Source organism: Bufo bufo, chromosome 1 (genome assembly GCF_905171765.1).
Source record: "Bufo bufo chromosome 1, aBufBuf1.1, whole genome shotgun sequence".
Taxonomy (NCBI): domain Eukaryota; kingdom Metazoa; phylum Chordata; class Amphibia; order Anura; family Bufonidae; genus Bufo; species Bufo bufo.
This window is the reverse complement of record NC_053389.1, coordinates 643,345,997-643,418,085: the sequence shown is the minus strand read 5'-3', so window position 1 is coordinate 643,418,085 and position 72,089 is coordinate 643,345,997. Positions and strand designations below refer to the sequence as shown.

The window sequence follows — 72,089 nt, the reverse complement described above, 5'->3', positions numbered from 1 at the left end:
AGCACGTTCACATTATCTCCCACCCAGTCTTCTGCAGAAAGCGCACAGATGGCACATGAAAACCAAGCCCATCGGTCTGTCACATCACCCCCATGCATATCAGGGAAACTGTCTGAGCCTCAAGTTATGCAGCAGTCTCTTATGCTGTTTGAAGACTCTGCTGCCAGGGTTTCCCAAGGGCATCCACCTAGCCCTTCCCCAGGGGTGGAAGAGATAGAATGCACTAACGCACAACCACTTATGTTTCCTGATGATGAGGACATGGGAATACCACCTCAGCACGTCTCTGATGATGACGAAACACAGGTGCCAACTGCTGCGTCTTTCTGCAGTGTGCAGACTGAACAGGAGGTCAGGGATCAAGACTGGGTGGAAGACGATGCAGGGGACGATGAGGTCCTAGACCCCACATGGAATGAAGGTCGTGCCACTGACTTTCACAGTTCGGAGGAAGAGGCAGTGGTGAGACCGAGCCAACAGCGTAGCAAAAGAGGGAGCAGTGGGAAAAATCAGAGCACCCGCCGCCAAGAGACTCAGCCTGCTACTGACCGCCGCCATCTGGGACCGAGCACCCCAAAGGCAGCTTCAAGGAGTTCCCTGGCATGGCACTTCTTCAAACAATGTGCTGACGACAAGACCCGAGTGGTTTGCACGCTGTGCCATCAGAGCCTGAAGCGAGGCATTAACGTTCTGAACCTTAGCACAACCTGCATGACCAGGCACCTGCATGCAAAGCATGAACTGCAGTGGAGTAAACACCTTAAAAACAAGGAAGTCACTCAGGCTCCCCCTGCTACATCTTCTGCTGCTGCCGCCTCGGCCTCTTCTGCTGCTGCTGCCGCCGCCTCGGCCTCTTCCTCCGCCTCTGGAGGAACGTTGGCACCTGCCGCCCAGCAAACATGGGATGTACCACCAACACCACCACCTGCGTCACCAAGCATCTCAACCATGTCACACGGCAGCGTTCAGCTCTCCATCTCACAAACATTTGAGAGAAAGCGTAAATTCTCACCTAGCCACCCTCGATCCCTGGCCCTGAATGCCAGCATTTCTAAACTACTGGCCTATGCAATGCTGTCATTTAGGCTGGTGGACACACACAGCTTCAAACAGCTCATGTCACTTGCTGTCCCACAGTATGTTGTTCCCAGCCGCCACTACTTCTCTAAGAGAGCCGTGCCTTCCCTGCACAAACAAGTGTCCGATAAAATCAAGTGTGCACTGCGCAACGCCATCTGTGGCAAGGTCCACCTAACGACAGATACGTGGACCAGTAAGCACGGCCAGGGACGCTATATCTCCCTAACTGCACACTGGGTAAATGTAGTGGCGGCTGGGACCCAGGCGGAGAGCTATTTGGCGCATGTCCTTCCGCCGCCAAGGATCGCAGGGCAACATTCTTTGCCTCCTGTCTCCTCCTCCTCCTACTCAGCTTCCTCCTCCTCTTCTTTCACCTGCTCATCCAGTCAGCCACACACCTTCACCACCAACTTCAGCACAGCACGGGGTAAACGTCAGCAGGCCTTTCTGAAACTCATATCTTTGGGGGACAGGCCCCACACCGCACAGGAGTTGTGGCGGGGTATAGAACAACAGACCGACGAGTGGTTGCTGCCGGTGAGCCTCAAGCCCGGCCTGGTGGTGTGCGATAATGGGCGAAATCTCGTTGCAGCTCTGGGACTAGCTGGTTTGACGCACATCCCTTGCCTTGCGCATGTGCTGAATTTGGTGGTGCAGAAGTTCATTCGCAACTACCCCGACATGTCAGAGCTGCTGCATAAAGTGCGGGCCGTCTGTTCGCGCTTCCGGCGTTCACACCCTGCCGCTGCTCGCCTGTCTGCGCTACAGCGTAACTTCAGCCTTCCCGCTCACCGCCTCATATGCGACGTGCCCACCAGGTGGAACTCCACCTTGCATATGCTGGACAGACTGTGCGAGCAGCAGCAGGCCATAGTGGAGTTTCAGCTGCAGCACGCACGGGTCAGTCGCACTGCGGATCAGACCCACTTCACCACCAATGACTGGGCCTCCATGCGAGACCTGTGTGCCCTGTTGCGCTGTTTCCAGTACTCCACCAACATGGCCAGTGGCGATGACGCCGTTATCAGCGTTACAATACCACTTCTATGTCTCCTTGAGAAAACACTTAGGGCGATGATGGAAGAGGAGGTGGCCCAGGAGGAAGAGGAGGAAGAGGGGTCATTTTTAGCACTTTCAGGCCAGTCTCTTCAAAGTGACTCAGAGGGAGGTTTTTTGCAACACCAGAGGCCAGGTACAAATGTGGCCAGACAGGGCCCACTACTGGAGGACGAGGAGGACGACGATGAGGAGGAGGTGGAGGAGGATGAGGATGAAGCATGTTCACAGCGGGGTGGCACCCAAAGCAGCTCGGGCCCATCACTGGTGCGTGGCTGGGGGGAAACACAGGACGATGACGATACGCCTCCCACAGAGGACAGCTTGTCCTTTACTCTGGGCAGCCTGGCACACATGAGCGACTACATGCTGCAGTGCCTGCGCAACGACAGCAGAGTTGCCCACATTTTAACGTGTGCAGACTACTGGGTTGCCACCCTGCTGGATCCCCGGTACAAAGACAATGTGCCCACCTTACTTCCTACACTGGAGCGTGATAGGAAGATGCGCGAGTACAAGCGCACATTGGTAGACGCGCTACTGAGAGCATTCCCAAATGTCACAGGGGAACCAGTGGAAGCCCAAGGCGAAGGCAGAGGAGGAGCAAGAGGTCGCCAACGCAGCTGTGTCACGGCCAGCTCCTCTGAGGGCATGGTTAGCATGGCAGAGATGTGGAAAAGTTTTGTCACCACGCCACAGCTAACTGCACCACCTCCTGATACGGAACGTGTTAGCAGGAGGCAATATTTCACTAACATGGTGGAACAGTACCTGTGCACACCCCTCCACGTACTGACTGATGGTTCGGCCCCATTCAACTTCTGGGTCTCCAAATTGTCCACGTGGCCAGAGCTAGCCTTTTATGCCTTGGAGGTGCTGGCCTGCACGGCGGCCAGCGTTTTGTCTGAACGTGTATTCAGCACGGCAGGGGGCGTCATTACAGACAAACGCAGCCGCCTGTCTACAGCCAATGTGGACAAGCTGACGTTCATAAAAATGTACCAGGCATGGATCCCACAGGACCTGTCCATCCCTTGTGCAGATTAGATATTAACTACCTCCCCTTAACAATATATTATTCTACTCCAGGGCACTTCCTCATTCAATACTATTTTTAATTTCATTTTACCATTATATTGTGGGGCAACCCAAAGTTGAATGAACCTCTCCTCTGTCTGGGTGCCGGGGCCTAAATGTGTGACAGTGGCCTGTTCCAGTGGTGGGTGACGTGAAGCCTGATTCTCTGCTATGACATGAATACAAATTCTGCGCTGACATAAGGCCAGATTCTCTGTTACGGGACCTCTCTCCTCTGCCTGGGTGCCTGGGCCTAAATGTGTGACAGTGGCCTGTTCCAGTGGTGGCTGACGTGAAGCCTGATTCTCTGCTATGACATGAAGACAGATTCTGCGCTGACATAAGGCCAGATTCTCTGTTACGGGACCGCTCTCCGCTGTCTGGGTGCCGGGGCCTAAATGTGTGACAGTGGCCTGTTCCAGTGGTGGGTGACGTGAAGCCTGATTCTCTGCTATGACATGAATACAGATTCTGCGCTGACATAAGGCCAGATTCTCTGTTACGGGACCTCTCTCCTCTGCCTGGGTGCCTGGGCCTAAATGTGTGACAGTGGCCTGTTCCAGTGGTGGCTGACGTGTAGCCTGATTCTCTGCTATGACATGAAGACAGATTCTGCGCTGACATAAGGCCAGATTCTCTGTTACGGGACCGCTCTCCTCTGTCTGGGTGCCGGGGCCTAAATGTGTGACAGTGGCCTGTTCCAGTGGTGGGTGACGTGAAGCCTGATTCTCTGCTATGACAAGAATACAGATTCTGCGCTGACATAAGGCCAGATTCTCTGTTACGGGACCTCTCTCCTCTGCCTGGGTGCCTGGGCCTAAATGTGTGACAGTGGCCTGTTCCAGTGGTGGGTGACGTGATGCCTGATTCTCTGCTATGACATGAAGACAGATTCTGCGCTGACATAAGGCCAGATTCTCTGTTACGGGACCTCTCTCCTCTGCCTGGGTGCCTGGGCCTAAATGTGTGACAGTGGCCTGTTCCAGTGGTGGATGACGTGAAGCCTGATTCTCTGCTATGACATTAAGACAGATTCTGTGCTGACATAAGGCCAGATTCTCTGTTACGGGACCTCTCTCCTCTGCCTGGGTGCCTGGGCCTAAATGTGTGACAGTGGCCTGTTCCAGTGGTGGGTGACGTGATGCCTGATTCTCTGCTATGACATGAAGACAGATTCTGTGCTGACATAAGACCAGATTCTCTGTTACAGGACCTCTCTCCTCTGTCTGGGTGCCGGGGCCTAAATGTGTGACAGTGGCCTGTTCCAGTGGTGGGTGACGTGAAGCTTGATTCTCTGCTATGACATGAAGACAGATTCTGCGCTGACATAAGGCCAGATTCTCTGTTACGGGACCGCTCTCCTCTGTCTGGGTGCCGGGGCCTAAATGTGTGACAGTGGCCTGTTCCAGTGGTGGGTGACGTGAAGCCTGATTCTCTGCTATGACATGAAGACTGATTCTGCGCTGACATGAAGCCAGATTCTCTGCTATGGCATGAAGAGACTGATTCTCTGCTGACATGAAGCCAGATTCTTTGCTATGGCATGAAGAGACTGATTCTCTGCTGACGTGAAGCCAGATTCTCTGCTATGGGACCTCTGTCCAATTGATATTGGTTCATTTTTATTTTTTTTATTTTAATTTTAATTCATTTCCCTATCCACATTTGTTTGCAGGGGATTTACCTACATGTTGCTGCCTTTTGCAGCCCTCTAGCTCTTTCCTGGGCTGTTTTACAGCCTTTTTAGTGCCCAAAAGTTCGGGTCCCCATTGACTTCAATGGGGTTCGGGTTCGGGACGAAGTTCGGGTCGGGTTCGGATCCCAAACCCGAACATTTCCGGGAAGTTCGGCCGAACTTCTCGAACCCGAACATCCAGGTGTTCGCTCAACTCTACTAATAAGCCCTTTTTTTCTCACTAATACACACAAAAGTGCTTTAGAAAATATAACTGCACCGCTGAACGGCAAATAGGCTCTTATTTTTTTCCACATACACGCCACAGAAGGATTTAGAACATATAACTGCACCGCTGAACAGCAAATGTATTTTACTTTTGTCACTAATACATAACAAAAAGGGCTTTAGAACATTTAACTGCACCGCTGAACGGCAAATATATTTTTATTTTGCCACTAATACACAACAAAAAGGGCTTTCGAACATATAACTGCTCCGCTGAACGGCAAATATATTTAACTTTTGCCACTAATACACGATAAAAAGTGCTGTCATTTTAGCACTTCACCGCACAACAGCTAATAAGCCGTTTTTTTCCACTAATACAAGCCAAATAATGCTTTACAACATATAACTGCACTGCACAAGGGCAAATAAGACGTAGAAATATTTCCTTGTAATAAACCCTGTTAATGGCTGTAACACCCCAATAACAAGAATGGTTTGCTGGAATTACACAGCTCTATAATGGCAATTTGGGTGCCCAGTAAAGCTCCCTTACTGAACCCTGTTCAATATAAATGCTGTGGAATGATTCCTCCCTATCCTTTCCCCACACCTTGAATAATCTTTCCCTGCACTTGTAAATCGTTTTTTAGCACAATAAAGTTTTTTCTAGCATTGTCCCTAGCGCCTGCTGACATCTCTCCCTCCACTAAGTACACTGGAAACTGGCAGAATGCAAGATGGCTGAGGCTATTTATAGGGCTGTGACATCACAGGGCTGGCTGGCTGCTGATTGGCTGCATGCATCATGGCATTATGGGATATCCCGCCTTCCCAGAGTTCCTTGCTCCATGTCCTCACACGTGCAGCAGCCATTTTAGAAAAAAAAATGCATTACCACGAAGTGTGAGGAAATTTGGATTTGGTGCGAATCTAATAATTCCTGAAATTCTGATCGAATTCCACATTGTCAGCTTCGATTCTCTCATCTCTAGTGGAAACCATTATAGCTTTATTTATTGGTTAGTTGTGCAACCATGCACATCAGCTGGTGAGGACACGTTTGTGTGTGTCTGTGGTGACCCAGTGGTTAACTGCTAAAGGGTAAATACCAGGTTCACTGCTAAAGGGTTAATGTTGTGGTTCGCTGCTACTGTGATACTGACTGTGTAATCCAAAAAGGCTTTGTATAGTTAGGAAACAGTTAACTGCCATTTTCTTACTTATAGTTGCCAGTGACAGGCTGGCTCCATTTCCTCTGCTTAGAGCAGAAAATCTGTTAGCAAGCAAGCTAGAGAAAAGACCTAGTGTGTGCTCCTGCCAAGTAGACCAAGACAGGTAATTCTCCAAGAAAACATAATTTCCGTGAATGAAAGCTGCCAGAACTACCTCTGAGAGAAAGAAGCATTGAATTTTGCAGATGGTTGAGGACAATGAAGGTCATGCTTGGACTGAGTGAGAGGACAATGAAGGTCATGCTTGGACTGAGTGAGTAAAGGTAACATGCACATTTGGCTATAGACTTTACTGCCCGTGGTCTGGGTTTACTGATTCTTGTGCCCGCCACACTTCTGAGACAGACTGGCTATCCGATCTAAGGCTATTTTCACACTAGCATTTTTTACGGATCCGTCATGGATCTGCAAAAACGCTTCCGTTACATTAATACAACCGCATGCATCAGTCATGAACGGATCCGGTTGAATTATGTCTTCTATAGCCATGACGGATCCGTCTTGAACACCATTGAATGTCAATGGGGGATGGATCTGTTTTCTATTGTGCAAGATTGTGTCAGAGAAAATGGATCCGTCCCCATTGACTTACATTGTGTGCCAGAAAGTATCCGTTTGGCTCCGCTTCTTCAGGCGGACAGCAAAACGCCTTTGAGAGCCCTGAACAGATCTCACAAACGGAAAGCTAAAACGCTAGTGTGAAAGTAGCCTAAGACTGCACCCTGCAGCTGGGGACTGCAAAGAGATATTGAGGTATTGCATGCCTTTGGTTATTTGAGAAGATTGCTGGTTTTTAAAGAGAGATTCATAGAGGACTACAACCTGCCACCTTCTATATACTGCCTTTTAGGAAAAGCCTATCTGTGAAATATTTCAGGACTAAAACTGCTGTATTTGTACTGTGACCTCTATCATCTGGTCAGTAAAGGAGAGACTTTATTTTGATATACAAATCCGGCCTGGTCTCTATGCCCGATCACTATTACTCACTTACTGTTCTCCTGCCTTGCACCCCACTTCTCATTCTAACATAAAGGTCGTGTTTAATGGGTGTCTATCTACCACCAGCTCAGGGGGACAGCAATGGGGAGCCCCTGTGCCCCTATTAATGCTAATCTCCTCCTGGGCTGGTGGGAGGACCAATACGTTTTCCCGGACCATCAGATTTGGTGGAATGATAAGATTCTTTTTTGGACTCGTTACATAGACGTTGTCTTTTTAATTTGGAATGGTAAAGAGGAGGAGTTTGGTGATTTCATCACCACACTTAATGACAATGATATCGGTCTGAGGTTTACATCTGAAATTCAACCTGAGTGTATAACTTTTCTGGATGTTGAAGTAAAACTCACCTTAGGAAATTTGATTACATCAGTGTATCAAAAACCTACCGCCACCAACAGCATTTTACATTGGGACAGTCATCACCCGGTAACAGTAAAAAGAGGCATCCCTAAGGGGCAATATTTGCGTATTCGTAGGAATTGCTCCAATACCGAGAATTTCCATCGTGAGTCAAGGAAACTACAAAACAGATTGTCCCAGCGAGGTTACCCTAAATCTATCCTGAAAGAAACTTTCCAGATCTCAGAAAGTAAAAAAAGGAGTGACCTCCTGGTGCCAAAAGCTAAAAATAATGATGATAATCTGATTCGTCTTATCTCGACTTTCGATGTAGCCAACAAAGAAGTCTTAGCAATTCTGAGAACCTACTGGCCTATTTTAGCCATGGATAAGGATCTCTCAAAAGTGATCCGTCCCTTTCCACAGATCAAATATAGAAAGGGTAGAAGTTTAAAGGACCGTCTGCTAAACAGCCATTATACTGGTCCGACGAAAAAAGGTACATGGCTGGACTGAAGACCAATAGGGGTCTTTAGATGTGGCACTTGCAAGGCCTGCAACTTTTTACAAACCACTAAAACTGTGACCTGTTCGGTAACTAACTACACTCATAAAATTAGAGACTTCATAAACTGCAAGACTAAGGGAGTCATCTATATATGCCAATGTACCTGTCCCAAAGACTACATTGGGAAAACATTCAGAGAGTTTAGACGAAGTGTGTGTGAACACACTAATGACATCGTCAAACGTAATGATACCCCCATTGCTAATCATATCAACCAACACCATGGAGGTAACCTTAATTCCTTCATGTTTTCAGCTTTAGAGTTAGTTCCAATGCCTCCGAGAAAGGGTGACTGGGATCGGAAGATTTTACAGAGAGAAACTGAATGGCTTTATCGCTTCCGGTCCCAGTCACCAGGTGGTCTTAATGAAAGACTTACGTACACTTGCTTTATTTGAAATTTTTCTCCTTTTGGTATAGCTTCTGCCTCTAGTAAAATATGGTTGTCCCCCTCTGGACCATGACGGTGCGAGAAGCACCTTAAATATTAATAGTGACATATACATCAGGGTCCCTATAATCACTGTATGTAGTGAGTATGGGTACCCCTTTACTATGGGGAATCCCTCTCACCTTCTCTATAAATCCCTATTATTATATCTTTAACTCTCTCCTTCTCTAAACAATTTACTTTGGCTAGTTGCATATTTTTATTAATGTGTCCTTTTGATAACATAAAGTGGTCGTGTGTAACATTATAATGTGAATTGAAACCTTCTTGACAACTCTATGACGTTTTACATCAGAGCTGCTCTACCCCATCACTTCCGGTTTCGGAGCTCTGCGATCCATGTATGCGCTCCAAATAACGGAAGTTACGTATTTGCGCTCCACTCATGCGTTCCACCGGCCGGAAGTGTCTTTCCGGCGTCCGGAAGTTCCACATGACACCTGCGCTTTAAATTCTGAGCGCTAAACTCAGCACACTAGCCGCTTAACACTCCCCATACATCAACGTGCCAGGCACTGTGGGCATTATACATCAGTAAGTACAATTATATCAGTACAATTTATTGTTATCATGTTAGCTTTGGGTGACAATCTCTATTTATCTAAATGATTTTTCTAGGCACCTGCTGACATGGTCTCACATATACCATGATCCCACATGTGAATCCAGGGAGATAAGTACCTTACCATTTATGTATAATTATTTTTTTTATATGACTATATCAATACTCATTATTATGACCCCCTGATGAACCGCTAAATGCAGAGGAAACGCGTCGGGGTTTCCATTGTTTATATATGTGTATAAGGTTGTTTTTTACACCAATGTGAACATGTACATAACGGATACGTACATGAATGTAGGGTTTTAATAGGGCTCAGTCAGGCTTTAGGCACGGGGACAGGGGGCCTCTACCATCAGGGGGCTTCCCTGAGCAAAGACTATAATTTAGGGCGAATAATAGGGATAGAAATTCTACCCTGTTGCTCAACCCAGCTACCCCAGGTTTACCTATTGTTTTCTGCATCAGCCCTGCTACGAAACCAGCTACTATTTTGTTTTGTTAGGCGAGAGCTCTTTATCTTTTTGATTATCACTAGGGTATTTGCCCTGTTACCCCTAATTCCAATTAAAGGTAATTTTAGAAGCACGTTCATTTTTCTCATGAATTTTAACATAAAGGCCACCCTAGCCACCATCCCTAAGGTTCAGAGTGTGCCCCGAGGGGAAGAAGGGATGTATCTGTGCTGCCTGGGAGAGGATTGGGGCCAGGATTAGCCACCATGAGGACTACAACAACCCTCACTGCTCTTGCCACCACGCCCATCCTCTCCACTCCCTGCGCCTCTCCTTGTGGTGTAGTGTGCGACATGTGTGTGTGTACAGCATTTGTGTGTACGTATGTTTGGCGAGGGTGCGTGTTCATAGGGTTTAGGAGCATGGTGCAAAGAGGTGCTTTTGTGCAGTTTGGAATATGGGTGCAGAAAATTTTGGCAACTACAGCACAGACAAGCCACCTCACCTATTTCTGATGAGGTGGCCCTCTGGACTTGGAGGCTGTAGTGGTGCACAAAAAGCTCCATCCTCCTTCCCCGTCTGCATCCACTGTTGCTTCAAGGGGGAGATAGAGTGGCCACAGCCAATGGGGAACCATTTCTAGATGTTTACCTTGGCCCCTGTGTTGCAGGTTCACATAAATTCAGTGTTTGTGCCACCCCTCCTGTTCTTCTTTGGGATGCCATACCTTCTATAGATTTTTAGAGCAAGGGGTTAGAAAATGAGCCTCTCTGTATGAACCACAAGCTGTGGTGGTAGCACACTTCCCCAGGACTGCTGCACCCACCCTACCTGGTCCAGGTTTCTGAAAGCAGAATCCAACCAAGTGCTCTGGTGCAGCTGAAAACAATCATGCATGGAAACTAGGGTGCCTCCTTATATTGACCTCCACTGTTGCAATCCAACCCATACACCACAATGCTAATTCATTGGATTGACAGGTCTGTCCAACTGGAAGTCGAAGAGGCAGCCTCTAGAAAATCAGTATGGCATCCCCCATGACATTGTGCATAGACAAAACACTGAGTGTGGCACAGTGGGGCCCCTCAGTGTCCGGAGACAATGACATCACAAAGGACCCTGACTGTCCACCTCTGTGGCAGCAGTCATGATGGCTTTATTCATGAATCAAGTGTGAAAATGTGCACATCAGCAGGTGAGAATGTGCTTGTGTGTGTGTCAGCTAAAGGGGTATGTCTATAGGATGAGGGTTGTGCTGTATTACAAAAAAGTGCTTTTGAGTCAATTGAAATACTTCTGCAGCATATTTTGGCAATCCTAGAACAGACAAGCCACCCCATCAATTTCTGACTGGGGGGACCTGTGGATATGGAGAGTGCACTAGTGCATCCCCAGGTTTAGACTAGCCCACAGGCTCTGGTACCATAATGGGCAGGAATACAATAACATTTGTCTGCCTTTGGAGGCAATCATTATCCTCCAAGGTGTACATCTTTGATTCAAAACCTATTAAAGTTTATTGATGACATAGGGATTGGAACTCAATAATAGTGTTGAGCTCGAATATTCGAATATCGCATTTTCTTTGCGAATATCGGCACTTCGCTAATTCACGAATATTTCGAATATAGCACTATAAATTCGCTATTTCGAATATTCTTTTTTTTTTTTATTGTTTTCATATGCCCATAACTTGTGACAAAAAATAAAAAATTCTAGGAACTCGCCATGCCCCTCACGGAATACCTTGGGGTGTCTTCTTTCCAAAATGGGGTCACTTGTGGGGTATTTATACTGCCTTGGCATTTTAGGGGACCTAATGCGTGAGAAGTAGTTTGAAATCAAAATGTGTAAAAAATGCCCTGTGAAATCCTAAAGGTGCTCTTTGGAATGTGGGCCCCTTTGCCCACCTAGGCTGCAAAAAAGTGTCACACATGTGGTATCGCCGTACTCAGGAGAAGTTGGACAATGTGTTTTGGGGTGTATTTTTATACATGCCCATGCTGGGTGAGATAAATATCTCTGTCAAATGACAACTTTGTATAAAAAAAATGGGAAAAGTTGTCTTTTAGAGAGATATTTCTCTCACCCAGCATGGGTATATGTAAAAAGACCCTCCAAAACACATTGCCCAACTTCTCCTGAGTACGGAGATACCAAATGTGTGACACTTTTTTGCAGCCTAGATGCGCAAAGGGGCCCAAATTCCTTTTAGGAGGGCATTTTTAGACATTTGGATCCCAGACTTCTTCTCACGCTTTAGGGCCCCTAAAATGCCAGGGCAGTATAAATACCCCACATGTGACTCCATTTTGGAAAGAAGACACCCCAAGGTATTCAATGAGGGGCATGGCGAGTTCATAGAAGATTTATTTTTTTGGGCACAAGTTAGCGGAAATTGATTTATTTATTTTTTTCTCACAAAGTCTCCCTTTCCGCTAACTTGGGACAAAAAGTTCAATCTTTCATGGATTCAATATGCCCCTCAGCGAATACCTTGGGGTGTCTTCTTTTCGAAATGGGGTCACATGTGGGGTATATATACTGCCCTGGCATTTTAGGGGCACTAAAGCGTGAGAAGAAGTCTGGAATATAAATGTCTAAAAAATGTTACGCATTTGGATTCCGTGAGGGGTATGGTGAGTTCATGTGAGATTTTATTTTTTGTCAAAAGTTAGTGGAATATGAGACTTTGTAAGAAAAAAATAAAAATAAATCTATTTTCGCTAACTAAAAAAGTCTGAATGGAGCCTTACAGGGGGTGATCAATGACAGGGGGGTGATCAGGGAGTCTATATGGGGTGATCACCCCCCCCCCGTCATTGATCACCCCCCTTTAAGGCTCCATTCAGACGTCCGTATGTGTTTTGCGGATCCGCGGTGTCCGTGTTTTGCGGATCCACGGATCCGCAAAACACATACGGACGTCTGAATAGAGCCTTACAGGGGGGTGATCAATGACAGGGGGGTGATCACCCCCCTGTCATTGATCACCCCCCTGTAAGGCTCCATTCAGACGTCCGTATGTGTTTTACGGATCCGATCCATGGATCCGTGGATCCGTAAAACACATACGGATGTCTGAATGGAGCCTTACAGGGGGGTGATCAATGACAGGGGGGTGATCAATGACAGGGGAGTGATCAGGGAGTCTATATGGGGTGATCACCCCCCTGTCATTGATCACCCCCCTGTAAGGCTCCATTCAGACGTCCGTATGTGTTTTGCAGATCCGATCCGTGGATCCGTAAAACACATACGGACGTCTGAATGGAGCCTTACAGGGGGGTGATCAATGACAGGGGGGTGATCAGGGAGTCTATATGGGGTGATCACCCCCCTGTCATTGATCACCCCCCTGTAAGGCTCCATTCAGACGTCCGTATGTGTTTTACGGATCCGATCCATGGATCCGTGGATCCGTAAAACACATACGGATGTCTGAATGGAGCCTTACAGGGGGGTGATCAATGACAGGGGGGTGATCAATGACAGGGGAGTGATCAGGGAGTCTATATGGGGTGATCACCCCCCTGTCATTGATCACCCCCCTGTAAGGCTCCATTCAGACGTCCGTATGTGTTTTGCAGATCCGATCCGTGGATCCGTAAAACACATACGGACGTCTGAATGGAGTCTTACAGGGGGGTGATCAATGACAGGGGGGTGATCAGGGAGTCTATATGGGGTGATCATCCCCCTGTCATTGATCACCTCCATGTAAGGCTCCATTCAGATGTCCGTATGTGTTTTGCAGATCCGATCCATGGATCCGTGGATCCGTAAAAAAACACATACGGACATCTGAATGGAGGCTTAGAGGGGGTGATCAATGACAGGGGGGTGATCAGGGAGTCTATATGGGGTGATCATCCCCCTGTCATTGATCACCTCCATGTAAGGCTCCATTCAGACGTCCGTATGTGTTTTGCAGATCCGATCCATGGATCCGTAAAACACATACGGAACTCTGAATGGAGGCTTACAGGGGGGGTGATCAATGACAGGGGGGTGATCAATGACAGGGGGATGATCAGGGAGTCTATATGGGGTGATCAGGGGTTAATAAGGGGTTAATAAGTGACAGGGGGGGTGTAGTGTGGTGCTTGGTGCTACTTATTACAGAGCTGCCTGTGTCCTCTGGTGGTCGATCCAAGCAAAAGGGACCACCAGAGGACCAGGTAGCAGGTATATTAGACGCTGTTATCAAAACAGCATCTAATATACCTGTTAGGGGTTAAAAAAAATTGCATCTATAGCCTGCCAGCGAACGATCACCGCTGGCAGGCCTTAGATCCACTCGCTTACCTGCAGTTCCTGTGAACGCGCGTGCCTGTGTGCCTGTCTCGCGAGATGACGCGTATATGCGTCTAGGAGGAATGAATCGACCGCCGCCAGGACGCAATCCTGCGTTAGGCGGTCGGGAAGCAGTTAAATCGCATATTAATCGCGATAACTAGAATAATGACGAATATTCGATTTTGACGAATATCAGACGAATATTCAAGCGAATATTCGCGAATTTCGTCGAAATCGAATATGGCACCTCCCGCTCATCACTACTCAATAATAATTTTCTCTGGTAGACCCCAGAAATTCCTGTCCAACACTGTTTGTATATGACAAATATGTAATAATAGCACTGAATATCAAATATGCTTCAGTGATTGGCCATGAATCATAAATGTGCTTAAAAAGAACTTGTAACTATGAAAATATAGTGCAATCTGCAGGTAGCATGTTATAAAGCAGGAAGAGCTGAGCGGATTGATCTATCATTTTATAAGACAAGATTCAGTAAAACGTTTGCTTTTCCAAACTTAAGACCACCCCTATGTACAATCACTGACTGACAGCTAGACAGCTATTTCTGTATACACACACAGAGAATGCTATTAATCGCTGATAGGACTGTTCCCATGTACAACTGAACTCAGATACAGGAGACATATAAATGTATTAATTACAAGGTACCCAAGTGCTATGGGTAAAAGGATGGTAGCTGAAGGCAACAAACAGCCTGATTAATAACACACTGCACTGTCGGATTTTTTATTTAATTAAATTTTTTATAAAAAAGGTCCAAAAGTTATCCCTCTTTGGTCACAGATGTCATCTTCTCTGTCTTCTGATCTGTAAAATGGTGGATGCCATCAAGCAATTCTTATGGGAGGAAATCACAAATGTTTGAGATCTGCAGATATTAGATTGTTTTGAGAAATTTGTTACAAATTTGACTCCTGTAGAATCAAATCGCTGATCTCTACTAGTAGTAAAGTATTACAGACAAAAGAGGTAAACTGAGACATCTTGCACTTTGTGGCTGTTATCTACAGATGCAGCTGAGCTAAACTTGATGGTTATGGTTAATGTGTTAAATAAAAAATGGCACAACAAAGTTAACTAACTCTTTCAATGTATTTCAATGTCTTTTGTCACAAGATGGCACGAGATAACACTGTGACATGTGTTATCAGATTTATCAGAGTCAATTTTAGCTGGGCTTCTTCTGTATACAGTGAACTATCTTTGATAACATCTAATACAATTTTAACCCCTAGAGGACCCGCACCGTACATGATCAGGCGGGTGCAGGAGCTGACCCCATCAGCAGCACGGACCTGGCAGTCACTGACAGCCAGGCCCCTGCTGCATACACAGGCATCGGTGAAAACACTGATGCCGGCGCATTAACCCCTTGTATGCCACGGTCAAAGCTGACCGGGGCATGCAGAGGGTTTGCGGAGGGTAAGGGTTCCCTCCTCTTCCCAATCGGGGACCTGATGGCAGAGAAGGCAGCCCAATGCCTTCCATAGGAATCGGGGCTTGCCTTCTACGGAAGCCTGTGAGATCCAACCCCTTAGGCTGGGTCTCACAGGCAGGCTGTCAGCATAAAAGCTGACATGTAATGCATTACAGTACAGGATGCATTGTAATGCATCGCAGAGGGGATCTGACCCAAGAAGTTGAAGTCCCAGAGTGGGACAAAAAAAAAGTAAAAAAAATGTGTTTTTCATAATAAAAAAAATAAAGTTTCAAGTAAAAAAAATGCCCTTTTCCCCAAATAATACACATAAAATTGTAAAAAAAATAAAATAAAATAGAAAAAAATGAAAAACAGACATATTGGTTATTGCCGCATCTGTAACGACCGGCTCTATAAAAATATCACATGAATCACCCCCTCACATGAATGCCATAGAAAATTTTTATAAAAACTGTGCTAAACAACAATTTTTTGTCACCTTACATCACAAAAAGTGCAACACCAAGCGATCAATATAAGGCGTATGCCCCCCAAAATAGTACCAATCAAACCTTCACCTCATCTCACAAAAAATTTGCCCCTACATTAAATAATCAGGCAACAAATTAAAAAAACTGACAAAGCAAAGTGGTCTCAAGAGGCAGAGAAATTCTCAAAACCCCAAATGCTGTTGCTCATTTATAACTGGGGGAGCAGATATTGCCCATGTGATCCGTTGCTAACAGCAAGCCCCAGCAAAAATGCATACAATGGAGGATGCCCACAACGGACCACATGTGCCACAGGATAGCTAAATATGTGGATGTGATTGATTATGTAAAACAAAACACTTCAAAAACACTGCAAAATTTGGGTGGGACTCACAGCCTCCTCCCTCCTCCCATTGTATGTGTGACTTCACACTGGAGGTAACCTAGGACCTATATCTGCTTTCCTCCTCCCATTGTATGTGTGATTTCACGCTGGAGGTAACTGGGAGTCGATTGCTGTGTATTGGACCTTATGCTCCTGTAATAGCCTATACGGCCCCTGTAATTTCCCATACGGCACAGGTAGATTAGCGTTAGGTCCCGTGCCACTATGAAAGACCTTGACGAGGTGCGCGGGCTCCAGTATTTTCTTGATATAAGAATATATTGGCGAAAGTCTCATTTTAATATTGGAGTGAGGGTTTAGCCATATATTGTAAATTGCATTTACCATTGTAGTGCACCAAATTTTTGCAGTGTTTTGTTTTAAAAAATAAAAAAAACTATGACTCTCAAAATATAGAGACACTAAATCATGATTTTTTGGGTTTCAAAAATGCTTTTGTGTTAAAAGTGAAAAAACATGGACATATTAGGTATTGCCACATCCGTATCAACCAGGTCTATTAAAATATCACATGACCAAATCCATCAGGTGAACACTGTAAAAAAAAAAAAAAAAATCGGTGTTAAAAATGCAATTTTTTGTCGCATTACATCACAAAAAGTGTAATACCAAGCGATCAAAAAGTCATATGCCCCAAAATAGTAACAATCAAACCACCATCTCATCCTGCAAAAAATGAGACCCTACCTAAGTCATTTAGACAAAAAATAAAAAAAACTATGGCTTTCAGAATATGGAGACACTAAAACATGATTTTTTTTTGTTTCAAAAATGCTTTTATTGTGTAAAACTTAAATAAATAAAAAATGTATAAATATTAGGTATTGCCACATCCGTAAAAACCTGCTGTATAAAAATATCACATGAACGAATCCCTCAGGTGAACACTGTAAAAAAAAAAAAAAAAACATTTTTTGTCACATTACATCACAAAAAGTATAATACCAAGTCATATGCACCCTAAAATAGTACCAATCAAACCGTCATTTCATACAGAAAAAATGGGCCCCTACATAAGACAGTCACCCAAAAAATAAAAATAAACTATGGCTTTCAGAATATGGATCCACTAAAAAACATTTTTTTTCAAAAATGTTTTATTATGTAAAACTGAAACAAGCAACCAAAAAAAGTCATAGTTGGTATTGTCGCGTCCTGTTAGATGAACATGGTAAAAAACAAAAAATTAAAACGGTGCTAAAACAGCTATTTTTGGTTACCTTTCCTCACAAAAAGTGTAGTGAAAAGCGGGAGGTGCCATATTCAATTTCCACAAAATTCTAAACTACAGAATCAGGGTAATAAATATTGAGTTTTGTTTGGCTGTTAACCCTTGCTTTGTTACCGGAAAAAAAATGGATTAAAATGGAAAATCTGTCAAAAAAGTGAAATTCTGAAATTTCATCTATATTTTCCTTTAGTTCTTGTAGAACACCTAAAGGGTTAATAAAGTTTGTAAAATCAGTTTTGAATACTTGGAGGGGTGTAGTTTCTAAAATGGGGCCATTTATAGGTGGTCTCTATTATGTAAGACCAACAGTGACATAACTGAACTGGTCCTTAAAAAGTGGGTTTTGGAAATTTTCGGAAAATTTTTAAGATTTGCTTATAAACTTCTAAGCTTTCTAACGTCCCAAAAAAAGAAAATGTAATTTACAAAATGATCCAAACATGAAGTAGACATATGGGAAATGTAAACTAATAACTATTTTATTAAGTATCACTATTTGTTTTAAAAGCAGATGCATTGAAATTTGGAAGGTTGCACATTTTTAAAAATTTTTGGTAAATTTCGGATTTAAAAAAAAAAAAAAAAAAAAATATTGACTGAAATTTACCACTATCATGAAGTACAATGTGTCATGAGAAAATCTCAGAATGGCTTGGATAGTGTTCCAAAGATATTACCATAGATATTACACAAGTCAAATTTCCCCAAAAATGGCCTGGTCCTAAAGGGGAAATATGGCAGGGTTAAGTTGTATATTAGCCAGTAATGTTGTGATGTCTTTTGTTTTGTACATGAACCCTCTGGATTATAAAGCGATGCAGAATATTGTGGTGCTATATAAATAAAGATTATTATTATTAAAGTACACTTAAAGAGGTTGTTCAGGAAAAAGGGTCTGTTTCTCAAAACATCACACATGACCATGGGCTTTGTCTGGTACAACTATTCAACTCCATTTACTTGAATGACTTGATGTGGTTCTGCTTCTGGATCCTTTGCTTTTGAAAAAACAACAGACCTCATTTTCTAGTACTGGACAACCCTTGTAACATTTTGTAGTCTGAGCATGATAAAATGTAATGAAAAGGAAAAAAAATGCAGTTGCATGTATACTTTACAGTTTATTGGAAGAAAATGGGTGAAGAAGAACAAACCATTCCATTTGGATCAGGAATATGGGTTGTCATGGTAGTCTGATAAAAATATAACATTTTACTTTAGTTAGGAATGTAATGTATCAACTGCTAACAGAACAAGTCTGAAGAATCCGGAGGAAAACATAGGGAGTAACAGAAGAAAGATGAAAGTGATGCAATGTAATACTCTTTGGCATTGACGTGGTTATGCGTTGTTTGCTCTATGGGGATAAAAGCCATAGGATGATTTGCCATCTCTTTAGTTCTTTGTGACTTCAACTCTGCTTGATCTGACTGAAATACTAAAACTCCACCAAGGAACACTAAACAACTCATGTAAAATGATCCAGGTGCTGAAAAGTATATTTGTTAAAAAACATCCCTGCTGGAACTCTATATTCCTATTTATTAGCTCAAATGAGTATTAAAACAATTGTTGTTGACTGTAATTACTGCTAAGCGCTGATTTTTTTTTACACAGTAATATTATAGGGTGGAAATTACTATGGCTTGGAAACCTATCCAGATCTGGTTCTTTTTATTTTTCTAATATAATAATAATAATAAAAATAGTAAAATACAGATCACTTACTCAATCAGTTTTTTGGAATGTTGCTTGCACTTCATTTCCGGTGCCTGTGGCAATGTAAATGGATTTTACATAGCAATACAAGCCTATTAGTAGCTAACTTTTTCATGATACCACAGAATGCATGACATATACCATACCTGGATAGACTCGTATGAAATGTGTTTGCCATTTTCCAGGTTATTGAATATTTGTCACACTGTGATCTTTAAACAAAAAAAAAAAATCATCCCTCTTTAAAAATTAGACCTGGTTAAAAATTAGACCTGATTAACAAACTAAGGCTCTGTTCATATCAGTATTTTGGCTGCCATTTATAATACAAGCCACAATTTTGTAGCAGATCCGTCGCACAATGAACACCGGCGGCACCCAATAGACCCCATTGAATTGTTCTGCAAAAGTGACCCTCATTTTGATAGAAAAGTCTTTGCAAATTTTTCTGCCATGTGATGTGATGGAATCTGCAATGGATTTTCAAACAGAGTATCCGACAAATATTTGGACAAAGCTTTAGGCCTCTTTCACACAAACGTGTGTCCCCCATACTGCGAACCGCAAATTGCGGTCCGCAATACACAGGCACCGCGATCCCTCTGTTCCGCCAAAAAGATAGAACAAATTCAATCTTTTTGCGGAATGGAATGGAACCCCACAGAAGCACTCCGTAGTGCTTCCGCTCCGTTGTTCCGTTCCGTTCTGCACCGCATCTCAAGGATTTGCGGACCCATTCAAGTGAATGGGTCCGCATCCATCATGCAGAATGCACACGGCCAGTGCCCCGTGTATTGCGGATCCCCCGTATGCGGGTCGCAATACGGCCAAGGGGGACACACGTTCGTGTGAAAGAGGCTTTAGGCTGTTGTAAATTTGCCAATAATTTATTTTGCCAAAAATCTATGCAGCTTTTCCCTATAAGCTGTATAGACAAGAGCAAAGTAAAAAGTCTAATAAAAAAATAATATATGCTCAGCCTCAAATACTTCAATCACATTCAAAATAGGAAAAGGTCACATCTAGTAACATGGAAAGAAAATATGCCATTAAAGTGGTTTTCCTTTAAGGTTAAACAAACATTTTAACAATGTGCTGAATATACTTTATGCCACCACTAATTTCCTGGCAACAGTTCCTAACTAAAATATTTATTATGAAATATTCAATAACTAAAGATAGAAAATGCTTTCACTGGTACAGAGAATATTTTTTTTTTCTGATGAAGAAACCTAATGGTGCATCTAGTGCCAGCACTAAACATACTGTAACATTTTAAGTTACCCTGGGGGTGGTTAATTTTATACTCAAACAATATATAGTCATGCAAAAAAAGTAAGACTATTCTATATTCAGACAGTATATAACAAAAGTGGATGTCATTAAGCAAAAAAGACTTAAAGGGATTGTGCAATAATAGGAAGGGGGGGGGGGGTTTGGCAAATCCCCCCACTTGGCTGGACCTGTAAAGGAAGGACTATTTACCTGCTTCCCGGTGCTAGCTCCCCACTTCCTTCTCCTCCAGACCTGAGATGCTCCGCTGGGCTCCCTCGATGTCACCATCCAGTTTGACATTGCCACAGCCAGTCACTGAACAAAGTAGAGAGCAGATACCCTTGTGTCATGTGACTAATCAGCCATGAGGTGAGCCAGTCACCACTGCAAAATTGTAGCACTGTAATTGTAAAATGTAGCGTGCTTTAATTAATAAATATAGACAAGCAATGTTTTGACCCCCATGGATTTTTGTCAAGCATGCTGCAACTTCTTCTAGGTTTGTGATTGTAAGGTCCACTGAATCCGGACACCTTTGCTGGGCACCCGTCAGTATCTTAGACTTTGGCTGGGCTTGTGCTGCTTTATCTCTCTTTCAACCCTCAATGATTCCATCACCAACATTCCAGTTCCCGCTGCAGCCATTACATTATCTTCCTGGCTACAGAAATGAGATCCATATATGTTTTGGGCACTACTGCAGCCCATCTCTAGCCTCACAGTTTTATGACAAAAGACTACTGAGGTTATTGACTGGCTATAGCGGTCACATGGAGTATATGGACACGTCATCACTGCAGTTAAATAAACACAGCCTATGGGGGGATCGAAGTGGCAGAACTAGAAGTGGCAGGAGATGAAATGGGTGAGTATACAAACTTGCTAATAATCAAGTGCCAATATTCTGTGCATCACCTTTGACCTATTGAAAAAGGTTATGTAGTTGCTCTAGAATCAGGGGCGGATTGGGAACTTAAAGTGGCCCTTAAAAAAAAATTAAAAGGGGCCCCATGTTGTAGGCGGGACTAAATTGATAGAACATGGGGCAACATAAGTAGGCAGGTCCAACACGAGTAGGCAGGGACAACAGAAGTAGGCAGGGCCTGCAATACCTTAGTACAGCACAAAGTACCACCCCAGCTGAATCAAAGTTCAGGAGGGCAACTGCGGCCATTAAGCATAAGATCATTATGCACCTGGCCTGCTGCCATCAGGAGTGCTTGAGTGGTCCCCTGGGTATCGGTCCACCAGAAAATTTCCCTGTAGGGTCTATGGCCAATCTGCCCCTGTCTAGAATGGAATACCAATCATAGCATTTTAACAGAAAAACCTGATACCAACTGTAAAGCATGGCAGTGGTGAAAATGTTATGATCTGAGGCCACTTTCCTGCATCAAGGGCAGTTTACTATCATGGAATCCACCATGAATTGTTCTTTGTACCTGAGGGTGCTTGAAGATGCTCTGAGATCTGTTGCAAAAATGTTGCATCTTCTATCCTTGGCTTTTATTCTTCCGTGTATTACTTTACTCTAATTTGAGCCAAAATTTGCACAGTTGTTATTCCTTAATTACAGAAATCTTTATATGACGCCAAAATATTCTGAAGCACTTTACAATTCAGAGGGTGCATGTACAAACAGAAATGAGAGTGAGAAACTAATGAACAGATCAACAGAAGAGCAGGAGGAGCTGAGCAGACTGATATATAGTTTTGTGGGGAAAGATTCATTAAAATATTTATTCATTAAAATCTTAACCCCCTTTCTGAGCTCAGTTGTACATGGGCTGTCTTATCAGTGAATGATATCAATCACAGTGTAAGTGTGTATACAGAGATATGTAGCTGTCAGTCTCTGATAAGACGGCCCGGCCCGTATGTATAGCTGAAGACAGAAAAAGCAGAGATATAAATGTATAAATTACAAGTTTTGCTGAATCCACAAATCTATATATCAATCTGCTCAGTGTCTCCTACACTATAACTTGCTGCCTGCAGTTTTACAAAGCATTTCATGATTATATTTGTATTTGTATTTTCAATTGCACCATTTTGTATTTTCAATTGCACCATTTTGGGGCACTTAAGATGTATTGTATAACTTTAAAAAAAAAAATTGGTGACGACAATGTGAAAAAACTATTCAATTCTGAAATTGTTTTTAGGGTTGTATTTTTATAGTGTTCATGCAGCGTCCCACTACGTGTGTGTGGGCACTGCTTAAAAGCACTTTTTACCTTGTCAATTGCATTATGTTGTATTGTGGTATTTTGCATTTATGTATCTGCGAAATCCCTGTTACCAGGCAGATTAGGTGTAATTTGTACATCCCACCATTAGATGGGGATATAACTTAGGTCTTATATATACCTAGGGGCCTAGTGAGACAGATGAGTTCAGACCAGGTTGTTGAAAATGTAGTTCAGAAGACAGCAGATCTGAGGGAGTCAGATCAGTTTAGTGGGAGAAAATGTAGAGTGAAGACTTTATGACACAGATTAGTGAGTGGAGCCAACTTCGCTAGGAGGTGATACTCAGATGTGAGGCGCAGAAGAGCGTTTTCCTTCTGTGGCCGGACTATCGACTTGCATCCCTGACCAGTAGGAGAGAGTTTGCCTCCCTGGAAAAGAAACAAGCTTCCTAACGATTCATCGGTGATAACAGCCATTATTGAGGGCCACAGACACCTTTGCATGGTGGAGGATTTATAGCTTCTGGCAGCCACACCAAACTCTGAGAGGCAGTTGAGTTTTCCTGTCTAAATATTCAGCTTGTAGGGAAAGACAAGGAATAGGATCCCACACATCAAAAGGAACCAGGTACACCTAACCCACTGCTCCCAAAACCATCTGTACCATCAAGAAACTGCATTTTTGTACTGCTGCAACCAAAGACATCTAAAGTAAAAGTTGTGAGTTGCATTTCACCACTGTCTACCTCATTATTACCACTGTTGGTTGTACCACCATTAACGGTACTGGCGTCACGACAAAAACCATCAAGGGACTCAGCCGCAACAAGCACCCTAAGCACCCCTAACATCAAGGGCACCTAAACCACCATTTTGGCTGATGCTTCCCTACCACAGAGAGTGCACCGGAGGATTTCGTGCTGTCCACCTCAACACTGTGCTGCCAGCCCAGGGAGGCTTTCTGCTAACCGTGAGTAAACTGATGAACTGTGTGTTATATTATTTGGCCCCTCATCGGTCCACCGTGCACCTCACGTGTTGCCCCTGCGACTGGCTGGCTGCATTAACAGCATGGTAATAATAAAGGTTAACTTCATTCAGTGGAGCAATATAATTAAATGTCTTTTTTTATGCTTTACTACTTAAAAAAAAAAAAAAATTACATAATATTTTATTTTTACATATCTCTTTGTGTAGCCATATTATGACACCTATAGATTTTTAATTTTTCTGTTGACATTGTCTTCAGAAAACTTCGCCAGCCTGGTCAGCATGTCCCTCGGCAAAATCTTGTTCAAGCGTGGGACAAGACATTTCCATCGCTCAGCGCATGCGCTGTGACTGCAGTGAATAAGATGCTCATTGCAATTAAGTCTTTGTGCAAGCATAGGCAGTTTACAGTTTTTTGCATGATATTAGGCCGAGGGACAAAGGAGTTTTCTGAAGACAAGAAGGCACAAAGGATGATACTGGGACCGAATGCGGAGGTCGGCTTTGGCTCTTCATGGAGGTGCGCTTGGGCACTTGGAAGAGGCAGACTTGGGTGCCAGAAACAGTTAAAATCCTCCCACTGAGCACGTTGGAGGCTCATTAGCATACCAAACAATGCCATTCAGAAAGATCGATATCATTAACAAGTGTATAGTTTTAATGATGGTAGACATAGCTAGAGTGCTAGAGTTTACTATACACTGTAATACTCCTATATTAGAGTACATAGTCATTCTGGCAGACAGGGTCATACATTCTGCCAGATTCAGGATGAATTAGCGGCTGGCACAGGCCCCTGACAGTCATGCTGAGTACTTGGTCCTCATTAATGCGTTTGCAGCATGCCAACTGAAGTCCAGAGGAGTTATTGACTATGGCATTTTAGGGGTTAAACTGCTGGGATATGAGATATTTCCGATCCCAACATATGCCTGCTGTATAATACACTGGCACAGGCCAAGCTCCTGATCCTACCCAACACCACAATGTTTATATAACACAGAATTAAAGGGGTTGTGTCACTTCAGCAAATAGCATTTATTATGTAGACAATGTTAATACAAGGCACTCAATAATGTATTGTGATTGTCCATATTGCTTCCTTTGCTTGATAAATTCCTTTTTTCCATCACATTATACACTGCTCGTTTCCATTGTTACAGCCACCCTGTAATCCATCATGGTGGCCGTGCTTGCACACTATAGGAAAAAGCAGCAGCCTATGTGCGCTCCCACGGTCCTGGCCACCAGAGAGGTCAGCGCTTTTTCCTATAGCGTACAAGCATGACCACCACTGATGGATTACAGGGTGGTTGTAACCCCTGGAAACAAGCAGTGTATAGTGTGATGGAAAAATGAACCCAGCCAGCAAAGGAAGCAATATGGACAATCACAATACATTAGTAAGTGCCTTTGTAGTGTCCCACTATGTAAGGGTGGACACTACTCAAGGGTCAATTGGGTCACGTTGTTCTCCACCTCCTGTGGAACATGGTTATGGTATTTTATATTGCATTGTAATGTATAATTTAATGTTATCTCCTGTGTACCAGGCCTGTTAGGGGTGTAGTTCCTCCTCCTAGGCAGTAGAGGGAGCTAGGGAACCCCCTAGTATATATAGTCAGGTCCAGACGAGAGAGAAAGCAGTGTAGTCAGAAGCCAGTGTGCACTTTAACCAGAAGATAGCTGGGAAGCAGCTTCTGACATGCAGCTAGATAGCCCAGGCTCCTAGTTTGCTTCCAGGAGAAGAGGTTCCCTCCTGAAGATATCTAGCACCTTACCAAAGCAGAGCCACTTTTATCCAGCTAAGTAGAAAGCTGAAGGGCAGAAGGATATTTACAGCAAGAGGATTATTACCAGAGGAAGGTTTCCCTACCCAAGGATAAAGCCAGCAATAGGGCATACGGGCCTTGGTGAAAGCCAGACAGGATCTGAGGAAAGTACAGCCTGATCTGTAAGTGTTATACCCTCTGAGTATCCATCTGGAACTAACTGAAACCTGTAAATAGTTGAACTGTTCAGTAAAAATAAGTTCTGGTTCACAGCAACTTTCTGTACCTCAATTATTCTACAACAAATCGGTGTGCCACCGTTACCGACACTGGTGTCACGAACTATAAGGGATCTTGCCACCGGCACATTAAACTTCCAACACCCAGGGCACCTCACCTACCACCTGGCCGGGTCCCTATACACAGAGAGTGCCCCAGAGGATTCATGTGCCAGCCTTTCCATCACTGCTGTACGCCTGCCCAGGGTAAATAAAAACTGTGAGTACCAAGAGAAACCTTCGGTTTGTTAACTACCTCTGTGACCTCATATTCGCACACCCTGCAGGACTGGCGCACTGCACCTTGTATTAACTTTTTCTACATGATAAATTCCATTTGCTAAAGTGAAACAACCCCTTTAAGTACCAGTACTCTGTGATGTAATAGTATGTCTAAGTGCGGGAATGGGTTAAAATACTGTATTTTTCGCCCCATAAGATGCAAAAGTGGGGGGAAAGTGCCCCTGCTTCTTATGGGGCAAATGCTGGCAATTTACATCGCAGTCTGCGATGTATTAATGGGGAGGGAGGAGGGACTGTAGTAGGCGGGGAGAGCGGCGGTGCCGCGCAGGCACTGTACTCTGGCCTCGCAGCTCAGTATGTACTGTATTATACGTAGTGTTAATCATCAGATCTAAACTGAATAATGATGCGCTCCCCCTGCTCCCCATGTGTACCGTACTTACCAGTACCCATGTCAAGCTCCTGTAGTAAGCACTAGCAGCTAGCAGGCAGGCTGGGCGGCCGTAACTCACGGAGATCACGTGCCTGCTCCGCCTACTTTATGAATGAAGTAGGAGGAGCAGGCACGTGACCTCAGTGAGTTACGGCCACCCGGCCTGCCTGCTAGCTGCTAGTGCTTACTACAGGAGCATGACATGTGTACCGGTAAGTACGGTACACATGGGGAGCAGGGGGAGCGCATCATTACTCAGTTTAGATATGATGATTAACACTAGGTATAATACAGTACATACTGAGCGGCGGGGCCAGAGTACAGTGCCTGCACTGCCCGCCGCTCTCCCCGCCTACTACAGTCCCTCCCTAGGAATCTGTGAATGGGATAATGATGGGGGGGTCTGTGGATGACATTATGATGGGGGGATCTGTGGATGGGACTGTTATGGGGGGATCTGTGGATGACACATATAGCAGTGTCATCCACAGATCCACCACCCCATAACAGTGCCATCCACAGATCCCCCCATCATAATGCCATCCACAGATTCCCCCCACCATCATAATGCCATCCACAGATTCCCCCCACCATCATGCCATCCACAGACCCCCCCATCATAATGCCATCCACAGCTCCCCCCATAACAGTGCCATCCACAGATTCCCCACATAACAGTGCCATCCACAAATCCCCCACCCCATAACAGTGCATCATCCACAGATCCCCTATAATAGTGTCATGCACAGACCACTATTAGTTCAAACCCACCAAAAGCACACCTTTTGGTTAAAAAATAATTTCTTCTTATTTTTCTCCTCAAAAACCTAGGTGCGTCTTATGGGCCGGTCTTATAGGGCGAAAAATATGGTAACACTTCTGAGGCAACACAATGTAGAGACTTTACTTCAGTATTTTGCCACCTCCATCCTGAAGTGAGATCAGGCCTTTTTTGCAACTTTTTATAAAGTTGCAGTTGATTACTCTGGCCTGATTACCTTGGTTAGCCAGGCCCACTTTCCCACCCACTTTTTGAATGTGGTAAGAGTGGCATAAAATAGCAAAAATTGTGTGCGCCACGGGACATACACTAACAGACTTGCCTTTCCTGGGCTTTTGGCCTACAAAATTTCAGGGCACTGTAGAATTCAGCTATATCTGATTAAAAGCCCTGATCCGATGGGCAGGAGTTCACAGTTCAAAATGGGGCAGCTACTCCTCAAAATGTACAATGCAAAAAACAAAGTTAGACCATGCATTGTACATTTGGTGGAGTAGATTCCCACTTTTGGACCATGCACTCCCATCCATCTGCCCAGAGCTTTTATTCAGAGTGTGCTATAGCTCCTGAAATTTTGTAGGCCAAAACCCCAAGAGAGGCAAGACTGTTAGTGTAGGTTTGAAACCACCTTGTCGCTGGTAGATGGAACAGGCACAATTTTGATCAGAAATTTTAACAAAGAGCTTCTAATTTTCATATAATAAGTACTATATATCAGTAATACATTTATTATGCTTCTAGTGTTTGCATGTGTCTTTGCACATGGCAGTGTGCTGCCACTTGTAGTCCTTGTTTTCTTATCCTTGAGGAACCCCAACAGCAAGAGGAGGAGAAATAGAGCTGATAATTAATACTCAATCAAGCAGTCAGAGAGGCAGGAAAAGCAAAAAAAAAGCGGTATCCATAAATTGAATATAGTGAAGCATGTTGAGTAAGAGTTGATGACCTACAGTGTGAAATGGCAAGAGAAATCCTGAAGAATGGGTAGAACATATTTACCATTAGATTCAGCCATCAGGAGATCATTTGAGACTTTTGTCAGGGGAGTTTATGTAGAATGTAGAACTCAGATTGTAAGGTGTCAACAGAAGAGAGTTAGCAGATCAAGTGAGAGTAGACCAGCCATTCCAGGAGGTTAAAATGAAAAGTGTGTAGTTAGTTGCACAGGACACGGGTCAAGAGTTGTTGGTTTTTCCAGTAATGGGGAATAAATCGTATGTTTGAAAGAAGAGGGCAAGATACCAGAAGAAAGGGGTAAAAATATTTTAGTATGGCAATAAGACTGGACAAGGTTTTCATCTGTAATAGTTGATTGGAATTAGAAATTTTGGGGTTGCATTCTTAGCACCTATAATAGATTTTCCACTATAATAGATTTAAATTACCATACCCATAGGTTCATTTGGAAGTTAGCTTGTGAGCCCCAATAGGAGCAGCAACCAGTGTGAGTGATGACAATCTGTTTTTTCAGTTACATACACCCAGAGAAATGTATTTACCATTGTAAGTTTTTTCCTGGAGACTAAAAACCATTGTGTTTTATGGAACATGTTTTGCGAACATAGATTTTCCACAAAGATACAGTAAATATTAACCCGTAGGATAACCTCGCCGTACCTGTACAGCACTGCAGGATATGACTTAAGTCCCAGCACCTTAAAGGTCAGGTTCAGGAGATGCACCCACCAGATCAGCGGCACGAGCTGAGCCCCTGCTGTATACATTGGCATTACTGCATACACAGGCTTGTGGAGAGTACAAGAAAGAAAAAAAAGAAAAGAAAAATAAATGGGTATTGCCACATCCGTAACGACCAGCTCTCAGAAAATATAGCATGATCCACCCTGGCAGGTGAACGCCGTAAAAAATAAAAACTGCAAAAAACCACCCATTTTTTGGTCACTTTGCCTCCCAAAATGATACTAATAAAACGGTCACCTCATCCCAAAAAAAGTGCCCCCACACAAGAGGATCAGCAGAAAAATAAAAACAATATGGCTTTCAGAAAAGAGACAAAAACATGATTTCTTTTAAAAAATGCTTTACTATGTAAAACTGAAACAAAAACAAAAAAAATACACATATTTTGTATTGTCACATCCATAACGACCTGCTCTATAAAGATAACACATGACCTATCCTGTTAGGTAAACCCTGTAAAGAGCAAACCAAAAAAACGATGCCAGAACAACCATTTTTGGTTACCTTGTCTAAAAAAAGCATAATATTGAGTGATTAAAAATCATATGTACCCCAAAATAGAACCAATAAAAATTGCACATTATCCTTTAGTTTCCAAAATGGGGTCACGTTTTGGGAGTTAATCTACTGTAGGAGTACATCAGGTGGTCTTCTAAAGTGGCATGGCAACTTAAAATTACCACAGTGAAATTTGCCCTCCAAAAACCATATGGCACTCTTTCCATTCTGAGCCCTGCGTTGTGCCCATACAGCAGTTTACAACCACATATGGGGTGTTTCTGTAAACTTCAGAATCAGGGTAATAAATATTGAGTTTTGTTTGGCTGTTAACCCTTGCTGTGTTACTGGAAAAATGGATTAAAATGGAAAATCAGCAAAAAAGTTACATTTTGAAATTTCACCATATTCCTTTAATTATTGTGGAACACCTAAAGGGTTAATGAAGTTTGGAAAATCAGTTTTGAATAACTTAAAGGGTTTAGTTTCTAAAATGCAGTCAATTATGGGTGGTTTCTACAATGTAAGCCCCAGAAAGTGACTTTATAAGGATACTTTCACATTCGCGTTTTGACTTTCTGTTTGTGAGATCCGTTCAGGGCTCTCACAAGCGGTCCAAAATCAATCAGTTTTTCCCTAATGCATTCTGAATGGAAAAGGATTCACTCAGAATTCATCATTTTGCCTCCAATCAGTCTCCATTCCGCTCTGGAGGCGGACACCAAAATGCTGCCTGCAGCGTTTTACTGCCCACTTGACGAAACTGAGCCAAACGGATCCATCCTGGCACACAATGTAAGTCAATGGGGACGGATCCATTTTCTCTAACACAATCTGGCACAATAGAAAACGGATCTGTCTCCCATTGACTTTCAATGGAGTTCATAACGGATGCATGCACTTGTAATGTTATTACGGATCCGTTTTTGCAGATCCATGAGGGATCCGCCCAAAATGCAAGTGTGAAAGTAGGCTAACTGAACTGGTCTTTAAAAAAGTGGGTTTTGGAAATTTTCTTAAAAATTTTAAGAATTGCTTCTAAAATTCTCATTTTAAAAATTGCTAATTTTTCCAAAATAAAGGTAAAACATATTGAGTCAAATTTACCACTGACATTCAGTACAATGTGTCCCGAGAAAAAAATCTTAGAATGGCTTGGATAAGTAAAAGCATTCCAGAGTTATGACCACATAAAGTGACAAAATCGTCCTGGGACCCAAGGTGAAAAGTGGCTCGGTACTGAAGTGGTTAACAGAACGTTCTAGTTTATTAAAGTTTAATCCCACACCTAAGAGACTTTACTAGCCCATATTAAAGAAGAAGACCAGTTACTTCTCCCGACATGTCTGTTTTATTAATTACTAGCATTCCCCATATAACAATTCTGGAGCATCTATTTTTATGACTCTGTGATGTACCATTCCTCTATTACTCTGGCTAGAAGTTATGATTGAATCGCTACCAGTTGAAATGACGGCTTAGATCAGGGCTGGCCAACCTGCGGCTCTCCAGCTGTTGTAAATCTACAATTCCCACCATGCCATGCTGTAGGCTGATAGTTGTAGCCTGTCTGGGCATTCTGGGAGTTGTAGTTTTGCAACAGCTGGAGAGTCGCAGGTTGGCCAGCCCTGGCTTAGATGGATGTTACCAGTTGAGGGTGTGTCCCGGCACAGTCTGATATTATCCAATCAGTGCTGCCACTGGCAGATTTTTCAGGACTATGCCCCCAACTAGTGACACCGTTCTGGACCTTCATTGCAAACTGCTAGTAATTCATTTATAATTTCTACCAGGAATAATAAAGAAATGGCATACCATAGAGTAATAACAATGGATTCTTCAGAATTGTTATTACAAGGAGGATGCAAGCAGTTGCTAAAACTGACATGGCAGGAGAGGCGACAGGTCCTCTTTAGGCCTCATGCACACGACCGTTGTGTGCACCCGTGGCCGTTGTGCCGTTTTCCGTTTTTTTTCGCGGACCCATTGACTTTCAATGGGTCCGTGGAAAAATCGGAAAATGCACCGTTTTGCAGCCGCATCCGTGATCCGTGTTTCCTGGCCGTGAAAAAAATAGGACCTGTCCTATTTTTTTCACGGCCAACGGCTCACGGACCCATTCAAGTCAATGGGTCCGTGAAAGAACACGGATGCACACAAGATTGGCATCCGTGTCCGTGATCCGTGGCCGTAGGTTAGTTTTTATACAGACGGATCCGAAGATCCGTCTGCATAAAAGCTTTTTCAAAGCTGAGTTTTCACTTCGTGAAAACTCAGAACCGACAGTATATTCTAACACAGAAGCGTTCCCATGGTGATGGGGACGCTTCTAGTTAGAATACACTACAAACTGTGTACAAGACTGCCCCCTGCTGCCTGGCAGCACCCGATCTCTTACAGGGGGCCGTGATCAGCACAATTAACCCCTTCAGGTGCGGCACCTAAAGCGGTTAATTGTGCTGATCACGGCCCCCTGTAAGAGATCAGGGCTGCCAGGCAGCAGGGGGCAGACCCTCCCCCCCTCCCCAGTTTGAATATCATTGGCTGCTGCGATGTTCGTGTCCGGCCGGGAGCTCCACCTACTGGTAAGTGACAGGTCTGTGCGGCACATTGCTAAATGAACTGTCACCTACCAGTAGGAGGAGCTCCCGGCCGGAAGCAGACATCGCAGCTCCCAGGTAAGTATGAATCTTTTACTATTGTACTATTGCTAGTAACCCGCTGCCACCAATGATCGGGGGGGGGGGGGGATTGGGAGGCCGCACACTGGCCACCAATGTTGTTAATGCTATAGAGGGAGGGGGGGGCCGATGGGGGGCGCACACTGTGCCCCCAACGATTTATTACAATAGAGGGAGGAAGAGGGGGGGCGCACACTGTGCCACCAACGAATTATTACAATAGAGGGAGGAAGGGGGGGCGGGGGGGGGCGCATACTGTGCCACCAACGAATTATTACAATAGAGGGAGGAAGGGGGGGGGGGTGGGGGGGCGCACACTGTGCCACCAACGAATTATTACAATAGAGGGAGGAAGGGGGGGGCGGGGGTGCGCACACTGTGCCACCAATGAATTATTACAATAGAGGGAGAAAGGGGGGGGGGCCGCACTGGCCACCAATGATATTCAAACTGGGGAGGGGGGGTCTGCCCCCTACTGCCTGGCAGCCCTGATCTCTTACAGGGGATATGATAGTACAATTAATCCCTTCAGGTGCGGCACCTGAGGGGTTAATTGTGCTGATCACGGCCCCCTGTAAGAGATCGGATGCTGCTAGGCAGCAGGGGGCAGTCATGTACACAGTTTGTAGTATATTCTAACTAGAAGCGTCCCCATCACCATGGGAACGCCTCTGTGTTAGAATATACTGTCGGAAATGAGGTTTCACGATCTAACTCATATCCGACAGTATATTCTAACATAGAGGCGTTCCCATGGTGATGGGGACGCTTCAAGTTAAAATATACCATCGGATTGGAGAAAACTCTGATCCGATGGTATAAAAGGGACTCCAGACTTTACATTGAAAGTCAATGGGGACGGATCCGTTTGAAATGGCACCATATTGTGTCAACGTCAAACGGATCCGTCCCCATTGACTTGCATTGTAATTCAGGACGGATCCGTTTGGCTCCGCACGGCCAGGCGGACACCAAAACGACTTTTTTTTTCATGTCCGTGGATCCTCCAAAAATCAAGGAAGACCCACGGACGAAAAAACGGTCACGGATCACGGGAAAACGGAACCCCGTTTTGCGGACCGCAAAAAAATACGGTCGTGTGCATTAGGCCTTAAAGGGATCCTGTTTTAGTAATTACACCACTTCTATAATGCTAGAGAGCTTGTTTAAATATGTGAAAGTAAAGTTGTCAAATATTGAATGCCACTCACTAGGGTTCAGCAAAGTGAGCTTCGGATCCAAGATCGCTTTGCTCCAAAATTTGTCTCTGTACAGAATTAAAATGTATGCACTCCAGCGAGGCAAATTGAGTTATCGGTATTTGATTATTAAACTTGAGAACCAATTTAAAACATGTATCTGAAGTTGGCTTCAGTATCGATTGGTACAGTTCAAAAATCTAATCCTGAAGTTATTCACTGAAGTCTCGTGGGAGCGCATACATTTTGGAGAGAAGCGACTACGGACCTTGTGCTCACCAATAGTCATCTGGACAATGCTGCAGGGGTAACTAGTCAGTGTCATAACTGTAAACATGTCCACTCTGCCTTGATTGACATACCACAGAATGGGCACACTAACCACAAGGACACAATTCACCACTCCAGTACGGCCAGATGTCTATTGGTGACAAATGCAAGCCATTTTATAATTACACTAGTAGAAGGACACGGCTTTGCACGGGTATATTTCATCTACTTCATTTAATGTTTGTGTGTGTCGTTAAAATATATTGACAGTATCACCCTTACCAGTTACCTCTACAATGATGGTTGCGTTTTTGAGTGATCGTGGAACATACATACATACGTCCTTCTTTATATATATAGATTATAAACACACAGAACAGTATCATGCCTGTGATGTCATTACTAAACCTCTAGTAATTAGTCTCCTTTAAATTGAATGCAAAGCAACTCAGATAAATAAATGTAAAAAGACAGAAATAATTTTTGTTAAATTTTAGTGGAAACAAAAAAATAAAACAAAAAAGAAAATATTCAATTCCTTTACATTTCAAACAGCACTATGTACATGATTCCTACAACATGCAAGTTGATATTTTGAGCTACACACCAATGCTGTGTGGTTGTTATTAATATTAACTTGAAACATCATTAAGCCTTTCTGTGGCTTTCATATACACATTCATGTCTTTTACTTCCTCCGTACATTAAAACAAACCTTCTATAAATATCAGTCTCTGTGACACTGGTCAGTTATACATTTCATTACAGCAGGAAGGATCATTAATTAAAATTAAAATATTCACCTATTCCCAGTTAAAATTGTGGAGGCCATTAGGACTACCAAAGTACTATAGTAAAGTTGTATGGGAAAAGGAGCTAATTTATCAAATGAAAAAAAATATATATAAATCTCCCAAGGGTATGCATTAGAATGTACTTTTTGCATATTTATGAACACACACCTTCAAATATATGCTTAAATGTAGAGCTACCATCTTTTGTTTACCGTCTGCTCCTTTTTGTTACACAAATGAGCTTGACAAATTCCAACTGATAGCAGATAACCATGGAAAAGTTGATCTTCTGTGTTGGATTTTTTGTTGTTGTTGGGTGCTGTAGTTGAAGTCATTCATGCGAAACAGTTGTGCATCCCAGAAGACCAGGCCAGACCATGGAATAGATCCTTGAACGTTGTCTTGGATGACAACTTTCAAGGACCAACCATGAATGACAAGGCATTCAGAAACCGGTCATCTGAAAACCGTAAAGTATGGCCAGCTTTGTTGTATACAATCACTTGTATACTTTGTCATAGGGAAAGAAAAATCTAGGGCTCATACATCTAAGTGGATCGCAAAATGGGATTACAGAAAAAAACAGGAAAAGGCCAACAAAATAATGAATCTATCCAATCTTGTCTACAAGAATCTAGCATACATCTAAATGAGCAATAAAGGTTTCTGGACTACGTGACTTTTGGTCTTTATCTAGACATACTTCTTTTTAGAAACAAAGGTCATAGCAACCACAAAGCATGCTACTACATTGCTGGATAGAGACAAGTTTCACAGTAATGTGAAACAGATTACATATACGTATATAGATATATATACAGACATACATGCAGTATGTAAGCAGGCAATAGATACCGCATAATCAGCAATGGCAAATAAGCTTTACCTTGCTCTAATTTAAAATTAAATAGAAGCTAAATCTTTAGCCCACAAACCTAAAAAAAAACTGAATAAAAGGAAGGCATTAAAATAATATTTCATATGTAAATATATTCTAGGTTTAGGACCTCCTACAAAGCTACAAAATGGATATGCGTAAAAGGCAAGAACTCTTCCAGATTTTACAAGTCGTTTCAATGTAAACATTTAAAATTTCCAAAAAGAAATGAAATTGAAACATCTGCTTGATTTATCTAGCATCCATTTTATTGAGCAATAAAGCCAGTAATGGAAGCTTTAATATATCATTTAGGATGGTGAAGCTGAATTTACAGCATTCATGGTGATTGAGAACAGGAACTACTTGAAGAAAAACAACTCTTTCCCTCCCACGACTTGTCATCTTAAGGACCATCATCAGTAATAAAACCTTTCAATTAAAATACAGTTTAATTTCTTTGCTTCTATCACAAGAAATTATGGAGCCCCGTTATAAAAGGAATAGATTATTTGGCATTTTTCAATAATAACGGGGAATTCTTTTTTTCAGAAAAGTAAAATCTGGGAGTTTTAGATTTAAAGAAAATGAGCCTTATATGTCCATACGAGTCAGAAGAGCTAGAAACCTTACATTACCTTAATGAATACGTCAAAGTGTATTCTGTTAATCATTAAATATTGGCAGACACCGTTATAATCTACTAGGTGTAATCCAAAGCATTATAATCCTTAATTTCATGATTTATAAAATAGTTATGAAAACCTAAGACTATTCATTCGTTCCAGGCTGTTGTGTTGGTAGCTACAGAAATTGCTTAGTCCTGAGTAGTGGGCTAAATACATTTTACAGAGGTGGCAGCCAACCAGACATCCAACAAAAGAGCTCAGTCCAAGTACATCTTAACAATTCAATGGTATTGGCTAAAATGGAGGTTGAGATTTGCCAACACTTAAATGCTTTCAAGCAATAATCATTTGCAGATTTCTATGTTGCTTATTCTCATTAATTCTTAGGAATTCTTCTGAGGGATCTTTATGGTCACAGTTTTGGCTTCTGTGTATTCCCGTAGTCCATACTCTCCCCTGCACAAAAACAAATAAATTTCAATTAATCTTTGATTCGACTATGTACTTGCTGAAACTTATCATTAAGGACTCTTGTTGAAAGCATGAATCAACCACGAACTACAATGTTTATAGTGTTATGATCCCACCCAGGGTTGTCAACCGTCCAGAAATTCCTGGACAGTCCGTAAAAATAGGATACTTTTTTTCCAGTGTCCATGAAAAAAAGATTAGACGTGTCTGTGATTATTTATTTTTTTGGTTGGTGGTACTTGAGCAGGCCATTTTGTAATTCTCAGCTTTTAAATCTCACAGTAAATGCTGGTAATGTACTCAGTATTAGTATCTGGCCTATAGACATAGAGTATTACTTATAGTCTTTATAGTTCATTTTAGTTTTCCAATTTGTCTGTAAAACAAATTGGCTGTCTGTGATTTTTGGATAAATTGTCCAAAATAAAAAGTTAGGTTGGAAACCCTTGTCCCATCACTCTTTTGGGTATGTCCCCATGTTTCTCTCCACAAATCTAAATTTCTTAATGCAGGACCCACCTACTGCCCACCCTTTCCAAGTGTGCAATTTATGGTAGGCCAGATTGCGAAACTCATTTCCCAACTCAATATCTCACCTCTCTTCTAGATTTAGAAAGACATATTTAGCATGCATCTACTCCCAAAAGTCTTAAAGAGAACCTGTCACATGGAACATACAGTGCCAACTTGCCAGCAGCACACAGCAGAATGAAACGTAGTGTTGTACTAAAAGATTCAGTACATGGGTGATGTTACACAGCTTTTTGATTCAGTTTATTGAGCCAAAGCAAAAAGTGGGCTGGATGGGAATGATAAATATAAGGTAAGGGGCTCTACTTCCCCTTTCTGTTGAATCTACTTCTGGTTTTGAATCAAATTTCATTAGAAACTGCCACAAAAAAAGCTGCATGTGACACCACCACTGCATTTCTATGCTTATAAGTCTAGTGGGAGTTCCTAGTCAGTTATTGATAACTATGTCTGTATGCATGCTCATACAGTAAAGGTTGTCATTTGTTGAGCCAGACAGACCACAGGACTGTATAGAAAGAGCAGGGAGCTAAAAGAATAAAATAAAGTTATACTGATTCTTTCCCACAAAACTCTACATCAATCTGGTCAGCATTTTGGGATGTATGACATAATGACAGTATATTTAAATCATTTTCATAGTTCCAAGTTCTCTTTAATAGTTTTTTATTGCTTTATCAGCTGTTTGTCTCTACAGGATGGCTCCTTTCAGACAGTGAAGGTCTATTTATGTGGGGCAGGCATGGTTCCTTTACCAGTAAAAGAATTGCACTGCATTTTTCTGTAAACTTCAAGAATTGTGCCTTTTGAACCCTCTTTGGCATCCGAGATAACTGCCTGCCCTTTGGTTTAGCTTTTAATATTGTACATATCAAAGCAAGGGGCACAAACTATGTACATGAGCACACTGCGTCTCTATAAAGTATATAGTTCATACTTTTATACGGTGAAAAAAACATGCTTCAAGAATTGAAAAATACTCACATTTCCCTCCCATTTCCAGACATTTTGTATCCTCCAAATGGACTTTGGGCATTTAAGGCATTGTAGCAGTTTATCCTATAGATTAAGACCCAAGGGCAATGTATTAGATATGCAAGAAAGTAATTGTTTAACCAATGGTTACATGAACAATAGGAAAAATAATAAAAATATGACTTTAATCACTAAGGCAAGATGAGGGCATTCACCGATCGCTGTATGCAGAAACAGAATGACCTCCTCAGTGATTATAAATTCAAAATTTCTCACAACTCCAGACCCTAACTCTCAGGAGCACTATTTCTCATTGTATTCTGGGGAAACCCCATCGCATTATGTTAATTTGATTTGTAAAGTAATTGTAACATTCAAGTTATAGTTCTCCTTTAAAAAGTTCCTTGGGCTAGAAACTGCAAAAAGTGCACTGCTTCTAATAACCTAAAACTGACGTCATGTGTCCTTAATTACTATTCATTGCCAATAAACATTTTCATGAACTTGGAAGGACCTATTCTGAATCTGCATTTTCAAAAAAAAGGCCTAAAGGCATAAAATACAAACACTGCTTACTTAGCAAATAAGTGAATAACAAGGTACCGAAACAGATGCAAGTTAATGATGAATGGTTGATGCAGGATGTTAGAAAATACTTGAGAGGTAACCTAATTGTTACATATACCTCAGCTATTAATACCTAATATAAGGCAGAGTTTCCACATTCAGGCTTTGATTGATGCAGTTTTTGAAGCCAATGCCAGGAGCGCATCATAGGTTGATATATAGAGAAAAGACTGAATATTCTACTCTATTCGAATCTACTCCTGGCTTTGGCTTCAAAAACAAGATAAAAAAAAACAACTGATGTGGAAACCCACACTTGAGGAGTTATTAAATTCAGTAAAAGTTCAGGGTCAGCTGGGGAAAGTAAGGCTTTACACTATTATAAAGTGGTGAATGGCTGCCACAGTAAAATGCTGGGTCTACACGCTGTGGCTGAAACTTTGCCTGCACTATTTGCCCAATGGCCTCACAATTTCAGGTAAAATTGAAGAATTACCTTAAAAATCGTGCCACCATTGGTCACCATGGGTGCACAGGTGATCAAGTAAACTCACCAAAATGCCAGTACATGCATAAAGGTTTCATGCATTAGAAACTCTTAAGCATTTATAAAGTTTCCAGGTATTTTCTTACCATACAGTTCCAGCTTGCATTGCTGATGATACTGTGAGTGCCTTGTTGATATCATTTGTAAATACAGCTGCAACTAGCCCATAGTCAGAATTGTTGGCTCGCTCTATAACTTCTTCCATGGTTTTAAACCTTAATATCTGTTGTACTGGTCCAAATATCTGCAAGAGATTAATTTTGTTGCGTTACACAGATAATGTCAAACTAAATAAAGAAAAAAGTACAGCCACTACACATCACAATTATATACCTTTGTGTTTACTTTTTATATTTGCAATATATTGATGTTTTAAAAAAAAACTGCATTCTATTAAGTTTTTGTTATATGTAAATAAACACAAACCACCAAAAACACTAACTTCATTGGCCTTTCCACAATTCCAGGTCTAATTGTTTTGCATGTGCCTCTAATAACCTTTGTTAATGTAATATTATAACTATGGAAGGTTTATGATTAGAATCCTCTTGAGCAATACATTGAAAAAACCCATCATGATTAATATGAGGCACCACAATATAAGCCTAGTAAGCCTGCTTGTACCCATAAAGCACAGTTAGTATACCGAAATTAAAAGTTTATCATGATTGTGTTCACATTATATGGACAGCAATACAAAGGCAAACCTTTGTGGGTACCATGTCATAATTATACTTTTTTCACAAAACCAAGTACAAAGATGCCAAATGCTGAGAATATGAGCTCAAGTTTCAGCATCAGAAATAACTCTGCATTTACAGGACAAGACAATATCATAGTAATCAACAGCTCAATGTGAAAAGATCTTACCTCCTCCTTTGCAATCCTCATGTCATCTGTGACATTAGAAAAGACTGTTGGCTCAATGAAGAATCCCTTTCTTCCCAGAGGTTTGCCACCACATTCCAGTTTGGCACCTTCAGCAATACCACTCTGAATCATATCCAGGATTTTATTATACTGGGTTTTGTCAGTCTGTTATAAGAAAAAAAAAAAAGAAAACATGACATATGTATTGAAAGAACAGCAACGAGAAAACTCTTGTGACAGGTTGAACCAACCTCTACAGACCAATCACTATTTATGTTCCCCTAACAAAATAAGGAAAGCACCAATAAAAAAGCAGTGTAATGGTACAAACTGTTCAACTGTTCTAGGTTTATCCAGATTGCCAGATTAAGAATACCTGTGGGCCTTGTTCTGTAGTTGGATCAAAAGGACTTCCAACTATTCTCCTTTTTGCCCGTTCAACACTCCTCCGAACAAACTCATCATAAATAGAGTCTTCCACAAATGTTCGTGAGCCTGCAGTACAACACTGTCCTTGGTTGAAGAAGACTCCTTGATGTGCCTGTTCCACAGCATAGTCCACTGCAAAAGATATTAAAGTCATAAAATTAAGAGTAAAGACATATTCATTCCAATGGCATAAGCAATTTATCAATTCACATTTATAGTATATATATTAGTTGAGCAAAGACTTACAATCTGAATCTGCAAATATAATGTTTGGACTTTTCCCGCCCAATTCAAGAGTCACTCTTTTAAGGTTGCTTTTCCCAGCAGCTTCTTGAATCAGCTTTCCAACCTATGAAAAACACAGTAAAGTTATGAAATAGAAAGCCATTACAATGGTAAATACATGTACTCTTAAAAATAATCTTCACTGTAGAACTCACATATAAATCTATTGTCTTTTAGAAGGTATTCTTTTTTAAAAATTAAGTAAATGCTGCAGATCATTTAAAAAGGGTCATGGATTTTAAAAGAGACATATTCTAATATATTTTAATCTCTAGCATATATCATTGGTAACTATTTTTCCACCAAGTTTCCTGTTTTACATCAAACTGTAGAAATCAATGTGCAGTATATGAAATCTCACTGGGCATATAAAGCTTTAGTTCCGGCCCTGGGCAAAGATTAATATGCAATTTTACAAAGAACTGCATTGAAGTCATTTCCAAGCCCAATAATATGAAAATTTAATTGTTTAAGAAAACCTATGATATCCTGAATTTTATTTTCATCATACGTTTTACCCATCTAAATAAAGAATAGATTTATGTCAACTCCAGAAAATTTACTGCAAGTTATTACTAAACAATATATGCCAAGGTAAAATACAGAAGTATATTAAATCTATGTATATAATGAAGTTTGGGAGGGTTGGAACAGATAAATGTAAAATAAATCAAAAAGAAAAACTTTATGAAGGTCTAAGGCAAGTTTAGGCAATCTGCAGCTCTTCAGCTTGTGATCCCAGAAAGCTGGACATCCAAAAACTGTTTATGTCTGGCTTAGGATATACAAGTCGGGCCAGATTTAATGGTTTAATGGCATTTCATGTGCATATGTTTTACAAAGCAAGAAATATTAGAATCTGCAACAATAAATCGACCTGAAGTAGCATCAATGTTTAGAAAGAAGAATATAGCTAATATCCTAATCATACCAGGCTTCTGGCTCATTTGTTATAAAAAAAAAATTCCACAAGCAAGTTAATAACTCATTATTTAGGCAGAGGTTAGATGCTCTGTATATACCATACAAGACATTAATCTCACTTAAGAAATGAAACGGGAATCCTGCTGAGTAAATTAGAATCAGTGGTAATACAGCTGTTTGCTACAAACATTTGTTTGGCATTAAGCTCTTGCATTACTCCTGTAGTGCGCTTTGATGGCTTCACTTGTATCTTTTTGAGCAATGATGAGATCATAGTTTGTATAAAGAAAATGCATTGCCAAGTATAACAGAACATAAAAGTAGGTTTAATAAGTGTCCACAAAACAATCTTTTATGTTTAATCGGCAATTTCTCTATACACAAAAAAAAATACAAACAGGAAACTAGATCTTTTCTAAGTGGTAATTTCAGTGGATGCTCTATTGACTCTGTTATACAACATACTAGATCACTGTATTGAAATATAGAATCGTCAATATGTATAGGTAGGTAAACATTAGATTAAAAACATAAAGTGTAACAGTTGTTTAAGAGCCTTCTTAGCAAAGCCCTAACTGAGTGTTGCTAAGGAGAGTCTGTCATTCTACTAATTTACTGTGCCTAACAAATCAGATAGGCAGGGTGATGGGCAGTGATAGTTAGGGCACATGTAGTATAGTCAAGGACCATACAAAAGGCAGACTGGAATCCTTTGTATGTTACAGACATCTTCAGTGCTAAGGAAAACACCAGAGGCTGAAACAGATTCTCCTTAGCAATGCTGTTAGAAGCTTTGCTAAGGCTACTTTCACCCGTCATCTCAATAGCGGAAAAAAACGCTTCAGTTCTGTCCCCATTCATTGTCAATGGGGACAAAACTAAATTGAATGAAAATAAATGCACCAGAATGCATTCCGTTCAATTTGGTTATGTCCCCATTGTGAACAGAATAACGCTGCAAGCAGCGTTTTTCTGTCCGCGATGTGGTGTGGAGCAAGAAATTGACATTGTGTGTCAGGATGGATCAGTTTTCTCTGACACAATAGAAAATGGATCCGTCCCACATTGACTTTCAATGGTGTTCAAGACGGATCCGTCATGGCTATAGAAGACATAATACAACCGGATCCGTTCATGATGGATGCATGCAGTTGTATTATTGGAACTGAAGCGTTTTTGCTGATCCATGACGGATCCGCAAAACACACTAGTGGGAAAGTAGCTTAAGAATACTATTTTCATATTTCCCTAATTAAGTATATTACAAAATGTTTAACATCCCTGTCCCTACACTATATCAATAATAAACTGAAACAACAATTACACTTACACAGATCATTGAAGTGTTTTTTAACCACCTCAGCCCCCCTAGCTTAAACCCCCTTAATGACCAGACCACTTTTTACAATTCTGCACTACACTACTTTCACGGTTTATTGCTCGGTCATACAACTTACCACCCAAATGAATTTTACCTCCTTTTCTTCTCACTAATAGAGCTTTCATTTGGTGGTATTTGATTGCTTCTGACATTTTTAGTTTTTCTGATATTAATCAAAATAAACTGCAATTTTCTCAAAAAATTTGTATTTTTAACTTTTTCAGGTAAAATTGTTCAAATATAATTACAATTCTATACAAGTTTGTGTCAGAATTTATTGTGCTACAGGTCTTTGATAAAAAAAAATCCAATAAGTGTATATTTATTGGTTTGCGCAAAAGTTATAGCGTTTACAAACTATGGTACAAAAATGTGAATTTCCGCATTTTGAAGCAGCTCTGACTTTCTGAGCACCTGTCATGTTTCTTGAGGTGCTAGAATGCCAGGATAGTGTAAATTCCCCCCAAATGACCCCATTTTAGAAAGAAGACACCCCAAATTATTCGCGGAGGGGCATGGTGAGTTCATGTATGATTTTTTTTTTTTTCACAAGTTAGCGGAAAATGACACTTTCTGAGGAATAAATAAATAAATAAAGTTTCCATTTCTGCTAACTTCTGGCAAAAAAAAAAATAATCTCCCACGGACTCACTATGCCCCTCAGTGAATACCTTGGGGTGTCTACTTTCCGAAATTGGGTCATTTGTGGGGTGTGTTTACTGTTCTGGCATTTTGGGTGGGGCTAAATTGTGAGCAACCCTGTAAAGCCTAAAGGTACTCGTTGGACTTTCGGCCCCTTTACGCACCTAGGCTGCAAAAAAGTGTCACACATGTGGTATCGCCGTACTCAGAAGAAGTAGGGCAATTATTTTTACATATACCCATGCTGGGTGAGAGAAATATCTCTGTAAATTGACAACTTTGTATAAAAAAAATGGAAAAAGTTGTCATTTACAGAGATATTTCTCACACACAGTATGGGTATATGTAAAAATACACCCCAAAACACATTGCCCTACTTCTTCTGAGTACGGCGATACCACATGTGTGACACTTTTTTGCAGCCTAGGTGCGCAAAGGGGCCCAAATTCCAATGAGTACCTTTAGGATTTCACAGGGCATTTTTACACATTTGAATTCCAAACTACTTCTCACGCTTTAGGGCCCCTAAAATGCCAGGGCAGTATAAATACCCCACAAGTGACCCCATTTTCGAAAGGCCCTAAAGCGTGAGAAGAAGTCTGGAATCCAAATGTCTAAAAATGCCCTTCTAAAAGGTACTCATTGGAATTTGGGCCCCTTTGCGCATCTTGGCTGCAAAAAAGTGTCACACATGTGGTATCGCCGTACTCAGGATAAGTAGGGCAATGTGTTTTGGGGTGTATTTTTACATATACCCATACTGTGTGTGAGAAATATCTCTGTAAATGCCAACTTTTTCCATTTTTTTTATACAAAGTTGTCAATTTACAGAGATATTTCTCTCACCCAGCATGGGTATATGTAAAAATACACCCCAAAACACATTGCCCTACTTCTCCTGAGTACAGCGATACCACATGTGTGATACTTTTTTGCAGCCAAGATGCGCAAAGGGGCCCAAATTTCAATGAGTACCTTTAGGATTTCACAGGGCATTTTTACGCATTTGGATTCCGTGAGGGGTATGGTGAGTTCATGTAAGATTTTATTTTTTGTCACAAGTTAGTGGAATATGAGACTTTGTAAGAAAAAAAATTAAAAAAAAATTCCGCTAACTTGTGCCAAAAAAAAATAAAAAAATAAAATAAAAATTAACTCGCCATGCCCCTCAAAAGTGATCTTTATAGCGCCGCAGTGATTTTACGGTGTTTTTGCAGTGATCAGAAAAAAAATTCTGTCACTGCAGTGGGGCGGACTGAACGCAAGTGTGCGCACAAGATCAGGCCTGATTGGGCGAACACTGCGTTTTTTGTAGAGCCTATAGAACATGTCCTATTCTTGTCCGCAATTGCGGACAAGAAAAGGCAATTTCTATATAGTTCTGGCAATGTGCGGATCCGCAAAATGCGGAAAGCACATTGCCGGTGTCCGTGTTTTGCGGATCCGTGGATCCGCAAAACACATACGGACGTCTGAATGGAGCCTTACAGGGGGGTGATCAATGACAGGGGGGTGATCAGGGAGTCTATATGGGGTGATCAGGGGTTAATAAGTGACAGGGGGGGTGTAGTGTGGTGATTGGTGCTACTTACAGAGCTGCCCGTGTCTTCTGGTGGTCGATCCAAGCAAAAGGGACCACCAGAGGACCAGGTAGCAGATATATCAGACGCTGTTAACAAAACAGTGTCTAATATACCTTTCTGGGGTTAAAAAAAAATCACATCTACAGTCTGCCAGCGAATGATCGCTGCTGGCAGGCTGTAGATCAACTTGTTTACCTTGCGATCCTGTTCATAGGAAATCTTGTCTCACGCGAGATGACGCGTATATGCGTCCAGGAGGAATAACCCGGCCGCCCGCAGGACGCATCCCTGCGTTAGGCGGTCGGGAGGTGGTTAAGCACTGTTTTAATAACACAACCATGACTACACCAAAACAGTAGTGGCTCGTGTAACCTTTCTTGTTATAAATGGAAAATGACAACAGCATTCAATATATGTATATATCAATTTCTATTCTACAATTTTACTCAAAGAATTAAAGGGATTTTCCAATTGTTTAATATTGATAACCTATTCTCAGGATAGGTCATTTATATCAGATTGGCAGGAGTCCGACTCCCATCACCCCTGTTTAATGAAGCCACAGCACTCTGGTGAGCGCCTTGGCCTCCTCGCAGCTTACCAAGCACAGAACTGTCTATTAGATAATGGCTGTGCCTGGTATTGCAGCTCAGCCCCATTGACTTGGGAATGAGAATGAGCTGTGCTTATGCCGTGTGACTGATGAACGTAACCTAAGAGGCCTAAGAAGAGGCAGCATCACTCACATGAGTGCCACGGTCTCTTCAAACAGATTATCGGCAGAGGTGTTGGTAATCAGACCCAGCAGATTAGTATTAAAATCTTGGACAACGCCTTTAAAGGGGTTGTGGTCTATTAGAATAAATGGAAATCAGAGGGATCCCTCCTATTAACCAAATTGCAACACCCCCTGCTTTGAGGGACTTGTCAAAAAAAACGTATTAAATATGAATGGGCACAGATTCTCTTAGAAATAACAGCTGGCCATAAAACATTTTGGAGTTGAGGTAGCCGATTGCAGAGGTGGCTGCAAGCAGTTGTCATGATGGAACATCTATCCCAAAAAAAAACAACCTATAGACTTCTAACCAAATGATGGCAGCAAATGACAGATACTTCAGCTTGGTTGACATTCTAAAAAAAAAAATAAAAATTGTACCCATCTGAAAAGTTACCATCCATTTACAATTTTCAAAAACTAATCCTGGAAACTCTAGAATAGCCTAAGCTCCAAGTAGTTAGAACAGACTCCATTTGCCTTTGAGACAGATTTGTTATTAGTTTACTCAGCAATAGGAATTACATTTTCAAAAGCCAGGTACCTAAAGGAATTGCTAATTTTGGAATTTACAAGCTGTGGTTTTAATGTGACAGTCTCTAAGTTAGAGTATAAAACTGTCATTGGGGAGGGGGTGTCATTTCCTAGTTCTGGAAGCATTTTCTTCATTAATTGAACATAAAGCCGTATGTTTACAAATTGTTATTGTGCACAGTGTATTTAAATGTGATAATGTTGACCACTGTTGTTGGAAATCTGGAATATGGAACAGTTTGTGCCAGTTTTGCAATATACAAAAAGATAAATCTGTTATTACTTAGCATCTTTAGATAAAGTACCCCCTTTTTTATATGTGTGTTACTTGCCTATTCCCATTAGAAAGCTTGTTTATTATTGGTTTAAAAGTAAAATTTTAAAAGTTTGACATCCTTTGATTTTCAAATCCCTATTTTTTTCCTCTCCTGGAAATTAACACTTTTGTATTAAATTTTACTTTCGGCATTCAAAAATTCATGGAGACTTGTAGATCCTGAACACTAATGCAAAGTCTGTTAGGTGACCATGCCCCCTGTTACCATGTGCAATTTATAATACAAAATACTTGTGTTTAGGTGGCACAAGTGCCATTTGGCATCCTCTATGTAGCACATACTATTGCTGTATTCCCAAAAAAAGACATGATGCACTTCTCCTTTCCCTGCCACAGATGGTGCAGGCACAGACAAACAGAGCTGAGATTTGCATCTGCAAGAAGTTTTAAGTGGTGGCCTGATGACGTTGGAAGCAGAAAGAGATGGAGTAAAGATTAAGAGAGGATAAGTGGGTCTCGATTCAAATCGGTGTGGGCAATATAACTGATAGGCACTGCCCCTTCTGCAGCTGTTTTATACTAATTTGCATATTGACAAAAATATGGGGGGGGGGAAACTGGGGGTAACAGCGCACAAAGATATGTTTGAGATTGGGAATATGATAACTACAGTGTGCTGGGAATTGTTTGAAATGCACCACGGTGATGACAGACTCCTTTACATGAAACTAATGGCATACAATTACATGGTTATCAGCAGGAGATATGCCAGACTTGTAAATTACTAATGCATATAGATTCTCTATTCAGGGAAATGACCTACAATCCATGGAAAACATACATACCTCAATAGAGCCAGTGAATGCAACTTTATCTATGCCAGGGTGAGAAGTTATTGCTGCGCCTGCAGTTGGACCATATCCTGGCAAAATATTAACAACTCCTGGTGGAAACCCAGCCTAGTAAAATAAAAATGAAGGGAAAATGGTGTGTGAAAAGGGTATGAATAAAGTTAATTTTAAGTTGTTAAAATTAAGTATGTGCAAAAAGCATAATGTTCTTAGTGCCTTATTTTACCTCCTTGATAAGGGCTCCCATGTAAAGTGCAGTGAGAGGCGTCTGTTCGGCTGGTTTGATCACCACAGTGTTCCCGCAGCACAGAGCTGGTGCAACCTTCCATGCGAACATCAGAAGAGGAAAGTTCCACTGCAGGAAGCAAGAAGTGGTAAGTAGAGATGTCGCGAACATAAAATTTTCCGTTCCCGAACGGGCGAACCGCCATAGACTTTAATAGACAGGCGAATTTTAAAACCCACAGGGACTCTTTCTGGCCACAATAGTGATGGAAAAGTTTTTTCAAAGGGACTAACACCTGGACTGTGGCATGCCGGAGGGGGATCCATGGCAAAACTCCCATGGAAAATTACGTAGTTGACGCAGAGTGTGGTAAGTTGAATTCGCAATGCGATTAATATAACCTGTATTAATCGCATTGCGATTACAACTTAGTCAATTTTGTGACACTGCAGCTTCAGAATGAATCTAAGATGGATGCTGTCCTTGCTTTTTGATAGGAGGTGGGAGGGTCTGGGAGGGAGGATATGCTGATTGGCTGGAATGTGTTTGCTGACTGTGAGGTACAGGGTCAAGGTTTGCTCAATGATGATGTATAGGGGGCGGACCGAACATCGCATATGTTCGACCGCCGCGGCGAACGCGAACAAGCTATGTTTGCCGGCGAATAGTTCGGGACATCTCTAGTGGTAAGATGAACCATTTAAGGGACATGACAATTCATAGATGGTTTATCAAATACTCCATCACAAATGCAGTATGCTAATCATTAACCTACTTCGGGTCCTGGTACAACCAAATAGTTTTCTTGTTACTTTTACTGAGCAGAATTGGTTTGTTCACATTTAATCTTAAAGGGACACTGACAGGCCAAATAAGCATATATAGTTAGATATAGGACATTACAGGTCTTATAGAGTCTTTTAAAAGCATATAAGTATCCCCCCTGTCCACCTTATAAAGAGCGAAATATAAAGTTTTATAACCTGCTTGTCCGGTCAGCAATCTGCCTAAGGGGCGGCGTTTCATGTGAAAATGCGCCCAGCTAGCCGCTCCCAACTGCCGTTGTTAAGCCCCGCCCAGCTCATCATTATTCACTTCGCTGGGCGGCGGCTAGAACTCTCCCCAGTCCCGATCCTGCGCATGGGCAATTCAATCCTCTGGGACGCACTATTAACCCCTTTGACGATGTGAGTGAGCAGCGCTCTGAAGCGCTGCTCTGAACAGTGCATGGCTGAGGCTGCAGCTGCCTCCAAGACGCAGGCAGGCTGTGTGTGTACGCATGCGCGATCTAACCACGGCGGGGCGCAGGCGCAGAAGATTGGGCATGAACGATTCCCAGAGGATTGAATTGCCCATGAGCAGGATCGGGACTGGGGAGAGTTCTAGCCGCCGCCCAGCGAAGTGAATAATGATGAGCTGGGCGGGGCTTAAGAACGGCAGTTGGGAAGGCTGGCTGGGCGCATTTTCACATGAAACGCCGCCCCTTGGGCAGATTGCTGACTGGACAAGCAGGTTATAAAACTTTATATTTCGCTCTTTATAAGGTGGACAGGGGGGATACTTATATGCTTTTAAAAGACTCTATAAGAACTGTAATGTCATATATCTAACTATATATGCTGATTTGGCCTGTCAGTGTCCCTTTAAATTTTAGTTCACAGATAAGCCAGATCCTTCTTTGGTCCTAAAGTCTAAAGATCCCTAGGCTTCCCACTGCAGGTTTGGGGTAGCTCATAAGATTAGTGAGTGAACCACCAATGTATGTTTACAAAGAAATTCTCTGAAATATCAGAAGTATTCATTTTACACAAGACACTATGTAGTTAAACTGCTTGCAATACTCATTGGCTCACATTTACTAACTGGATTTAGGGTACACCTTGTAAAATCTGTCAAAAGTTTACACAAAATCAGATGGGGCAATACATATACAATATGCAATTTATTGTATTCTTTGCAAAATTATTTTTATTGGGTTTTTTAAATTTTTGAATAAGGTGTTCTTTTTTTGGAATGGCTTCATTTTTCTTTTCTAGACAAGTCAAAAAAAGGCCCTACATTGGCCTAAATGGATTAATCTGATAAAAGTCAGCTGCATTTTCATTTCTTATCTCTCAAAAATATACAAAAAGCCTACTTTTCACCAAACACTTAATTTTCTCATGCAAAAATGTTGATAAACCAGATATGAAACAATGCTTGGAAAAAGAAAAATATTCTTGGAATGGATGCTGCCCACATTCTGACTTTCTGTCCAAAGTTTCACTGAACTTTTAAATGCAAAATATCTAGGCACAGGCCAAGAACTTTGCCAAGGACTACTGCTGACTTAAAGGAGGAACTTGATGGAAAGACATGTAGACAACCCATTAATATTTTATTTATATTTCCCTTTTTCACTTGGGAAATACAGTATCTCCTTATAGAGAGTGCGTTAAATGGTGTGAGGAGTCTTATAGGCCAGGCAATGCTCCTCTGAAGATAATATATAAGCCAGCATCTCATTTAAAGATAGCTGTTTTGGGGTGATTGCCCCTCATCAGTTCAGAGAGTACTAGCTTAACTGGGTGAGAGGCCTAGGTCAGGATTTCGGGAATACAGTATCTCCATATGCAGAACACCTTAAATGGTGTGAGGAGTCTTATGGGCCAGGCAATGCTCCTCTGTAAATCTAGCAAGAGTGTATACAAATGAGCTCTTAGCAAGTTTGAACATTGACTTATAGGGTAGCTAACTTACATCTGGTAGCATTTAAGGCAGAGCCCTCTTTTTTATTTGCATTGTAAAAAAGAGTATAACCGCCTATTTGTACATGCAGGTTCCAACCAATACAGTATTAAATTGGTTGTCCAGTCAATAAAAAAGGAGCTCAGAATAGTGTAAACTAATTATAATATTCACCTTACAGATCCACCTCCATTACCATTCAACGCATCCTCAGCTCCCCACTACAGGGCCGTTAAAAAGTGCCCCATATGAGGAACTCTTAGGACGTTTTTCATCCATCCCACTCACAGATACTGACACTATTGCCTTAAGTGTCACGGAGTGCGGCCACGGAATTTGCTACCCCGACTACAGTTGTGTTAATCAAATTGGTACCATATTATAGTTATTTTATGTTTATTGCATTTTATTGTGAATGTATTTTAATAGTGAATGTATAATTGTTATAACCTTATCTGGTTCTAGTAAAACTATTTCCATATGACACAGATGTCGTGAGTGCTCGCTCTCACTTTTTTATCTCAAAAAATATTTTTAAAACAACTTCAGTCTTAATAAATCCCCTAATATTTTCATGCAGCTGAATAGATATGTCTGGAAAGCAGGGAGAGATGATCACTGAAGCAGGGACTGGAAACAAGTGAAATTAGTTGATAACCTCAAACACATGATTTAATACGATATGCAAGTATTCAAAGGCCAACATTTAGACAAGTGCAGATTGGGACATTAAGTATCAGACAGAGTACTGTATGTGGCACTGGTTATATAAGTGTTTCATCAGTACCAACTATAGAAAAGGTCCTGCATGTATCCAAAATTATATGTAGTTGTAGGATACTAATGTAATACAAAGATCTGTGGAAGGTAAGGAATTTCTTTGACTACTGCTTTCACAATGTTATTAGTTACAGATGGATAAGATTTGAAGAAGGAAGCTTGCAGAATGAACTTTGGGAATGTTGGTTCTGACCACCTCTACAGATAAATAAGGACCATTAACTCTCCTTCTACTGTGACATCAAAACAAACGTGATGCATGGAAGATAACGTTTACAGGAAACTACTACATTAAGAAAGAGTTTCCCATAAAAGCCAATGTGCAAGTTCCCTTTGATATTATAACCATACTGTGTGCCTGCCACAAGAATTTTCCATTGGTGTGTTAGAATGAAAAATGTATTGGATTTAAATGTTCCACTGGTTTCATGTATGGAAATTCACATACACTAGAACACAGAATGTTTCTAATTATTTTTTGTTAAGGTGCAGTCCATTTTATAAAATACAGTGCAGTTGTGTGGGTGATCTAGAAGAACATTATCTGCTGAATCAATCTTGAGAGACAAGATGGACTGCCAGCACTTTGAAGGGTATATATTACATGCTGCCATAGATGTCTTTGTAGAAGGAATTGGGGAGGATGAGGGAGAAAGTGCAGAGAGACTGAGACAGACATAGTGCCCACAGAAGTGAGCTGCTAGAGGGAGAAAAGGAAAATTTCTATAGATATCTTGGTATTCTGTACCACACACATTTTCTTTACATTTTCCCTTCATATTGAAATATATATAAAATATCTTCATTCTAAATCGTAAGTCAAAATAAGAACAGTGCTTGGGAGTGGTTACCAAGTTACATATTTAAGTCCCCATTAACTTGTTTAAATAAGCAGCTGTAGAAAGACTAATAGAAATAGTCCAGCAAATAAAAACAAAAGATGTTCTTCTACTCCAAAATAAAAAGAAACACACAGCTGTAACCCATGTTGAGTGTGAGTATAAATAAAGCTGCTCAATAAAAATAAAACCTGCTGATACTCACCGGGGTAATCTGTCCACACACCCCAATAGGTTCATGTCTTGTAAATGTTAAGTAATCCCCATCTACAACAGATGACAAGACAGCAATTTGAAACACGACAATAATAGGGTATATTGTATCAGATAACCAATTTAAGAAATATCCATTAATGTTTTTTAAATACTTTTAGTATCTATTATTTATTTAGAACTATATATGATTGACTGTTGACAATTAAACTGGGCTCAGGTTCACCTCACCAATCCCCTATCCAATGATTTTGTGGAATTTGCATCTCACCGCATTCTCTTGCACACTTCTCTTGTAGGAGAGAAAGGCAGCATGAACCTTAAAGGGGTTTTCTGGGATCCAACTTCGTTGTACATTTTAATTACACATAACACACCTGGAGAAAAGTTTGTAATACACTTACCATCCAGAAGTCACCTGGATTGCATGCTCGAGAATTGGATCATGTGATGCTCCTCATTTGAAAATCCTGCATCAGCCAACATAATTTCTTTCAGCAGGTTTCTCTGGTGCCATTCACAGTGGAAACACTCGGTCCATAGCACTGGCCAGAAACCTAGTAAAGGACGTTATGTCACGAGAAGCAGGATTTTCAGAAGAGCCTCATGTCACTAGATTCCAGAGTCACCAATCCAAGCAACTTCAGGACAATACTTTTAAATGAGTTAAGTGTAATTAATATGGATTTCAGGACCTGCTGGGTCCCAGAAAACCGCTTAAAGCTAGTTTCCTTTACTTTGTTGTTTGACATTGACGTGTAGGTGGAAAAGGAGGGGAATCCCATGTTAACATTGACCATGCAGACAGTGTGTGCTGCACCCAAACATCATGGACCCAGTTTAGTCAAAGATTTCTTGTGTAATAATAGAAAAGGTAAATGGGAAATCCAGTATGAATGGTGACACCCACATTTTCATCATTGTTGGAAATGTTTACTGTTTACCATGTAGAAGTTTTTGTTCATTAACGGTGTTGAACTGACATGTGCCATCTTGTGGGTTACAGTATGCATCGTAGTATGCATTTTAGCTCAATATCAATCACAAATCATAACCTTAGCAAGTATAAGAGATCTGTTAATTCACTAAAATGTCCAAGGACTAGCAATTAGAGTACTCAGACCCTACCTGCTGGTATGGTCATGCCATGTATTTTGTCTGCCCAGCCAGCATAGTATCGGAGTGTTTTAATCACGCCTTGGAGATCCACATAAAAAGACTGTAGAAAGGGCTTTCCGCTATTTTGGGATTCAAGTGTCTGAAAAGCAAATGGGAAGGTCAACACTTTTAATATAAAGTAAAAATCTAAGCCAGCAATTAAAAAACTGAAATACATTAGGCTTCTGTGTAAGGCGATAAAAGTTAGAAAAATAACACTTACTGGAAACCATGCTATGCTAAATGAGGTCCTTAAATTCATGAGCAAATGGTTGGAGTAAAATATTAAAAGCTGACACCTTGTTTCATATGAAGTTGTTCCAAAAATGAGGTTAGTCCAGTGGTTACAAACCCCTCTACAATTATTTGGTTTGTAATAGAGTGTTACAGTAGCAAGTGGTGAAGCAGGAGAGCTCTATTTGGCACGGTCTTCTGGCAAAAAAAGCTATGACCATCACTTCTCTTACCAGTCACAGGCTGTACTAATTTGGTGTCCCAGACACATCGACTATAGAAAGTCCAATAAGGTGTTTACAGCTAACATGACACACAAATATTACTTTGAACCTAGTCAGGTTTACTAAAAAGACTTATTTTATTATTTTACATTTGGAAATAAATTTTCTTAAATTCAATATCTAAAGCAGAAGCAATAATCGAACACTGGCCAAAACTAGAATCACAAATAGTTTTTTTTTAAAAAAAAAACCTCTATCAAGTTCTGTTTGGTGTAAGAGATATTCAGACACAGCATATTTGCCACTCATGCAAGATATGCTTCACATTTACCACAAGGAGAAACATCTGTTAATTATTATGAGCACCAATTTCATCTGTAAAACTGGAAGATTTAACAACTAAATGAAAATCCGGCAACACCAAATGCTTATTGCTCTGTGTATATTGTGCCAATATTGCCTACAACGTAATGTGTATTTCATCATACAACTTCACTGTATATGATTTCAGAATATAGAAGGCATAACAAGGCAGATACATTAACTGGAACCTAAAAAACTACATAATATGTTTAATGAGCGCATATTTTACTATTCGACATATTGTGCTCCAATCCACCTTAGGGGCCATTACAAAACAAAGACTACATCATATAAGTATTACCGCAAAGCATGTTCAATATGTCATTTACTTACGGCAAGAATAGCTCTTTCTCTTTCGACCAAATCAGCCAGTTTATCCAAGAGTCTCCCCCTTTCTGATGCATCCATTCTCCTCCATACAGAACCCCAGGAAAAGGCCAAGCGTGCAGCTCTTACTGCTTTGTCCACATCAGCCTTTGAAGAGAAAAACATTGCATCAATAGAAGACACTTGACCAATGCCAAGACTGCATGGCTAAAAGCTGACATTTTCCACAAGTAATCAGAACTTATGATAAGCCTAAATTATCTCCATTCATATTTAGCCTATGAAATAAATTCAATTTTAAGTATCTTATATGGAAGTGGTTACCTTCTCAGCTTCTTGAACTTCACATATCTGATCTCCAGTAGCTGGATTGTAGACCGGAAATGTCTTTCCACTTTCTGAACTCTGCCATTCATTGTTAATAAAAATCTGACCAAAAAAAAAATTTGAACAGTTATGACATGATCACATACAGTATTTAAAACAGTCTGTGCACTGTGTGAGCGACCACTTTCATCAATAATACTAACCAAAGAAAAATTAGGAGAAATATTAAAAAATAAAAAATAAATTAAAAACTGAGTAAGGCCCTCTTCACATGGGCCCGGTGATCCGGTTCAGTTCCCCTCTGGCATGAAGTAGTGAACACCAAAGGGGAACTGAAGCAGAACTAATCCCATAGTATTCTATGGGATCATTCTCATACATCTGGAGCATCAGATGCCAAATAGCATCCGACAGAAAAACACTGCATGCTAATTTTTTTCTGTCTGGTGCTATTAGTAGATAGATGCCGAATCTGTGCATATTTATCAGTTGTGTCCGACTCCCAGCCTAAAAGAGCTAGCCGGACTGGCATATGTGAACTAAGCCTAATAAATATGTAAGCCATTTTATTGTAACATGAGTGTCCAGACTTATTTGAAATATATTAAAGTAAATATGGTGAAGCCCAGCTTTTGTAGGTGATCTGCATGTGCACTTTTAGCTTGGGTGTGTCATTCAATTTGTTGAATTTGTTTGTGAGTGACAGATGTGACATTTCTGGTTTTGGTGAGCACATACGACAATGATAGGGCGGGGAATTTGAAACATGTCTGGCTAATTTAGTGCCATTTTAATTAAAAAAGTATATACCACCAAAATGACATAAAAAAAAAAAATTGCGGCATGGTACCACAATGGCACAATCTATCACAATTCAAGATGCTACTGTTCTACTATTAGTTTTCACTCGAAGCACAAGTTAGTAACATTACTTTCTTATTATTAACACAAGTTGATCACATTTAAATTGGCTGTAAAACTCCTACCATTTACTCCAGTGTGTGTAAAGTACCTTCAACTAAGATTTTGGAACTGTTTCAAGTTTTGAAAAGCACCAGCTGTTGGATTTACAAGCTAAAAACCTTACACTTAAATAACTCACTTTGGAAAGTCTTAAGTGTTCTGTGTCAGGTAGTACCAGCCTACACACATCCATACCACCAAGCCCACATTCTTTTTGCAATAAATTTGCATTCACTTGGGGCTTTTATATACATATATAGAGCTCTTCCAGCTATAGAGTCTGAAGGTTGTCGATTAAATGTATGTACCCTGTGCATTTAATCTGACTTTCATTATGGTCACTTCATAAAAATGCCATGTAGTGGACAAGTGATGACACATTGCAAAAAAACACAAGGAATCCCTGCAAAGCTTAAATTAGTTTCCCCACCACCACTCGCTCTAATTTATAGAGTGTGGTCCAAGGGCAGTGTGTAAATCAGATAAACTATGACATGAAATCATCCTATCTGGAGAGTATATATAGCCATCATGGAGGGTCCGCATGACAAAGAAATGAAAACTCCAGGACTTGTTTCCATCTAAATCACTGCTAAGAACCCTGAGAGGCCATTGTTCAATTTCAATAGCAAAAGCCATCCACTATTGCCATTCCCCTGGATTCAGCGTTAATTAAGGCCGACTTTTTACCATAAATCAGCCCTGGTATTTTTACAGCTTAATTCAGCATTAAGTACACATATTCAAAGAAATATAAAAGTAATTGATTAACTACGTCAGGTCTTCGGGAGGTGTAGGGGGGCATTTTCTTACAGAACCATCTGCAGATAGCTTAAATGTAGCAATGTAGAAATGTTAAAAACAACCCATTAAAACTCCCCCATGCATTAGTAATAACTTAAATCAGTGAACACCTCACATAAAACTTGTCGGTGTAGGCCACGTACAGCATTCATTTAAAACACATATCAACAGGTGGTGGCAATGTAAGATCCAATTTCCTTTTTTTAAAAGCTGTTGTAAAATGATGTGCCATAGGAACGATGATGATTTACAGTCTTCATTTGATACAGTTCTGTGATGCCATGATTTATAGTTCACCTCCTGAGATGCACGGCCAATTTCCAGGCTAAACTTTAACAAGTAAACTTTGAAAACAAGATTTTTTTTTTAGAGTGTGTAGTAGTAAAGGCAGAAGAAGGACTTCAATAAGAAATCGGTCTACAACAGTGGTCTACAACCTGTGTCCCTCCAGCTGTTGTGAAGCTATAACTGCCAACATGTTGAGCCCACTATCCTATTCAGGTTTTCAAAATATGAGCAATGTATATTAGACATTTAGGGCAATGTGATGAGGCTTAGGCCTCATGCACACAACCATATTTTCCAATCGTGTGCTATCTGCATTTTTTTGCACATAGCACACTGACCCTTTTCACTTGTATGGGGCCATGAACACATTATTTTTTGCAGATCCATGTGTCTGTTCCACAAATTATAGAACATGATCTATTATTGTCTGTATTGTGGACAAAAGTAGACCCTTCTATTGATAGGAGTGAGAAAAAAACTGAATGCAAACAAAAGGTATCTGTATTTTGAAGGTCCGTTGTTTGAAGGCCAAAATATGTACATGTCGGTGTGCATGAAGCCTTATAATTATAATTACTGTTTGTAGTGTCAACAAGCTTTAAATGGCTCTCTTTTCAAGATGAGAAACAGCAAATGTATGCATTTTGTTAAGGAATTGTCCAACATATTCCACTGAGTTCGATCTTTTTTTCTCCATTTGGTTATGTAAAAAATGTTTGCGCCTTTTTTTAGGTCATTTTTAATTTTGTATTTTTAATGTTTTTATTTTTTATAACCAGTGTAAAATGTAAAAAAAAAGGGAATAGTATGTTGTTCCCATTTTTTTTAATTTTTGTTTTATAATTTGATCATTTATTAAATGCATTGCTGATTTCTCTTTTAACTTGGGCTGGCAGAGTATTTCCAGTTATAGGTTATACAGCCCCAGAGACAAGGCTGTACAACCTGATGGTAGAGCTGATCCGGGTCTGCTAAGACCCAGCAGCTCAAGCAGACTCCCTTCCTCCAACAATCACTTGATTGCAGGGACCAGAGAAGTGGCATTGCTGTTTCAAAATTTATATGCACAGCGCACATTGAGCACTGTGTATTGACTGATAGGGAAGGCAGGGACAAAACCATCCTTGGCTCACTCTGCTAGGAGCGCTGCTGTCTCTGACAGCCGGCTCCTCACTAAAGCAGCTGTACGATTAGTGTGCAGCTGTGTTCTCTGTGGTTGAAATGGGTTATAAAAATTATATATAATAGGCTAAATAGAACATACAAACCTATGACAATAATCAGAAGAAAAAAAACTAAACGTAAGCAATGCATATACCAAGGCAATGCTTGTGTGAACCTTGTCTTGTGCTCACTATTCTCAGGTTTTAGAATATTGCAAGGAAGAATTCCAATAAAAGATTACAATAATGTCATCCCATAGAAAGAATCTGGAAATAAATCACATCTGTTTGCCCCTTAGCAACATCAGGTTTTGTTTTATGAAAGAAACTGTATACAGTTTAAGGGGCATATAAAATCCATTGTGGTGCACAAAGATAGTAGGCACCTGTGAGGAAGCAGGGGATGCATACAACCCTTTCTGCTTCATGCTTCCTGTTAGTTAATGTACTAGGAATCTTTGTGAAATAATTACAGTGCCAGGAAGGCAGATAAATTGATTTGTGAGGAGGTTGTAGAGTTATGGGGGAGGGATGGGGAATGCTAAACATGCTATAGACCAGGGATCAACAACGTTAGGCAGTCCAGCTGCTGTGAAACTACAATTCCCAGCATGCAAACATGCTCGGCTGTTCTTCTAACTTCTCACAGAAGTGAATGCAGTATTATGGGAGTTGTAGTTTCTGAACAGCTGGAGTGCCAGAGGTTGCGGATCCCGGCTATAGACCAAAGGTGTTGCCACATTAACACTGCTACCTGTGGATCCCTTATAGTTATGCCCCTGCTATAGACATAGACAAATTTGGTGCATCCTAAAATTTGGCCAGAGAATTTTCACTTTGTTTGCTCCACTTATAATTAATGGAGAATCTGTTCTAAAATTTTAAATCCAACAATCATTGGCTTGTCTAAAATTTTTCCATAAAATACACCAAAATTTGTGGCATTATGTCACATCAAGTTGTAAACCTATTTATAAAACAAATTTGCAGAAAGAATAATCCAGTGCTCTTTACTTGAGAAGAGGGCATGACTACGCGGAAATGGCTGGGTCTTAAAATGCAACAGCATATGCCCAAATTTTGCAAAATATTGGCACAAAACAAGCCAGCCAGTATTTGGTGTAAAAATTTAAAAGTGTCTAGACATGCACAAAAGTTATGGAGCCTGAGCCACTGTGATAAATCGGGGGCATCTTTTCAATGTCTAGCCAAGATCACATTATATTGGCTGATGTATTGGCAATGATTGGGAACAAACTCTTTTTCTAGATTACTGATGGATCATGGAGCAGAGATAACTGAATTTACATGCAGCAATCATCTCCTCTGTGTGGGCATGAGCGATCACTACTGTGAATGTTGATTCCCTTTATTGTTTGCTGGCAGCAGATCCTGTTTTACACAAGGACAATCTCCTGCCCAGAAACAATTATCTTATGTCCCACACAAAAGATGTAATGTGCTATGATCGGTGGCACATTTAAATAGGGGCAATTATCAGGAATGAGTGTTCCTACAAATGTTCTTCCCCGATAATTGTCCCGATCTTTGACCCATGTAAAAGCACCTTAAAGAGTTGTCTCACTTCAGCAAAAGGAATTTATCATGTATAAGAAGCAAAAATAATTCACTTACTAATGTATTCTCATTATCCACATTGCCTCCTTACCTGACTTCAATTAATTCTTCCCCATTATAGAACATTGTCAGGGGGTTACAGGCTCAGCCACCGCCTGCAATCCTGCAACAGTGACCAAGTCTGTACACTATGGGAATAAGCTCTGGGCTCTATGGTGGCTGGGATCGTGGGGGTGTACAAAGGCACGCATGCGCAGCATCTCCTGGCCTAGCCACCTTGTATCTGTGCTGATAGTTTATGTAGAACAGTCCCATGGCATGCGCAGTAGCCCTGGAGCTGTTCTAGATGGATAGGGCAGCCTGAGGCTGTTAAATAGGTGCAACAGGGAGGAGAGGGTGGCATAATAATGGACAAACTGTGGCAACTATGCTTACCATGGCTAGCTGGTTTTTATGATCTGTAAAAGGTCATCAGTGTCAAAGTTGGTAATGCAAATGATTCATTAGCAGCCTCGGGAGCGTGCACGCACAGGCAAGAAGCAGGATTACATCCTAGTGCCGCTTGCTTGTGCCATTACAGTCAGCCCCCCACCCCCCATTCCCCACAGCGCTGAAAGTTCTGGACTACCAAACAACAGTGGCAGCCCTGAACTCATGAAGTGAGACAACCTCTTAAAGTTTACATTGTCTGCATTTTAGACAAGATAAGTAAATCAGTCCCATCAAATGTTTTTCAGACAAGACAAATAATGTAAGTGCCATCTTCCTAATAACTTAGTAATTACGTAAGTGGTTTCAATTTCAGCCTCATGGGCGTAACTATAAGCTATAACACTTGCTATGGGGCCAAGAGGTTAGGGGACCCTATCAGGTACAAGAACATTGTACCTATTTGAGGAGAATAACAATATAGTGGCTTTTTGCTATAATTTGTGTATTCTAATATGTTATGCTTTTATACATATCTTTAATTAGTTATGCTACTTATACTGCTGTTTTAATTTTTTTACACTAGCTGGTGGGGCCCAATGAATTATAGTTACGCCCCTGCTCAGCCTTAAGTTATGGGTATGTCATGTAATAATCTCCATGAAGATATCAATTTAATAAAGTCTGCTATGTATAAAGGGCTGAACGACTAAATACTGCTTCACTTATTTTCCTGGAGCCGATCTTAAGACCCATGTTAAAAAGCATTTACTGCTTGTGTTTGAAGTATCTGCTTCATTGGGTTGTACTGAAACATTTTGGCGAAATAGATCATCTTATAGGGGAGAAGGGATTCATCAGTAAGTATCAAACGTCTGTCGCGTTTTAACCATGCACAACACTGTCATAACTGGCGAATCGTATCCATGAGGTTAGGAGAGATGGCTCATGTGAACGGAGCAGACGTGGTTCTAAAAGTACAATTTGGAAGACATTTGGTGCAATTTGCAGAAGGCATTGCTCAGGACAGGGGAAGGTCAGTAATGTTTGTTTTCTTAGCCACAGGGGGCAAACATTTGAATAGCAAGCATAACCTACAGATGTTTTAGTATGCTTGGCTTGGAATTTGATTGATTGTTTAATCTAACTTGTTACATAGCTTTCGTAGAAAAATGAAGGTACAAGCACTAGTTGCGCTTGCTTTGCTACAATATGTAAACCTGGTGGTCAAATACAATGGGTTTCTGAATGAACTGGTTTGATGTGCAAGAGCTGAAGCATGAGTAAAATTATATGATTTTTCTAAATCTTTTGGGAATAAACTTACATCATCTGTCCAAAATGCCTTGCCTACTGTATTTACTTGTACTTAGAGTTTTGTCTGAATAGAATTATCTGTACTTCAGCTAAAAGCCCTGATTTCATATCAAATCAGGGGAGCAGATAAGATCATGAATTCCTTATTTCTCTGATAGAATAGAAGAACAGTGTTCACAGCTCCTGCACCACTGTCCACATTAATTAGCGCTAAAGCTGGATATACATATTATATATACAGGTAAGGAACAATCTAATATGTATTGAGGCAACCTAACTTCTACCCAACTGCCTGCTGTAAACGGAGGACAAGAATTGGGTCTGCTAGATTTGTAATGTGTCAGAATCTTTGGTGGGAATGTATCCAGATTTTTAGCATATAAAAGTTGTTAAACACAGACACAGTATGAGGAGGACTCGGAGGAGCAATAGCTAATGCCATCACTTGTCCCCATACAGAACCAATATTTGACCACAGCGGAGCATGCTTATATGGAGGACATGATCTGCTGCCGACAATGATTTTTGTGACTGCATGCAATTGGCATGGCACCTTTCCTACAAATGCTTAACGATCATCTGGCCAGTGTAACACAAGCCTAAGGGCTAATTTCTCCCTTTCATTTTTGATGCAGTATTTATTTATTCTACTCACTTATATAGTGGTGCTATATTCCAATGAGGCTCACAATCTAAGTTCCCTATCAGTATGTTTTTGGAGTGTGGGAGGAAACCGGGGTACCCGGAGGAAACCCACGCAAACGCGGGGAGAACATGGGAAGAACATACAAACTCCATGTAGATGGTGACCTTGGTCGGATTCGGACCCCAGCGCTGCAAGGCACCAGTGCTAACCAATGAGCCAAAGCATCTTTCCTCTATACTGTTTCTTCCCTTTTATTTACTATTGGCATTGGATCATAAAACTGCATATGAATCAAGCCCTATATTGTACTTCCAGAAGATGAAATTGTGGTCTTTAGTTGCAGACATTTCTCTATTCAGTTCCACTGATGTAAAAGGGGTTGTTTTAGTGGCAAGCACATGGATTTCTGCAAGCCTCTTTTAAATGAATGAAACTGTTTTTCAGTTGCAAAACTTTCTGCAACAAAATCTGCTGCGTGTGAAGGCACCCTTAAGATCTTTAATGGGAACATTTTGCACTTAAGTTTCTGAGGTTACTAGTGAGGCATAACAAAAGTCACTGCTTAATAGCCTACTTGAGCCCCACAATATTTTTGCTTTTTAAATAGTGATGCATTCATTTTTTTTCTAGTAAGGTCTATGAAACATTATTATTATTATTATTAGTTTTTTTGCCATGGCAAGGAATTCTTTGACAGTTAAAGTATCTGCAGCAGAAGACTACTACATCTTGTATGTCATGTAAACCATCACCAAATCACCCAGCAATAAAAATAGAGAGGCATGCTATATCGCTAACACTTAATCATAAGCAATATTATTTTCTAGGTTTGTTGTTCTTAGTAGAAGTATCTAAATTAAGCACAGATTAATTTACATTAAAGTAAGCTGCACAAATAACCATCGTAATTGAAAACATTCCCAAGCTCTGGCGCCCTACCAAGTTTACATCACCTGACAAATGGATGGGAATCTTTTTGTCTAAAGTAGACAATTATTTTCAGCCATGTACTCTATTTGCAGCACTTTTCTTACATAGCTATATTCAGTGTTACAGCCATCTTAAAGGCACTCTTAGCAAATGCCTTTAAGTTAAAACGTGGCAGATTTGTTGTAGAAATTCCTAGGGTTTTTGAGACATCTGCATGGGGTTTACTTAAAAAATCCATGCTCATGCTGCAGAAATAATCCTATTCAAATGTACAAGATGGGTTTTCAGCCACAGTATTTTTTGCAACAAATCTGCCATGTGTGAACCTACCCTTAGGACTACAAAGCTGCATTTAGCATGCAATTAAACAATGTTACAGTAATCTAGATTTGTATAATAATATTCTATTTTGATGACCAAGACGAAAATCTTAAGTAATGCTCAGGCTAAATCCTCTATGATTTCCTCTTGCTATTATAGGATCCGAGGAATCACAGATAAAACCCTTGTGTATGATACAAGCTGGTCCCCCTGCGGTTTATGTGACAGAATTATGTGCAGTGTTGCAAACACAAAGACGCATAATTGCTGAAGAGTTAAAACCGCCATTGTAGCATTAATTTGGGACATTTTTCACCCAGATGGTAGAAATGCCTATCAGCATGTAGGGGCATGAATGGCCGTATAAATTACAGCTACCCCTTGCAGCCACACAACATTCTTTTAGAAGGGAACCAATAAATATCCATTTGTGAAGGTTAATTTTATGCAATCCTGGGCAGTTATCATGTACTATATATGTCGCCAATTCCAACCATTAATCAAAGTGTAAATTCACCAAAGGGCAGCAAAAGTCACATGCGGCTATTTGGAGTTCATAGCTTCTGCAATCCCCAAAGACCATTCTATCTTATAGTAAGTGAGCTGGACATTGAAGAGAATGCATAAAAAATATTATCTTTCCTTCCTGGAGTCAAAGGTCAATCACAAAGATTCCTTGTGGTTTTAAATTATATCAGTTTTATAATCTTAGATAACGTAGCATAAAAAATCAAAACTATTAAAAAATACCTTTATTTGCTCAATAGGTTATTTTTGTTACATTTGTCTTTCACATATAAGAAGAAAAAATAAATATCTACCACCAGCGCTTAAATTTTGGAAATAACTTTCAGTCCCCTCAGGGCAAATATTTCCACATTTTTGTCTAATATTTGATGGTTCGGTTACCATACATGTTAAAAGTTATATTTTGATTATCTGTGGTGGTCAGAAGAGTACTGATTTAATTGCCGAATGTAAAGTTGGAGTATTCAAAAACACACGGCTAGGGCATTCTCAATGCAACGGTCAAAAACTTGCCATTGAGAGTACAACAAATGAGCCCATGCCATTAAATGTTAACTATCCTCTTCACTACGGGATGAAATAATTCACTTAAAAAACTAAAATCACATTCTAATATTGGATATATCTCACAGGGATTTTGATTGTAATCTGTCATGTTCAGGGCTCACCCAATAACTACACAGGACAGCACCCTACGATTATTTTGGTGGTGCCCACCTCTTTTGTATGTTGTTCAAGGCTTTTCATTTCGCATCAACCTTTTCTAAAAAGTTTCATAGGTTAATTGTATGTAAGAGACCATCCAAAAAGTTCAATTTCTCAGGTATCAAAGACGTTCAGCCACCAGTCCCACTTCAATTTTCCATTTAAAGAAACCTAGAGATCTGCCTGAAATTTGGCACATGAATTTATAAAGACATGCAATATAGTATCCCAAAATTTCAGATCTCTGTGTTAGCGAGAAGTGGATCAGAAAATGAACTTTTTGAACCATTCTTGTAAATTAAAACCTAGTCTACCTGGATAAAGTTATGTGCTTACGTTCTACTGAGTATGTTCTTACCTCCATTTTTGTGACACACTGTAAAGCACAAAATAAGAGAATGGCACTATGCAATAATTAGCTTAATACTCTACATTTATAACCTATGGTATAGTTGTTTGCCATGTTTTATTTTTTATTTTCATTTTAGAAGCCTTTAAAACACATGCAGTTTGTGGGAGGAATTTTGTATGCAACTATGCTCTCAATTCAAGCTATAGTTGTAAGTAGCACCTTGGGTTACTCATAACATTTCATGTTTTACAATAGGAAGAGTAATTACTATTTGCTGTGAAATTTTGACACCGTCAACCAGGGCAAAAAGAAAATAAATCAATAGGGAGGGGGTTGCAAATATTTTGTCAGTCTATCTCAATTACAATTTCAATGTACACTATTATCACCACACTAAATATCTTAATTTTTTATCATTCTGCTTTCCTAATCCATGAAAACAAAAGGCTTAATATTTAGTTTAAACATCTTTCAGTGTGCCAAGAATGAAGGATCAGATCAGGTCACTCAGGACTCTGAAGGCTACGCTGATGAAAACCTGGCTGTGGGTTACAATTATATTCTATCACTTGCCTGGCTCAAATAAAAGATTCTCCAACATATGATACTTCATAGCCCAGATCAACAATGTAAACTGATGGAAAACATGCAGCTAGCATATAGAGTAAAGAAGCATTTGTGCTTCCTGATTATAGGTGGCTTGCTACAGAAGTTTCTGTTTAATATATAATATTTACTTTAACATTTTGCTTTTTAAAAAGACATAAAGAACACAAATGCATAAAAAACTGTTGAAGCGTGTTAAACTAATGTGGTAATTGCCAATACAGTTATTACAGGTGAAACACTCTGTTTTAACACGTTTCACCTGTTAAAGGTACAGTAAAAATGCATGTTTTTCTGGTGCAATTTTTGCAATGCGTTTTAAAAAAGCAACGTGTGTGTCTGGCCTTTCAAGCTTTCAAGGCTGTTACAAAACTACATGTTCCAGCATGCAGTAAAAGCCTCAGACTGTCAACATGCTGGGATTTGTAGTTTGACAAACAGGTTAAAAGACCACTGGCCACTAGATTGTGATTTATCTCAAGGCAAAAATGCACAACATAGGGTCTTCATTGCAAATGAAAGCAGTTGATTACATCATGCATACACAAGATTCCTTTCAATGATAGAAAGTAATACTGTATGATCACACAAAAAAAAAACTTAAATGAATATGCAGTACATAATCTATTTCCCCCTCTGTCTCTTTTTCAAAGGGATAGTGATTAAGACTGACCAAATTTACTGTCTACTCCTAAAATATCCCTATCTTGGAAATGACTGATATATAGTAACTAAACCTCTGTAGTGCAGCAAAAATGAATGTCTGCTCTAAGTTTTGAATTTCTTTGTAGTAATTTATAAAGGAAAACTGTCTAAATAATAATAATAATTAGGATATCAGTAGGAATAAGGAAATCTTAAACTTAATGAACCCTGTGTGTCCCTCTCTGACTATCTCAATTGCTGAGCATTTTATAAATAAAAATATAAAACAGCAAATATGGACATGTCATAATAAACAGGTTGGTAATGCTAATAGACAAAAGTTAACTAGAACATGATACAAAATACACAAATAAAGTGTAAGCCTACAATAAAAGCTAGTATACAGAACAGTTTGATGGAATAGGTTGGATAAAGCTTACTGAAAAGAGATTACAGAATAAATGCAATCAGAGTAGCTATTTAGGATATATATGGGTGAGGAGCAAAGTTCTCTGGGGTGACAGATGTTACAACACAACATACTAAAAGTTCTGTTACTAGAAATCCTGAGCCTGGAAGTATTATCATGAATAACAAATGTCATTAAGGAAATAAATGAAGCTGAAAGAAAGGATCAAGTTACAGGTCACTTTCTAGGATTGCCCAGTGAAGTTGTGGTGACCCAGCTGCATGGAAGAATGCAGTGAGTAAGAAGGGGCGATAGGGTCTGAAGCCTGCTATCTGTACTCATTGCAGCTGTGCCTGTGTGTAGTGGAAGAGATCCAGACACTTTTCACAAGTAACAAGCAGAAGTTCTCCTTACCTTGGTGTGCTTGACCTCTAGGTTTGTGGTGGGTGAAGGCAGAAGATGTAAAGAGGCCATCAGAGCTGCAGGGTCTGTCTTCACTTCTCCAGGCATCTCTATTTTACTGGAAGTCATAGCTGGATGCTGGTAAATGAGGCTTTTTAGTTAACCCCCTCTTCCTCCCTGGATCTTTTCAACTGACCTAATATTTGTTTGTGGTGGAGGAAAGATGAGTGTTCTGGATGGATATTTGCTCCTTTCCTCTGTATATAAGCAGGTGTCAAGCTGGGTCTTTTCTTATTGGACATAGGGGAGAAGCAGGGGGGGCTGCTTCATCCTATGATGATATAATTACAAACCTCTATTTACATAAGCCACTCAACACAAGCCTATTGAGTCACATCAGCAGTCAATAGGACTTCCCTTCTGTTAACACATTCAATGCTGCAGAGTGTGATGTGTGTGCTACCCCCCAACTCCTCAGCGTTCTCTGGCCAGGCTGAGCAGCATTGACTTGCACAGGCTCTATCAAGCAGTGGAAGTTTGGAGACTCCTTGCAGGGGATTACCTTGGGTTTGCAGTAATTACAAAATAATTAGCACCTCAGTGTTGTGTTCAATTCATCTGGAAAAAACCAAAAGGGTTTACACAATGAGAGAAAAGTGTCAGAGCCCATGAGCTCATTAAACAGACTAGCATCCCAGAACACAATTAGATACAATCTGCTAAACAGGACCAGGGATTAAACAGGGAACTCCATGGTTCAGAGCATGTCATTCCTTGCGTCATTATAATCCCTGTTGATGAATTTCTACGAGCATTTTGTCCAGGGCTACTGGCTTCAATGGGCGTCAACTTTATTTCCAGGCACACTTTATTACTATCCCAGGGAGTGCAATCACTTGATACGTGCGTCACAGCTTGGAGAACTACAATTCCCAGTATGTCTTTTCAATATATTTATCTTCTTTAGGCATTACAATAACTTTTCTTATATAAGCAGATATGTAAGAAGGGATTGGGCTCCATAAGATGTATAGGGTTATGTTATTGTATCAATTGCTTTGTGGGAAAAGTGCAGATGAAAGACAGAGCGTCTACACAGCGATTTTGGGTATGACAAGCGTTGTGTGCCCCAGTATGACAGTGTAGCAGGGCAGCCATAGGAAAGAATAGGGACGCAGCGCTACTTGCACGTTTACTGCAACATGCGAATTGCAAAAAAAAACAACATTGCTAGATTTTTTTGTGATATGCGTGTCTCAGTCTCAGCTAAAGTGTGAGTCACACTGTGACCCCATTCCTATGTATGTCCTCCTACACTGCGATACTTGTGCACTCAACACCTGCCATTCCCAAAATCTCTATGTAGATGAACCTTAAGGGGGTTGTCTCATCTCAGACAATGAGGGCACATCGCTAGGATATGCCCCCATTGTCTTATAGATGCGCTGGGACCCGCACCTATGTCAGGAACAGAGCCCTTCAAAGTGGTGGCTGGAGGACTCCGGTCCAGCCACCATCAAGCGCGCTCTGTTTCAACTCTATGAGCCCAATGGAAATAGCCGAGCCAGTGCTCGGCTATTTTCGGCGGCCCTATAGAAAATGAATGGAGGGCAGCTGTGCATGTGCAGTGCTCTCTCCACCACTTTCAGGGCTTCGTCCTCGATATAGGTCAGGTCCCAGTGTTGGGGCCCATACCTATCAGACAATAGGGGCATATCCTACTGATATGCCCCCATTGTCTGAAATGCGACAACCTCTTTAAGAAATAGCATTATAGTGTGTACTGCTATTACAAATGAATGATATAATGAATGGTAACATTAATTGTTCAAATGCCTTCATTCATACATTTCTGAACCCCACCCAACCGCCATATCCTATAGTGACCCTACATCACATATGGATAAAATACTAAATAAAAATGTGAATTCAGTAGCAAGTATCAGGGTGACATAAATCCATGGTCTAGTATACACAGCTTCTACATGGAGCCGGCATGGCACGATCCTCATTGGAAATAATCCTCTATTATGTGTAATGTACTTGTGTCTACACTTGCTAATTTTCTTTTTATACTGATCAGTCAGGAAGAGTGGCTTCCAGCCAGGTATTCTGGGGTCTGGTAGCTTGTGATTCCATGTTACCTAATTGAATTATTCTCATTATCTAGTGTGATAAAGGTAAGTAAACTGGAAGGTGTCTGTTGTGCTAATGTCAGCCAAATACAGATCTGGATCAGGAATTGGAGGAGCTCTACATTCTGTCATGTGGAGGAGATATGTATCAAGATAATACTTCTGGCATTCATTAAAAAGAATGCTGGGAAAAAAGGGGGGGGGGGGCAGGCTTTTATGTTGCACTGACTGGAGTAGTTTTTTGCCAACATTTACGCCTGCTTCCAGGTGTAAATGTTAGTAAATTTGCCCCTTGGCCCCCACCACTCCCCAGTAGCAAGGACAGCGTAAAAATTGTGCACGCAACAAAATATTATCGCTTGGGCGTTAATAAGTCATGAAAAGAAGCCTTGACACTTTCTGGAATTAGTAAATCACGTCAATATGTGTTTGTAAATGGGCATACTTGAGCAGTCTCAGAGGTGCAAGAGCCTGCTACTGTTCCTATACGACAGAGCTGTGTGGCCTCTGTGTAGGAGCTCTACGGCTCTGTTGACCTCACATTAAGTCTACCTGAACATGCGGTGGATTAATATGCATAAAATCTTCATGAAGTCTGCCCCAAAACTGCATAAAGACCGCACATAAATCCCCATTATTTATTGCGATTTTGCTGTGTTTTTTTGTGCATATTTTTACATACATTGTGAAGGTGCAGAATCACACAAACAATTGACATGTTGTGGATCTTAAAACATGCACAGCAGGTCAATTTCCACATGTAGGAATTACGCAAATGTACATAAAATTTGGGAAATCTTATTCACTTTTATGACAAATTATTACACAGCAGGTTTTCCACATTTTACTTGCAGTTTTTTATGTTGATTTGATGCAGTTTTGCTGCAGAAATCTGCACAAAAGAACCATACAAAGAATTGACATGCTGCAGATCTCAAGAAAAAAAAAAAAAAAAAGCACATGATCCACAATGTGTGCAGCCATGCTTGGTCCATGTACGTTCCGCATTTTTTGTGGATTACAAACGGACTCATTCATTTCTATGGGTCCGCAAAAAAAATATATAATCCATGTGCTGTCCACATTCATGCGCCTGCAAATTATGGAACCTTTTCTAACATGAATAGGCTTTTTTACAGTGGGTCCAACAGTGAAAATTGCGTGAAATCTCTCCTGAAAATACACCCTCGGGCTTACTTCACAAACACATTTGCAGCGATGTTGTTTTTTCTGCATTTCATAATTCTTATAAACTTTCAGCTAACATGTGGAGCTGACGTTTTTTTTCAGCAAAAAATGCACCAAAAACCCCATGTGCAGAAAATAGGTCAAAAAATGCAAAAGTGTGGAAAAAATGCACAAATATAAACTATGTGTGAACCCAGCCTGAGGGTGCTTTAACACACGCCTATATGATACAGTTTTGGATGCCAATGTTAGGAGTGGATCATGAAGTGAGAGAAATTATATGACAGATGCTACCCTTCCCCTTTATTTTCATCAACTTCAGGTTTTGACTTTAAAAACTGCATCAAAATGGCACATGTAAGGCTTCTTTCACACAGGCATCCCAGATTTGCTCCGGATGCGTCGCATGTGCATCGCGTGAGTAGGCACGCAATTGCGGCAGTTTTGACTGCGATTGCGTCCCGATGTTCAGTTTTTTCCGCGCGAGTGCAATGCGTTTTCCACGCGTGTAAGAAAAAACTGAATGTGGTACCCAGACCTGAACCCGGACTTCTTCACTGAAGTTTGGGTTTGGGTTAGGTGTTCTATTCCTTTTATTATTTTCCCTTATAACATGGTTAAAAAGGAAGATAATAGCATTCTTAATACAGAATGCTTACTAAAATGTGGCTTTAGGGGTTAAAAAATAAAATAAAAATTAACTCACCTCATCCTGTGCTGCCGTCATGTCTTCTTACTTCTTCTTTCAGGACCTGCAAAAGGACCTTTAATGATGTAATCACGCTCACCACAAAAGAAGAAGAAAAAATACATGCCGGCTGCGCGAACAAGAGGATTTTTTTAACCCCTCAAGCCACATTTTAGTAAGCATTCTGTATTAAGAGTGCTATTATTTTCCTGTATAACCATGTTATAAGGGAAAATAATACAGTAAACTTATAATTAACTTCTAATTAAATAAATTTACTAACGTCATCTCCTAGCAACCATGCGTGAAAATCGCATTGCATCCACACTTGCTTCATTCATCTCTATGGGGCCTGCGTTGCGTGAAAAATGCAGAATATAGAACATGCTACGATCTTCATGCAGCGCACAAGTGATGCGTGAAAATCACGGCTCATCTGAACAGCCCCATTGAAGTGAATGGGTCCGGATTAAGTTCACCTCACGCATTGCACCTGCGTGGAATTCTCATTTGAGTATTAGGGGCCTAATACTCAGTACTGTTCACACATGGCTGATTAGCTGCGGATTTGCTGTTGCAGATTTTTGTGCAGCAAATCTGCAGCATTGTACTGCACCAGCAAAGGGGATGATTTTTTTTTTAAATATCATCCACACACCATGTACAAAAACCGCAGAGTTAAATGACCTGCGATGCAGATTTAAAGGCAGCAACATGTCAATTTATGCTGGGGATCTCCCCAGCAGATTTCACCCTTTACAACGGAGAGGGTGAAGAAGACCACTGGCTTTTCTGCGTCAAAACCGCACATAATACGTGTGGTCTTTGTTATACTTTTTGCTGTGGAAATGCAGCAAAAACCGCAGTAGGTCTTGTAACTGTACTATCAGTAACGTGGGCATAGTTTAAGGGGGCTACCACGCGTTTCAGGCTTTTTGATGCAATTTTTGAAGCCAAAATAAGAAGATAATAAAAAGAAAGTATAAGGCCTCC

The 72,089-nt window shown here is 40.8% G+C and overlaps 1 protein-coding gene across 1 annotated transcript; it reads right to left on the bottom strand.

The window, feature by feature from the left end:
- Positions 1–34,115: 34,115 nt before the first annotated feature.
- Positions 34,116–67,307, bottom strand: ALDH1A2 (aldehyde dehydrogenase 1 family member A2). Its single transcript, XM_040413888.1, has 13 exons — positions 67,098–67,307; positions 54,997–55,101; positions 54,679–54,819; positions 53,495–53,624; positions 52,359–52,420; positions 47,808–47,936; positions 47,576–47,689; positions 40,573–40,675; positions 40,274–40,458; positions 39,898–40,062; positions 39,114–39,271; positions 37,923–37,997; positions 34,116–36,392 (listed from the first exon to the last, which is right to left on the bottom strand). The coding sequence occupies exons 1-13, from the start codon at positions 67,212–67,214 to the stop codon at positions 36,320–36,322; spliced, it is 1,557 nt and encodes a 518-aa protein (XP_040269822.1). The 5' UTR covers positions 67,215–67,307; the 3' UTR covers positions 34,116–36,319.
- Positions 67,308–72,089: the final 4,782 nt, after the last annotated feature.

Bases quoted from the DNA above. Each gene is read 5' to 3' on its own strand.
- ALDH1A2 (XM_040413888.1), bottom strand. From the start codon at position 67,214: ATGACTTCCAGTAAAATAGAGATGCCTGGAGAAGTGAAGACAGACCCT. The intron at 55,102-67,097 runs GTAAGGAGAACT...TTTTTTGGTCAG, and splicing joins TAGAGGTCAAGCACACCAAG to ATTTTTATTAACAATGAATG. The intron at 53,625-54,678 runs GTAAGTAAATGA...TTTGCTTTTCAG, and splicing joins GAGAAAGAGCTATTCTTGCC to ACACTTGAATCCCAAAATAG.